The following is a 72089-nucleotide window of genomic DNA, read 5'->3' as shown; positions in this document are numbered from 1 at the left end:
CCAGGGGGCGGCCAGGTAGCACAGTGAGTAAGAGCACTGGCTCCAGTGTCAGGATGACCTGGAGATTGAATCCCGGGCTCAGACACTTAGCACCCACCCAGAAATAACTGGCCGTGTAACCTTGCACAAGTTACTTAACCCCGATTGCTTAAAATATATATATAGCATAAATTTATAAAAATAAGAGCAATTCCCCAGTTGGTAAATGGTCAAATGGTCAAAACAAGCAGTTTTCAGAAGGAGAAACCAATGCTATCAGTAGTCACATAAAAAAGAAAATGCTCCAAATCACTACTGATTAGAGAAATGCAGATTAAAACAACTCTGAAACAGCACCTCACGCCTATCAGATTGGCCAACATGGCAGAAAAAGAAAATGACAAATGTTGGAGGGGGTGTGGAAAAATTGGGACACTAATGCACTGTCAGTGGAGTTGTGAACTGATCTAGCCATCCTGGAGAACAATTTGGAGCTATGCTCAAAGGGGTATAAAACTGTGTGTACCTAGACCTAGAAATGCCAGTACTAGGTCCACATCTCAAAGATATCAAAGAAAAGGGGAAAGGACCTGTTTGTTTAAAAAAAAAAGCAGCTCTTTTTATGTTGGCAAAGAATTGGAAATCAAGAGGATATCCATCAATTGACAAATGGATGATCAAGTTTTGGTATATGACTGTGATGGAATAGTATTTTGCTATAAGAAATGATGAACATAATGATTTCAGAAAAAACTAGGAAGACATATTGAACTCATGCAAGGTGACATGAGCAGAACCAGAACACTGCATACTCTACAGCCATGTAAGGATGTAAATGTAAGCCATGATCATCTGTGAAAAACTTTGCTAACCTGATCAAGATAATGACCTAAAACAATTCCAAAGGACTTATAATGAAAAATGCTATCCATCTCCAGAAAGAGAACTGATGAACTCTAAATGAAAATTGAAGCCATAAATTTTTTATTCTCTTTATTTTTATTATTTTATTTTGTTTGTGTTTTCTTCTATAATAAAGCTAATATGCAAATATGTTTTGTATAGCTTTCCCTTCTCGAGAAAGGGGGAGGGGTGGGAAAATTTTAAAAAATAATTGTCAAATATTTTTTACAAGTTATTGGGAAATATGTAATGAAATAAATGTAAATAATTTTTAAAATGCTTTCTGGGGTAAATGCTGAAATTTATTCCATTTTGATTCTTTTGGCATTCCCAAAAGCTAGTGTCTCCTCTACTCCATCAGTATTTACATTTCTTAGCATTTTTTGCAGGAATGGTTTTATGACCATGAAGGTTTCTACATAGTCTGATCAGAAAGAGGCTTGAGCAAATTGAACTAGATAAGTGCAATTAGACAGACACAGTCTTATATTTCTTTCTGTCATGTTTCATCTATTTCAGTTTAACCCTTAACATTAGCTTGTGAGCAGCCGTGCTTATATGCCTACTACATATAGATAAAATTCATTTGTATTTGCCCCCACTATAATGAAAAACAACAAAATGCAGTTAACACTCTCTCTTTCAGTTTGATCATTACAGAGTAAGCACTTTTTGAAACTGGGGTAAAGTGTGCAAAAACAGTCATTTTATATGATTTCAATATTTGGGTCAAAGAAATCAAATCATTAAAGGTGATATGAAATGATTCCTGTATCAATTTTATTAAGGAAAAAGAAAAATACAGTCATATTTCAGATATATTGTGGGTTCAATTCCAGACTACCATAATAAAATGAATCACATGAATTTTTTGGTTTCCCAGTACATAATAAAAGTTAGGTTTATGCTATACTGATCATCTAACAAATGTGCAATAATATTATGTCTAAAGATGTACATATCTTAATTTAAAAATACTTTATAACTAAAATGTGCTAATCATCATCTGATCCTTCAGTGAGTCATAATATTTTTGCTGGTGGAGAATCCTGCCTCAATGTTACTGGTTGCTGACTGATCAGAATGCTGAAGGTTTGCTTGACTATGACAATTTCTTAAAGTAAGACAACAATGAAGCATGCCACATCAATTTATTCTTCCTTTATTTTTATTTTTTGTGAAGCAATTGGGGTAAAGTGATTTGTCCAGGGTTACACAGCTAGGAAGTGTCAAGTGTCTAAGGCTGAATTTGAACTCAGACTCTCCTGACTCCAGGGCCAGTGTTCTATCTACTGTATCACCTAGCCATCCCAATTTTTCTTTTCACTTGAGCACTTAGAAGCCATTATAGGATCATTTATTGGTCTAATTTCAATATTATTGTTTCTCAGGGAATAGGGGAGCACAAGGAGAGGGAGAGAGATGGGGGAACTACCAGCCTGTGGAGCAGTGAGAACACATATAAAATTATTTTTATTACATTCTTCATCTTGTGTGGACATGATTCATGGTTCCCCAAAACAATTATAATGGTAACATCAAGGATTGATCACAGATCACCATCAGAAATAATAATAATGAAAAAGTTTCAAGTATTGTGAGAATTACCAAAATGTGAACACATGCTGTTGGAAAAATGACACCAGTAGACTTGCTTGATGCAGGGTTGCCACAGATTTTCAATTTGTTAAAAGATTCACTATCTGCGAAGAGCCATAAAATGAGATATGCCTCTAGATACCAATCCATTCCTTATAACACTGCTCTGTGACAGGCAATTTAAGTGTTGCTATCAACATTTTACTTACTCCTATTCTGTCCTAATTTAATCTCCAAAGAATAGCTAGTACTTTGTCTCTACTCTTCATCCCATCTTCTCCTTTCGACTCTGACAAATTACTTCTTGTAATTATTCCACTTCCAGGCTTCATTCTTTCTCTATATATTGACTCATCCCCTGTTGCCTATAAACATAGCCAACTCTTCTGTTCTTTAAAAAATATACCTCTTTTGATCTCACCATCCCTTCGAGCTGTCATCCTCTGTCTGCCTCCACTCGTCCTCCTTTTATTCACTTCTCATTCCCTTACCAGGTGTCTTCTGGCCTTCGCATTCACCTGAAACTGCTCTTTTTTCTTTTGTTTCCAAATGCTTTATTAACTTCTGATTTACATTATTCATTTCCTTCATATTTTGAGTTACAAATTTTCTCCCCGTTTTTCCCCTACCCACCGCCCCAAAATAGCAGTCCCACAGGATATCCCCTCCTCCAGTCTGCTCTCTCCCATATTTTCTCCCATACCCCTTTCGACTTTTCCAGGGGATCTCTATGCCCCAGTGCTTGTATATCTTATTTCCCAAATACGTGTAAGATGGTATTAATAATACACACACACACACACACACACACACACACACACACATATATATACATATATATTTGAATATTTGATTTTAAAACTTTCAATTCCAGATTCATTCCCTTCCTTCCTTGTCACCCACCCTTACTAGGAAGATAAGCAGTTCAGTATAGGTTGTACATGTGTGACTAATGCAAAACAATAACATAGTAGATATATTGTAAAAGACTGACTATATTTCCCTCCCTCCTTATCCCACCTCCCACTTGTTCCATTCTCTACCTTGATCCCGTCCCTTTTCAAAAGTGGGTGCTTCCAACCTCCCTTCCCCCCAGCCTGCCCTCCCCTCCATCATCCCTCCTCTCATCCCCTTCCCCCCCATTCTTCTGGAGGGTGAGATGCCCTATTTAGTGTGTATTTCACTCCCTCCTCAAGCCAGATTCAATGAGAATAAGGTTGGCCCATTTCCTTTTGCCTTCCTATTCTTCCCCTCCATTGTAACCATTTTCCCTTGCCTCTTCTGTAAGAGATAGTTTACCCCATTCTGTCTCTCCCCATCTCCTCTCATTGTATTCCTCTCACCTCTTAATTTCACCTTTTAAGTATCATCCCTTCCTCTTAAATTGGTCCTGTGCCCTCTATCTATGTATACCTGTAAACATATATACACACATTCACATATGTATTCATATGCCCATATAGACATATATATATATTTCTAATCCCTTCAACTACTGAGAAAAGTGAAACTGCTCTTTTCAAACAATAATCTCTTAATTGAAAAACCCACTGGCCTTTTGCCTGTTCTCAAATTCCTTGACCTCTCTGCAGCATTTGATACTCTTAACCACCCTTTCATGGATGTCATCTGTTCCTTGTCTTGGTTCTCCTTCTACATCTTTAACCATTCCTTCACTAGAATAGTCTATCTTGTGTTCCCTTACTACAGGGTTACTGCTCAACTTTCACCCCAGTTTCACTTTGATGCTCAGATAGGACATGAGCCTTAACTTTGAAGAACTACTCAGTTCCTTTAAAGCCTTCAGTGGCACTGAGGACTTTGCCACAGATATCAGCCTACTGGCCCCTTTGGCCAGTACAGATAGGTCCCCATTCCTGGTTAAGCTTTAGCTTGGGTTTGGCCAATTTTGCCCCTACACTGTCCAGTTTCAGGAAGAGATACTGGATGGTCAAGACTACAGCAGCAGTGGCAATACTGGCTAAAGCCCAGACATATATGTGGACAGGGTCCTAGCCCTTCTTAAATGCTAATTGTCTCTAACCTAGACTTGTCCCCTCATCTTTCACAAGAAGCTTTACCCAGTACCCCTTAATATAAGTGTCTTCCCTCACTTGATTTTCTCTAGTTTTCTATAGTTGTTCCATGTTTTCTCTCCCATTAAACTATAAACTCTTTGAGAGAGAGAGACTGTCCTTTGCCTTTCCTTATGTCCTCAGTGCTTAGCATAGTACCTGGTGCATAGTAGGTCCTTAATAAATGTCTGTTGATTAACTGACTGACCTTTGCCCTGTCCCTTTTTCTGGAACCTTCCATAATAGAATCTTCTTGCTGGAAGCCTCCTTGCTTCAGGCTTGCTAATCAATCCCTAGAATTTTCCTGCATACTAAATCAGAGGTGGAAAGACAGCCTGACATACCAAAATGAGACTTTTCCCTTCTCTTCAAAATCTATGGTCCTGGATGGTTCTGTCATTTTTCTGAGTAGATGGCCTTTCCTTTGTAGGGTCTGTTCTATTACTGGCCTACTGCCTGAGTTTTGGAATCCCTACTTAAAGAAAGATTATTTTTTGACAGAATGAAGAATAGATTTGGGGTGGGAAGGGAGTGGAGATGAAAAGACTCCTTAGGAACCATTGCAATGGTCCAAACAAGAAGTAATGAGGAAGGAAGAAGCAGATGTGAGAGAACAAGGAAACTGAGGACCACTGAAACTTGTTCAAAGTCACAGTGATGGTGGTGGAGCTGAGACTAGAGCCTTGGTCTCTTCATTAGTTTTCTAGTGGGCTTTCCACTGTGCTACACTGTTTTATGTTGATAAAGGTAATTATCAATATACAAAGCATAGGGACCTCCAGCTGCCTCAGATTATAATTTAGCAGATAATCCTAGGGAGTTGTCTCAGGAACACAAGAAGTTAAATGACTTGCCAATGGTCACATAACTTGTAAGTATCCAAAGTGGGATCTGAACCCAAATCTTTCTTAGAAATCCAACATCCCATGCCTGATACCAAATTACCTCTGTGGTAATAGAAATGGTATGTGGTAAAAGAAATATTCCTAACATTCCTTTAAAAATAACGGTAGAACTGGCTTCCAAAGCAAATATGAATTCAGGAAAACAAAGGGCTCAGTGTCTGAAGACAACAACAAATGCCATTCTTTGGGGAATATTCATTGTCTGTGCTATGTGACATTCTGTTCTTTCCTTTTGCAGTCTTTTACATATAGTTTATCTGTTTCACAGTAAGGAAAACATACAATGGCTATAACACTATAATATTTGATTCTATGATATGGAATACTCAACTATCATATATTGTGCATATGTGTACACACATATTGGGGAAATTTTTCTTCATGATAAATATTCATTCAAAAAAACTTGTGTTTCATAAACTATACACTGTACTCAACAGTAGCAATAAAGCAAAACATGGTTTTTCTATATTTAAAAACTAAGATAGCGTATTTGTTAACCTATAAATTCTAGAAGGGAAACAGCTAATAACTGTCTTCTGTTCCCAAAGTCATGTCATGTGGTATTTACAACTGTGTACTTGGCATAAGTCATTGTGGAAAGGGAATTCTAAAAGTACTTTTTGGGTCATGCTAGTAGTTACCAGTATCACTAATAGGAAGCATGTAGATACCACCCAGGATGAATGAGTAGGTTGATGAGGGGCCTTGGACTGATGTACATGCATATGCAGATCACACATAACTTCTGTGAATAATTCCACTTAAACTACTATTTACTAGAGTGAGAATGTAAATGGGGTGAAAATGTCCATTTGAATTAAAAGGCAAGAACAGAGAACAGAGAATTGACCTCAGCTGAGGTTCAGAGAGAAATTATTTGACCAAGGAGGACCCAGCTCTCTTTGAACATCCAGTGTACTATCCCCAGCTATTATCCATTGCTGGTGACATTTCCTGTATGTATTGCCTGGAGTGGTAAATATGTAAAACCAGGAAGTTCCCCTCATGCTAACACTTGGGGAGACAGAGCAGGAAAGGTCAAAGTGAGAGGTGGGGGAACAGATTTCACAAACAGGGAAGCATTCATTTTCACATCCAGCCATTCTTTCTCCACCCATCAGAAGTAGCCAGGACTTTGCCCTTTTCTTGGTGGCTTTTACTTGTCCCTTCTCTTTCAGTCAATCCATTCAAGGAGGAAATGGTTTGTGGTAATTTGGCAAAGGTGTCAATTTTCCATTCTCCTGTGTTCCTTTATTTGGTTTAATTGCCTTTTTAAAGTGCTCTGGATCATATAGCTAGTAAGTGTAAAGTATGCTATTTGTTTTGTTTTAGTTTTTACCCTTTTTCTTCCATCCACTTCCAAAGGCACTGGATTCAGCTATCCTCTGCCTCATCTAGTACCCGCAAAAAAAGCCATACTTGGGGAGTGGTCACAGGTCCAGAAGCCTCTTTTATTTTCTGCTATTCCTCAAGGTGGAATTAAATGTACAGAAAGAAAGTTAGAAAAGAAGAAAGTCCCATAACCCTGGTTCACCCCTTTTTCCTTTCCCTTTCACCTGTCCCTACACATAGTAATTTTAAAAATCAGATTGCCAATTTATGGTGAAGGATTTGTGAAAGGTGAAGCAGAGTATAGAATTTTTGAAGTATGAAGAAGTGGGTATGTGACCACCCTCCATAGCACCAAAGATCTCTTTTTTTCACCTTCTAGGAGTATATGAGATTTCCAAGCTGTTTCTTTTATTCCCCTTTCTAATTGTCTGTCTAATTCATTGTGGGGAAACATCCTTTTAGCCCTAAGCAATTTTCTCTTGTTGATTTTTTTTTCAAATGAACTATTTAACTATGGCATGGAAGACTAATTAAAAGAAATTTATATTAATAGATTAAAAATGCCCAGATTGCTAAATGCTCAGCTTGCTATTAACTACTACTATCTGTATTAACACAAAATATAATATTATTGACATGTAATATTTATTGACACAAAATGTAATATTTGTAGAATACCAACTCAAAATTTAGTCGGTGATTTTTAGATTTCTATTTTGTAACTCTTCTCTTTTCAAGAACTTAAAAGTATTATCATTCTTTGATGAACGAACTATGCAGATTAAATTTGTTACATGTAATTTTATTACATAAAAAAGACTAGGGCCAGAAAAATGGGAATTTTCTGGACTACCACTATCATAGACTTAGCTTGCCATGTAACTTCTCTTCTCAAAATTCTCCTGCAACTCCCTATTTTAGTTCTTCAGTTGAGGACTGATAGGGATTACTGATATCTTTTGTTTTCATATGAACTTTATTTCCCAATTATATTCCTATCCCTTCCCCCTTCCTGAAAGCCATTACAAAGATTTAAAAAGAGAGAAATAACAGTTCAACAATACTAATCAAGATATTAAATAAGTCTGACATTTTATGTGCTATTCCATAATTATACTCCCTACTTCTGCAAAAACAGGAGGGAGGCACATTCTCATTTCTATCCTTTGGAATCAAGCTTGGATATTTTGATCTCATAGCATTCAGTTTGTTTTGTAGTTGTACTTTATATATATATATTTTTTTAAGCAATCAGGGTTAAGTAACTTGCTCAATGTTACATGGCCAGTTATTTCTGGGTGTGGTGCTAAGTATCTGAGGCCGGATTCAATCCCCAGGTCATCCCGACACTGGGGCCGGTGCTCTTACTCGCTGAGCCACCTGGCCTCCCCTTGTACTTTATATTTTTAATGTTTTAGCTATTGTGCATATGAATTTTCTGGTTCTGCTCCTTTCTTCTGCATCTGTTCATCTAAATTTTCTCATACCTTCTTGTATTCTTCATGCTTGTTGTTGCTTACAGTGAGATAATATTCTGTTATATTCATGTACCACAGTTTGTTAATCCATTTCCCAGTGAATGGGCAACTACTCTGTTTCATTTATTTGCTACTATTTTAAAAAAATGTTGCTAAAAATATTTGTTACACATGGTACCTTTCTTTCTTTGATGTCCTGATAGTAAGGGGTATTGCCTAGCAGTTGGATCTCTAAACATTTGAATTATTTTCTTAGCATTCCAGATTCTTTTCCAGAATGATTGAATGGGTTTACAATCCTGCCAACAATATTTTAGTGTGGTTGTTTTCCCATAAACACTCTCAAATAGACTATTCCCATCTTTTGTAATTTTTACCAGTTTGCTTTATAGAGAAGCCTTATTTTAATTTGTATATGTCATTATTAGTAATGTGAACATTCTTTTATATTATATGGTGATTAATAATTTGTCATATTTTTTAGCAGTGTTCATATTCTCTGACTACTTATCCATTGAGAAATGACTTATAGTCTTATTTACTTGTATTAATCCCCCAGGTATCAGACCCTCATCAGAGATATTTGATACATAGATTTTTTTTCCCAAAAGACCGCTTCCCTTTTTATCTTAGTAGTATTGATTCTGTTCAGGCAAAAGCTGTCCAATGTTATACAGTCATAATTGTCTATATCCTCTTTTATAATTGTTCCTATCCCTAATTTGGTTAATTTTCTTCCTAGCCATTGCTATGAAAAGTTCTTGATTTAATTCTGTCCTCTTCTAATATGAGACCATGTGGCTTTTGATATTTAGATTATATGCCATATTATAGATTTAGAGTCAGAAGAAATGTTGGAGGTGATTAAATTCCACACATTCATTTTACATATAAGGAAATGAAAACACAGAGACTTGCCTAGAAATTCATAGCTGATAAGGGGGTGATTTGAACACAGATTATTCTGACTCCAAGTCTAGCACTTTACCCAGTATTCCATACTGCCTTACCAAAGAGCTTGTCCTTGAAGATAGGACATACATAGATAATTTAAAGAATATGAGTCTCCTAGAAAAAAATGATAAATTAAAAACCCTAATCCCCTATTGAAGCAAGTGATGCAATAATAGAGTAAGTAAAATACTGATTGATCAAATCTTCCAAAGAGAGGAAAAACACTGTTTTTTAAGACATGAGTGTTATATTTCAGAAATTTAATGCAAATACAAACTTTTAGGTGTAAAGGAAAAAAGCAATAAGATATGTAGTAAATTTGAAACCTATAGACTTAATAAAATGGAGGTGAGAGGGAAGGAATGAAAAAGATTGTTTTGAAAGCCTGAGAGTTTAAGATGCAACCTAAAATAATTTATCCTGAAAATTTGAGGCTGATCATCAATGAAAAAAGGAGAGAGGCTTTCCTGCAAATACACATACAAGGGAATATGAGTACATTTAATTTTCATATGCTTCAAACAAGAAACATAGAAGGAAAACAGGTAAGTGTAATTATATAGTATAAAGTAAGGGATTACAACAGTGTAGAGATTGAACATAAGAACAGTGAGTGAGTATGGTAAGGCAAGAGATAAAACCAACCCTCAGGAATCAGACTACTGAAAATACCCCTACTACTTATCCTCACTTTCTTCATGAATTGATAATTCCAGAAAGGAGGCATAGCAGAAGAATGCCCATGCCCAGAATAAGATATAAATAGAAACACAGACAGAGACAAAAACATGGACAGATAGAGAGAAATGAGAATGGAGCTGTCACTAATGATGCAGTAACATGAAAAAAGGTTAGAGTAGGGAGCCAAAATTTGGTATTCAGAACCTAAACTTCCCATAAAAGACCTAAATAGAGTTAAGAATTTGTGAGATAGCCCATGAATGGGAGAGTAGAATTAGGATAGATGGGAAGGGAATAAAAATTAAGGTCAGAACAAAGTGAGTTCACTCTTTATGGAAAAGAGTGCCAAAATAATTGATAGCCAGAGAAGAAGGACTTTGAACTACATATTTTTCTGAGAGTAAAGGGAAGAGTTAAAAGACTGAGGTTGTTAATTTATATACCTTTTAAAGATTTACTTATATTTAATGAACTTGGATTAGGAGAAATGAACTAGAATTGGGGGAGAGAACCTTGCAAATATATTACTTTTAAAAGTGTAAAATTGGAGGATGGATTGGAGGCAAGATGTCAGAGTAAAGGCAGAGAATTGCCTAGGTTCTCCCAAATTCTCCTCCAAAAAACATTAAAATAACTCCTCAAAATTATTTCTGGAGCAGCAGAAACAACAAAAGGGCATACTATTTTTCACTTTTATGTGTTTTTTTTCAACAACATGATTAACATGGAAGTACATTTTGCATGATTACACACACATGTATAACCTATTTCAGATTGCTAACCATCTCGAGGAAGGAGGAGGGAAGGGAAGGAGGGAGGGTGAAAATTTCAAATTCAACTAAAAAAGAATATTAAAAATTGCTTTTACCTGTAATTGGAAAAAGTAAAATACTATTTTTAATAGTGTAAAATAATCACAGGGACTAGGTACTAACTTAAAAGAGGAAAGGAATAGAAGTCATTAAAAAGAAATGAAAGAAAATACAAACTTAACAATCATAACCTTATATGTGAATCATTAAATAATCTAATAAAACAAAAGAAAATGACAGAATGTATGCCTGTGTTCATTCTGTCATTTTCTTTTGATTAGATTTTAAAATCCATTCACACTTAAAGTTATGAATACAAATCCCCAAAATCTATGTATGCAAGAAGTATATTTTAAAAATAAAGAACTGATGGGGCGGCCAGGTAGCACAGCGAGTAAGAGCACCAGCCCCAGAGTCGGGATGACCTGGGATCGAATCTAGGCTCAGACACTTACCACCCATCCAGAAACACCTGGCCGTGTAACCTTGAGCAAGTTACTTAACCCCAATTGCTTTAAAAAAAATAAAGAACTGAGACTAGAATTCAGACTGCTCAGTCTCAGAAATGAGATATAGAAAGGGATAGAAAGAAGGAAAAGGACAAAGTAAATGGGAACTTACTTTTTCTTTCTTTCTTTCTTTTTCTTTCTTTTTTTTTTTTTTGCTTTTTGGAGGGGGGAAGGCAGGGCAATTGGGGTTAAGTGACTTGCCCAAAGTCACATGGCTAGTGTTAAGTGTCTGAGGCCAGATTTCAACTCAGGTCCTCCTGACTCCAGGGCTGGTGCTCTATTCACTGCACCACCTAGCCGCCCCTTATTTTTTAATATGTTTTTATTTATTCACTAAACATTTACCAGTTCCATATAAAAAATTTTAACATTCATTTAAAAAAATTTAGTTCCAATTTTTTTTCCTCCCTACTGTCATTCTTCCTCCTTGAGAAGGCAAACAATTTGATATTGATTATACATGTGAAGTTATGGGAAACATATTCCCATATTAGCAGTGTTGCAAAACAGACACAAAATCCAAGAAAAATAATCTGCTTTCAGAGTTCATCAGTTCTTTCTCTAGGTAGATAGCATTTTTCATCATGGGTCTTTCAGAATTATATTATGTCATTATCTTCATCAGAGTAGCTAAGTCTTTCACAGTTGATCATCCTTACAGTATTGCTTATTATTTCTTATAGCACAATAATATTTCACCATAACCATATAACACAACTTGTTCAGCCATTCCCCATCTTTTGATTTACAATTCTTTGCTACCATAAAAAGAGCTGCCATAAATAGTTTTGTACAAATATATCCTTTCCCATTTTCTTTGCTTTCTTTGGGATACAGAACTTTGATATCTTCGGGATATGGTATTGCTGGGTCAAAGAGTACACATACTTTTATAGCCCTTTGGGCATAGTTCCAAATTGTTCTACAGAATGGTTGAATTGGTTCACAATTCTCCAACAGTGCATTAGTGTTCCATTTTTTTCCACATTCATTCTAGCATTTATCATTTTCTTTTTCTGTCACATTAGCCAATCTGATAGGTGTGGGGTACTATCTCAGAGTTATTTTAATTTGCATTTTTCTGATCAGTAGTGATTTAGAACATTTTTGCATATAACTATTGATAACTTTTGTTTTTTCTCCCGAAAACTGTTTATTCAAATCATTTGACTATTCATCATCTTGGGAAGTGGCTATTATTTTTACAAAGTTTGTTCAATTTCCTTTATATTTGAGAAATGATAGTTTTCTACAGGAGAAATATACTGTAAAACAGTATTTTTCTCCATTTCCTACTTTCCTTCCAATTGTGGCTGCATTAGTTTTGTTTGTGCAAAATCTTTTTAATTTCAGGAAATTGGAATTAATTATCTGTTTTACTTCCTATGATCCTTTTTATCTCTCTTTGGGTCATAACCCCTTCCCTTATCAGGTACATTTTTCCATGCTCCCCTGGTTTACTTATGATGTCATTTTTTATGTCTAAATCTACATGGAAACTTATTAGAAAAAGTTACTGGGGAAAATGTTTCTTAAGCTAAGAGTTTGGATTAAGAAGTCATGGGGTAGGTGGGTGGTAAGGAAGGATTTTGAACCACACTGCAGTGTAGCATAATGCCTGGCAATAGTAAGTGCTTAATAAATGCATGGTTATTGATCATTCTGAAAGGAGAATGGTTACAATGATAAACAAAGATTCTTGAGTTTTCTTCAGGGGATTTATAATGTAGTATAGCAAGTATAATTCAGAGTAAATTATAAGTGTATGAGAGGAGTCCCAAAGCTATGGTGAGTGGTGAAGGGGATAGAACAATTACTTCCAGCTGGATGGATTAGAGAAGGCTTCATGGAGGAAACTTCCTTCATCCTTTTGAAAACAAGTTCCTCCTTATGGCGGCTAGGTGGCACAGTGAGTAAAGCGCTGACCCTGGAGTTGGGAGGACCCGAGTTTGGTTCTGGCCTGAGACACTTAACACCCACACAAAAATACTAGCCGTGTAACCTTGGGCAAGTTACTTAACCCCAATTGCCCTCCAAAAAAAAGGTGAAGATATTGACTGTTCTGTTAGTGTATTTTTTTTAGTTATTATATTTTGTTTTAAGTTTCATGTCTTTTGTTTTTACATTATTTGTTTGTTTTTTTCATATTTTAATACATCCATCCTTCCCATCCTCAACAAGCTATTCCTCATAATAAAGAATAAAAAGGAGGAAATAAATGGAATTCAATAAAACTAACCAACACATCAACCAACTCTGATAAGAAGAAAATAAGGGAGATAGTTTTTCTCTGTGGCTAAGTTTGATCATTCTAATTACATAATTATATTTTCCTTTTAAAAAAAAATTTATGCTGTTTTAGTCCTTATGTATATATTTTTTGGTACTGGTCACTTTTCTCAGTCTCTGTTCATTTAAGTCTTTCATTGCTTTTGTGAGTTCGTGTTTGTGGGGTTTTTTTTATGGTGAAGTAATATTCTGTTGCATTCTTGTGCCATATTTTTTTTAGCTATTCCCCCAACTGAAGGACATTTACTTTATCTTCAGTTCTTCAGGGAATAGGAATAGGGACTGGGCTTATGATTTCACTGGCATAAGAAATTCCCAGGTGATAAAGCTTCCTCTTTCAATGTACTTCAGTGCCTTCTTTATAAATTGTGGTTGTAGCAAGTTTCCTACAAAGTTAAGTAAACTTGAACAGAGTAAAAAAAAACTTGTATATGTTAGAGACAAGCCTTGAATTCAGGTCTTCCTAGATTTAAGGCCAATTGTGTATCTATTATACCATGCTGCCTTACCCTCCCTCCTCTTTAGCTCTGTACAAAATACTGCTATAAGTTCAAATCCAGCCTCAGACACTTAACACTTACTAGCCGTATGACCTTAGACAAGTCACTTAACCCCAACTGCCCTGCTTTCCCCCTCCAAAAACAACAACAAAAAAATATTGCTAAAAGTAATTTGGTGTGAATAGGGCCTTTCTGCTTTACTTCCTTGGAATCTCTTTGTAGAACTGGGGTCTTTTAGTCACAGGATACTGACATTTTAATCACTTTCTTACTTTCAAATTGTTTTACAGAATTATTAGGCCAATTCACAGCTCCACCAGCAGTATATTAATTTGCCTGTCTTTTCACAACCCTGGCAACATTGAACAGTCTCATCATTTGTCATCTTTGCCAATTCTCTGGGTATGACATAAAATCTCAGTTACTTTGACTTGCATTTCTCCTATTATTAATCATAGCATATGATTCCTAATAATGATACTTTGTGAATCTTCTTTTGGAGAATTCTATTCATCTGTTTTGACCACTTATGCACTGGTGAATGAGTCTTGGTCCTATATATATATTTCTGTCATTTCCTTTTATATCTTGGATATCAGAGATAATTAATGTAATTTTTTCCCTAAAGGGACTGGTTTCCTTCTTATCCTATTAGTATTGATTTTGTTTGTGCAAAAGATTTTTTTTTAATTTCATGTAATCAGAACTGTATATTTTCTTTTGTGATGCCCTCTATCTCTTATTTGGTAAGAATTTTGCTTTTAGCCATATCGGTGAAAAGTAATTGGTTTGATTCTCTTCTACTTTTTTTTTAATGGTGTGACCTTTAATATCCAGTTCATGAATCCATTTTGAGTTTATTCTAGTAGAGGCAGTTCCAACTTGTTCCAATGTTATTGATATGTTAGGGAGCATTTTTAACATAGCAGGAATTTCAAGTTTGCTTCTGCATTACGTCTTCTGTGAGAAACAGCAAGAATGCAGAAATTGTGCCACTTCACAAAGACTCACAACTGCACACCTGCTGAACCTCACTTCCACAAGCAAATTTCACATTTTTTCAAGGTAATTACTATATTTATTGTATATCTCCTGGTGCAGTAGGAACTGAGTAGTGAAGGGCTGGTCAGCACCATGCCCACATCTGCCATGAATTCTTAGTACAAGAATGTCCCTGGCCAAATTAGCAGCCTGACTTATTATCATATTTATGTATTTCATATCCATTAAACATGTATTAAATTATGGTCATGGGTTTTTAAAATTAGATTCCTTTTTATTAATATATCACTGATGAAATTTTTTAATGTTATGTCCCTAACTTTATAGGTGATTTTTATTGGGATTTTTACATTGCATGGTACTTTTGGGAAACACTTAAATTTTGTTATAGCAGAACTGACTTTATGTGGTATAAGGCGTTGGTCTAAATCTGATTTCTGACTCTTTTCCAGTTTTCCCAGTTCTTCTCCAAGTAATTTGTGATCTTGGCTTTATCAATCAGTGGATTAATGAGTTTGTTTCCTTCTGATTCTTCCTTATCTAGTATATTATGCTTATCTGCTTTTCTAATTTTTAACCAGTATCATTTAATGTATTTTAAAGACCCACAGAATAGATTATTATTTAAGTTTAGTTCCAGGCAAAAAAATTAGTCTCTACAGTGGTTTAAAATATATTCTCTTGTGTAGATGTTTTATTTTGCGTTTTTTGAGCCTATAAGATGCCTCAAGTTCTCTTGAAAGTAGACAGGGTATATAAATCTTAATAGAAAGAAAATTCTCACCGTCATGAAAAAGAAATTGTCTTTCTGTCAATGGTAATGAGCTGCATTGAGCTATCTATATATGCATATTTATTTATCTTGTGACTAATAACATGCCCTTTGCATGAGAGTGGCCAGAGTCATAGGTGGTATCTGTAGTTATGTGTTTTACCTTTATCTACCTTTTGTAAATAATAAATTTACATGTGCCATAGTGGTTGTAGGGATCAACCCTGGAAATATAAAATTATGTCTGACATTAAAATAGCAATTCATAGTCTTCAGAGTGCTTTACATAGGTCATTCTGTTAGTTGTTGGAAATTACTATTTGTTACTCATATAGTCCAAAGCTGCCAGAAGCTGTACTGCTTCCTTTAACTCTATCAGGAAATAAGACGTGATGCATATAACTGTAGTCCAAATGTTTTGACTAAGCTAGAAAAGGAATTAGGAAATAATTGTAGGCTACAGTTTACTAAACTATGACATATCCTTCAATGAATCCACAATCTACCTTTTCTAAAATGAAACTTGGAGGACCTAAAATATGAATGATATATGGCATTTTGTTCTAGAAAAATAACCAAATTTTCAAGCATTAGCTAGGTATTTTTTTCTGCCACAAACTGGAGATGATATTACCAGTACCGGGAATTAATTAAGCATTACATGCCTGCCTTACTTCTTTTTGTTTTTGAGCTTTTTGGGGTGCGAGGAAGGACTGGCAGGGTATTTTTCTTTCTATGTATATTTACCATTCTGTTTCCCCTATCCTGGGAGCAGTACCATCTATTACCTTTGATTAAGTTTTTATCTATCTCATATCCAGATTGTTTTCTTGACCAAACTGTACAAATTAGGGCAGCATAGGGAATAGTGTTTCCAGACCTAAAATAGTATGTAGTATTATATCAAGGCAAATGAGACAGCACTACATGGGAAAGTGTGAGACTAAAGAATATACTTCCTTAAGCAATAGCTGTAATTCTTTAGGATAAACCTGAATTCCTAACTTATTCTCAAATTGATATTCTACTAAACTCTCTGTGATTGCCTGATCTATATATTTTCAGCCATATCTTTGGTTATCAACAGCATGACTTTTTCTTAGACAAACTTAAAGGAGAGGTTTTTGTCAGAAGTCAAAAGTTGAGCAACAGAGCGTGGTTCTTTGGGCCTATTCTGATCTAATACTCAGAATAAGCATAATTACCAGATACGTGGGGACTTCATAAAAATAATTTAATGAAGACAATGTAATTTCACATTATTGTTCAAGCCAGTTTTTGAATGTGAGACTTGCTTATTTTTTGAAAATACAGATAGTTTTATTTTTAGGTTCTGCTTTGTGACATTACTTATATTTGCATAGCACTTTAAGGTTTACAGAGTGCTTTCTCAAAACAAAAACAAAAAAACCTGTTTGGAGAAAATGAAACTATTAGTGTGCCAGCTTTATAGATGGGAAAACCTAGAGCCAGACATTATTTCTTTTAGGTGACTTACCCTTGATCACATAGTCAGGATTGGAACTGAAATCTCCTAGCTCCCAAGTCCAGAGTTATTTATTTGTCACTAGACTGTGTCGAAATAGGAGGCATTGTGGTTAGAATTGGTAAGGATTTAAAATTGTTTCTTTTGTTGGTCACCAATACTGATTTCATGACTAGTGACTTCTCAAATTTTTTTTTCATCTTTTCTTCCACACATTGCAGGAAAAGCAGTATCAGTCTTATTATTTATTATTTTTAAGTACCTACTATGTGCCAGACACCGTGCTAAGGGTAAGGGATACAAAAATAGGCAAAAGACAGCACCTGGCCTCAAGGAATTTACAGTTTAATGTAGAGAACACATTTGAAATACTGACTATCCCACGATTCATCAAAATTGTACAATGCCAGCAAAAGACAAATCAACCAAGGGCAGAAAAAAAACATTTAAACAGAACTGCACCCTGTCTAATTTTAAGCAAAAATTTCAGAAGGTATGTGGGATAATGGAATGTCCTAGGTATCAGGATACCTGGCTTGTAGTCCTAGGTCTGTGGTTTGCTATCATGTGACCTTAAGCCAGTCATCTGGACTTGAAGTTTCCATATGTAAAATAAGAAACTTGGATTAGAAGGTACAGTGCTCTGAAAGAGCACTGGTTTCATTGTCAGAGGATTTGGGTTAAAATACCACCCTCTGATGCTTACTACCTATTTGACCTGGGGCAAATGAGATGAATATTTTGGGCCTCAGAACTTCTGCAAAATGAGGGACTTGGAATATTTCTTCCAGGTGTGGTCCCTTGGAGTTCTGACATTCTTTTGGTCTGTACTTTATGTTAATTTGCAAAATAAACAAATGTAGAGGAAGAAATTCTCTTTCATCCCCATCTATCCTAGAGTTAAGACTCTTTGAGCAGTGTTTAAGCTTTGGTAGGAAACTAGCATTTGTTTTATTTTGAAGAGTGGGAAAATGAAGACTCACAGCTCAGATAGTTGTCACCTTTTGCTTTCCCTCTTCCCTTTACTCTTGCCCTTTCCTGCTTCTTTTCAAAGGAGCAGTTGCACGTTGTTAGTACTATTCTTCTCTCTGTTTCTAGCCTAGACTAGAAAGAAAATTCTGAAATGAAAGGTCATATAATGAAAACAATGTTAATTGCTTTACTTAATTTACATTATTTTTTCTAGTAGTGGCAAAAAAATTGATTCTTAGAAAGAACAAGGATAGAAAGGGCTTGTATATGACAAGAAATAAACATGTTCTACTGTTTTTACTGTGCTGCTTTGACAAGCATGAAGCTATAAAGAAGTCTGAGTCATTATTAGTATTAACTGTCAGAATAGAGGCACAGGACAAGTTTGGGAAATGAAATGAGTGTGGCCTTAGATCTAGGGAACATGTCTTTAGATGAAAACACACTGCAGAAACAGAAATGTATCCATTTCCTCAGTCAACCAATAAAGACTTACTAAGTACCTCCTATGTGCCAGACATTGTCTTAAGCACTGGGGCTACACAGAAGCAAAAGACAGTCCTTATTCTTGCCCTCAAGGAGTTCACTACACACACACACACAAACACCACACATATACCACACACCACACACACACACACACACACACACCACATACACACATGGAGAGGCAGTAGGCAATCATGAAAAAATATACTAGACTTGGAGTCAGAATATCTGATGTCAAATATCTACCAGCACTAGTATACTGGCATATATTTAATAATCAGCTTTGGAGGGAAGGGGGTTGGAGGGCAAAGGTAGCTGGACAGTTTTTAACTTTAATCGACATTATTATATTAACATTTTCTTCACCAATTTTGTAAGTCTAGACAATCAGCAAAACAAAAACAAAATAAATCCTGATTTATAGAGCTTGCAAATTTCTGAGGTATGCATATCTACACTGAAGATGTAGTCATCAGCGTTCTCCAACTAACTGGTCAGAGTTGACTCCAGTACATACCTGAACTACTAAATGTAATACTCAGTTATCTTGGGTAACGTACTTAACTTTTCAGAGTGTGTTTCCTCATTTTTAGAATGGGAATAAAAATACTTAGACTCTACCTTATCAGGTACTTTGTAAGCTGTAAAGATCATTATTAATGTCAGTTGTTACCATTCCTGGAAATACAGTAATGATAGGTATTTTGAATCAGTCTTTGGAATTCATCAGCTTATTCCCCAACAAGAACTTGAATATTACTTGTTGAGGTATTTATGATAGGACACGTTGGAAACTTTGTCATCTTTTGTTTTGTATGTTTTACAAAGTAAATTGTAGCCACATTATGAATCTGTGCATAGAAGACACCAGATGTTTTTGATACAAGATAAAATGTCTTAAATTATGTCTCAAGTAAATCAAACACAAATTTTGCAAAACAATTATACTTACTTTTTTTTTAGTTTGAATTTAACTTTATTGCTAGAGATTTGGGGGAAATTTAATACCATCTTTTGATTCAGAAGAATGGAATAACTTCTAACCCCAGCATTCTTCTGCCTATATGAAGTAGATTTTCCATTCTAGAATCAGAAGAGCAGACAAGTTGCCAAATGTCAGTAACTTTGGCATCCAGAGTTTTGTGACTGGTAAAAGGCTTTTGAAGTTGGATCCAGAATGTGCTTTAAGTTTTGCTCTGTGACAGACAAGATCTCTCTTTTTTGATTTTTCTATAGAAAGTACTCTTTGGTCAAAATGCCAGCAGAGGCTAACACATTGTGACATACTAAAATCTTTAAAGATTTGAGGCTTGTGTCTATAGAAGGTATATTTATTCAAGTAAGGAACCCAGGCCTTATCTTCACTGAATGAAAACAGGTCTGCGATAATGGGGGCCTTAGATTATCACCCACTAGACATATACAATCACTGTGGTTCACTGTGATATATTGTCTGTAATGCCAAGAATCTTTCACTGCTAGATGCTAATGTAGACAACTTCAAATAATTGAAATTGGGAACAAATCCAAAGGCACATAATCAAGGATAAAGACATAGCTACAGAAAAGTCAGGATGGATTGTGGGCTACAATAGCCTAATGTCTCAGAGGAAACAACAAAGGCACAATCTGAGGAAATAGTAATATTGTAGAAGTAAAGAGATTATTTTCAAGAAATGAAATGATAATGAGTCATTCTTTAAGAGATTAGGATAAGCCATCCCTCTGTTGGTAGGGGAGTATGCCTCAAAATTTCGGGAGAAATTGGTTTATTATAAATGGTTCTCATAAGTACTTAGTAAACACACCTAACTCAAAGCTTATTAAATCTGACTGGCTGATAATCAATGAAGAGCACAACAGTGAGCATTCATGAGCCCCACAAACCTTCTGGGTTACCCCTAGAACTTTGAGGGGAGGAATAGTCAGGTGCCCTCTGGGCACACGTGCAGGTTAGAGTTAGTAAAGTGATCCCCAAAAGGGATGCTGCTGTGGAAACTAATTCATTCTCTTACAGATATTAACTAATTCCTCTCAATTCACTCAACAAACATGTGTTAAAGATCCACTATAGGCAAGGCTTTAGGCTAGTAGTTGGATAGCAAGCCTGCTACTTAAGAGTAGCATCCTTAAGGTGAACGGTGACTACTATTTAGAGTCGGCCCAATGCCTGGACTTACTCCAAGCATGGATAAATGACCATGGTAATGGTAGAACGCAAGATCAGAAACTGCCTCTTCCATGGTTTAACACACATACTGTTTAATTGTCTGACTTATAATATACCATTAACTTCTGCTTTCTGCTTAGAAAAGCCACTTGAAAACTCCAGTTAGATCAAGGACTAAAAGCTTAATGTCTTAAATACAAATTAGCTGCTCATCCTTCTTACCAATAAACTAATGTCATATGCTTATCTAAAATTTACTTTGCTACCCTTCTTTTTATCGTTTTCTTTCTCTCACCTGAGTATTTAGTCCCATGCTCTTTTCACTTAAGGGCACAAGTTGCTAATTAGCTCTTTTATACTAACTAACCCATTATTCTTTGAACACCTGCTAATTACTGGCTTCCTGATCTTGTCTGTCTTCCTTGCTTGAAAGATACCACTCAATTTCTTCTAGCCTAGGGCTTTCTTAGTAACATGCTGGACAAAATTCCCAGTTCCTGCCAGTATTCGATCTTCCTTGAAGCACAACTACATGTGCTTCTTTGCAAAATAGACTGAGTGTTCTATGATTGCCTCCCTCTCCTGGCATCTCATCTATATTTTCCTTTGTATCATTTAATACCTGAGTCCCCGTTTCTTCAAGGTAACAGGCCACATGGGGAGGAGGGGAGCAACATTTTAAAGATATCAAACTAAAACAAGATTTTAAACTAATATATAGTTTGTTGCCTATAGTACCATATTAAGAGCTGTGAAAAAATACAAGATAAAAGATCAAAGACAGTTACTTCCTTTGAATAACTCATGACCTGATTGGGGAAGAGACAGAAAAAAATGAAAATTACTCAAGTACACCTTCAGAGAACATTCACAAGTAAGTGCAAACTGTTTATAGTTATATAAATCTAGGATATATACATTCTTGGCGGTAACCAAACTGAATGCTAAAAACTGCTTGACTGTCAACTCTGGACAAGTTATTCTCTCTGGGACTTAGTTTGCCTATCCATAATGTGAAAAGACTAAATGTTCTTTTTTTTTCATGTTCTTTCCAGCTCTGATATTCTAGAACCATATAAATGGAATGAGGCTTCCCAGAAGAGAAACTTTTTTTGTACAGTTTTAAAGGAAAAGATTCATATGACTTGACATTCTAGAGACACACACAAGAGTTGCATATGTCAAGTAAATAAGCATTTATTAAACACTTGGTATGGGTGAAACATTGTGGTAAGCACTGGGCATACAAAGAAAGGCAAACACAGTCCTTGCTTTCCAGAAACTCACAATCTAATCAAGGAGACAATATTCCTTGTATGTATAACAAGTATGTATAAACAGAATGTACACAGGTTAAATGGGGTATAATTTCAGAGGGAAAGCCCTAGGATTAGCAGGGTAGCAAATGGTTCTTGAAGAAGATGGGCTTTTTGCTTGAAGGAAGCAAGGGAAGCCTAGTGGCAGAGACAAAGGAAGGGCATTCTAGGCATGGAGACAGCTAGTGACAGTGCACAGTTGGGGGATGGCGTCCGGTTCAGGGAAGAAGAAGGTCATTGTCACTGTATCTTAGAGTACATAGAGTGGAGTGAGGTGTAAATGGACTGGAGAGGCATGAAGATTATGAAAGACTTTAAAAGACAAAGAGAGGAGTTTATATTTGATCCTGGAGGTAGCAGGGAGTCATTGGAATTTGTTGACTAGTGAAGTGATATGGTCATACTTGAATTTTAGGAAGAACAATTTGACCATTGAGTGGAGGGTGGATTGGAGTGGAGAGAGAATTAAGGAAGAAAGATCAAATATCAATAGTCTCAACATGAGGTGATAAGGACCTGTGATAGAGTAGTTGCTGTTTCAGAGAAATGCATATGAAAGAGACATTGCCAAGGGAGAATTGATAAGACTTACCAATAGACTGACTATATAGGGTGAGAGACAGAGGAGTCAGATATGGCACCTGCATTGTCCTCCACAGTAATAGGAAAATAGAGTTCCAACTAAAATCTCACTTTCTCCAAAAAGCCTTTCCAGATCTCCCTTATTGCTAGAGTCTTCCCTCTGACGACAATCTCCAGTGTATCTTATATATGCTTTGTTTCTACATAGCTGTTTGAAGAGTGTCTTCCTCATCAGACTGTGCTCCATGAGAGCAGGGACTGTCTTTTGCCTCTCTTTGTATCTCAGCTGCTTAGTGCAGTGCCTGGCACACAGTAGGTACCTACATTCATGCTTCTTGATGGTCTTAGGAAGGGGGGGGTTTGAGGAAAGATCATGAGTTCTATTTTTGGTATGTTGAATTTAAGATGTCTGTGTGATATCCAGTTTGAGTGGTCTAATAGTCAGTTGGAGGCATGAGATGAGATCAGGAAAGAAATTAGAACTGAAATTAATTAGATTAATTAATTAAACTGGATAATTAGAACTGGAAATTAGATCTGAAAATCACCTGCACAGATATGATAATTGAATGTGTAAGAGTTTATGAGATCAGCAAGCAAGATAGCATAGAGGGAGAGAAAGAAAGGGACTCCTGACAGAACACTGGAGCAGCTGTGTCCTGGATGGAGATCTAACAGAGGAGGCTGAGAAGGAGTGGTCAGAACCAAAAGAGAGCCCATTATAAAAACCTTAGAAGACCTGATTATCAGTGTCACAGGCTTCAGAGAGGTCAAGAGGATGCAGCTGAGAAAAGGCTATTAGATTTAGCAAATGAGAGGTCACTATTGATTTTGGAGAGAGCAGGGCAGGATATATGTTTTATTCCATTGTGAGGGGCAAGTCCAAATTAGGAGGTCATGAGACAGGTGATTTGTGGTAATTAGTGGAGGAAGGAAAGAATAAGGTGATCTTTCTGACAAATTCCTGCTTCTGCAGCTTTGGTAGACAAAAAATGATCTCATTGGCTTAAGTTTTGTTTATTGCCACCACCCACTTTTTTATTTAAATGTAAAAACTTATGCAGATTTTTAGCATTTGGACTTTGTATGTTTGCTGTGGAATTAAGGGGCCCTGGATCCCTCTTCACACATTCTCAGTAAGCTCTGAACTAAGTCGCTATTCTAAGATCCCACCAGTCACATGAAAGGGTACACCATTAAACATTGCCTTCAGTTTAGTACAAAGGTGTCTCATCCTATTCCTCAACTAAATATCAACTAAAAAATTTAGTTTTTAATAATAGTCCCCATTTACATGTCAGTGCAGTTTACAAAGAACTTTCTTTACAGCATCCCTCAGATGATAATATGGCAAATAACCATTTTACAGAGGAAGAAACTGGAGCTCAGAGAGATGAGGCAGGTTGGCATCACAGTGGATAGCAGACTGGACCTAGAGTCAGCAAGACCTGAGTTCAAATCCTGCCTCAGACACTTATTAGATGTGTAACTCTAGGCAGGTCACTTAATCTCTCTCTCCCCCTCAGTTTTCTCAATTGTAAAATGGGGAAAATAATAGCACCTACCACCCAGGGTTGTTTTGAAGATAAAAATGACATAATATTTGTGAAATATTTTGCAAATCTTCAAGCACTACATAAGTGCTTTTGTTATTGTTGTTACTAAACTGATATGTCTAGATTCAGACTGGGATATACCTGGGGCTCAGAGAGATGAGATGCCTTGTCCAGAGTCATATTGTGTACACCGCAAAACTGTGTGCAACAGAGATCCTTACCCAAACAATACCCAGAGGCTTCTCAAGGTAGAAAGCAGAAAAGAATGGTTTATTACATTTCAAAAAAGGGCTACCCTCCTGACAAATGGTCAGGGAGGAGAAGCAATTTACAAAAGGAAATGGGAAAATTTCTAAAGCCCTAAAGTGGAATTCTCCCCCTCCCCACTACTGACCCTTTTCTTCCATTGTCTAGAAGTCAGGTGAGCAATCTAAGCACAGCAATCTACCTCAAGAACTGGAACAAGGAAACAGTAGACCCCACAATGTACATTTGAGAAAGCACTTCTGTCCTTATTTAGCATGTCTTATGCTGACATGCCACTGAGGAGAGGGGTGACGCCTTACCACTCTGAGTTTTGAGTCCTTGTAAATCATGTGATTTCTGGTGAAGGGAAACTTGAGCCTGTTTCCCACAAAAAAAGCCTTACTAGATTTTAGAGTATAGTCTGAGAAGTTTTCATTTCTTTCACTCAATATCATTAGTGCTTTCTACCACAAAATCCTTTTTCTTAATGTCTACATTTAGGTTCTCTAAGAAGACATGCTCAAATAGTTTATATTATAATTCTACTAATTTAGAGGCATCTGGTGTTTGCTTGGATTTCCAAGGTTTGATTTCCAGGTTGTTACCATGTTAGTTCAGTAGTGTTGGAACTTTCAAATGAATAGCCAGTCTCTTGTAACTCCATTACAGGTATCATGATTGTCATCTACTTTTTGTTGTTTTTAAATATACAAGTAACTTAAGGTGAAAGGATCCATCTTGTATACAAGTGCCTAAACACATTAGTCATGATGAGTGTTATGCATAGCATTTTTTCGAACTATAAAGAAAGTTTCTTTTGTCCCTCTCACCTTGAGGCAGTCAAACCAAGAGCTACACCTGAAAGATCCATGACCATCTGAGTTTCTCCCACCTATACAACTCCACCCCACCCCACCCCACCCCCCACCCAGTATGTGGTACTTCCTTTTATTTCTTTTGTTCTCTGACCTGACCCCCAAGCCATGTGTTAATTTAGGTCACTAATTGGAGGCAGTGAGTAGTATTGTGGTCTGCTAGGACCATGGGATCCATTTTCTAATCAAGAATGCTAAAAAGTTTCCTAAATAATTTGCAAGTGGAAGTGGATTAAATTCATCAAAACCTTAACAAAGCATACTCTTGAAGAGATATAACCATCTTTATAGGTATATTTAAGCCAATAAATATGTAATTTGTTTCTTTCAATTATGAGCCATGAATCTGGTGCAAATTCCAGTATCAAAACAATTCTCTTTTTTCCCCCCACCCCAGCCCCAACCCAGTTTACTTCATAATATACAGTTAATGGCTCTATATCCAGCTGAAAGTCTTTTTGTCTATAAATTGGTGTTTTAGTAAACTCATAGAGGAGTGAAACTTTACATTTATTATAAGCATTAAATAGAATGTCTCATTACTATATTGAGGGCTAATTTTTCTAAATTCAGTTTGCCTAAAATTAATATTTTGAATAATAAATTTACAGTGCTTCAAATATTATAGTATGGTTTTCTGTCCTTTAAAGGTTTTTTTTTGTTTGCTTTTAGGTTTTTTGGGGACGGTGGGGGGGCTAAACCTTAAATTTCTTATACAAGAGATGTTGTATAAGAAATTTGATGCTTTTAATTGTAAGTATGGAATTTAGATGGAGTCTAAAGACCTATTGTCCTTAGAATTTGCTGAAAATCTATTAAATGCTTAGAAGCAAATTGAAGAGAAGCATACAACTCTAAAATAAGGTGTGGGGGGGGAGGAGAGAATTCATATTCTAGTTATTAATTGTTCTTTAAAAGCTTGTCAGAATTCTCTTTGTAAAACCATTGAGACCAAGATTATTGTTTCCTTTTGGTAGTCCCATTATTGCTAGTTCTATTTACTTGTATAAGACTAGATAATTTAAGATCTTTTTTAAAATATTCTATTAGTTTGGGGTTTCTTTTCTTTCTAATTTTAAGGTAATCCTCTGGGGTTATTTTTGTGTGTTCTCCATTTTGTTAGCAGAGGACTATACTTAAAAGGTTCTGATAATGATTTTCATTCCTTCTGGTTTTGTTTTAGTTTTATCTTGTTTATTTGTTATTTTGTTGATTTCATTTCTGCTCTCTTCTTAATCAGGTTGCCTTATCAATTTTGCTAGCCTTTTCAATGAACTAGATTTTAGTTTTATTATTTCTGTCATCTCTAGAGTGTCCAATTTATTTTTAATTTTCTTCTGATTTTTAAGATTTTCTTTTTTGCTCTTGTTATAGGTTTTTTTGTTAGGTTATTAATTTTTAAAACTCCTTATACTGTTCATTATTCCTTCCATTTTTTAAATTTTGTTGTGTATTTTTAGGTGTATATTTTTTCCCTGATGATTGCTTTAGTTGAATTCTAGGAATTATAGTATTTTGTTTCATCATTATCATTGTCTTTAATATAATTGTATTTTCTGTGATTTGCTCTTGACCAAGTTGTTATTTAGGATTTAACTATTAAACCTTCATTTGGGTCTGTCTTTTTTCCCCCAAAACTGATTACTGTTTTTTTATTGCATTATATTCTGTAAAGGATACATTTAATATTTCTGCCTTTTTATATTTATTTGCAATTTCTCTGAGCCCTTATACTTGATCATTTTTTTTTTAAAGCAATTAGGGTTAAGTAACTTGCTCAAGGTTACACGGCCAGTTATTTCTGGGCGTGGTGCTGAGTGTCTGAGCCCGGAATTCAATCTCTAAATCATCCCAACACTGGAGCCAGTGCTCTTACTCACTGAGCCACCTGGCCAACCCTAATGTCTAAAGGGCTTTTCTTTTTTTTTTTTTTTAAGCAATAGGGGTTAAGTAACTTGCTCAAGGTTACATGGCCAGTTATTTTTGGGTGTGGTGCTAAGTATCTGAGCCCAGATTTGATCCCCAGGTCATCCCGACACTGGAGCCAGTGCTGTTACTCTCTGAGCCACCTGGCCACCCCTTACTTGATCAATTTTTGTAAGTATTCATGTGGTACTGAAAAATATGTATATGTTTAGTAGTCCCATTCAGAAGATACCATAAAACTTTCAGTTGTGATTTCTCCAAAAATTTCTTCAATTTTTAATTTTAATTTTTGTATTTTTCTGTTAGCTTTGTCTAACTCTAAGAGAGGACCATTAATGCTCGTACTTCTTTCATGTTATTCTCTGTCTTCTGACAATTCAGTTAATACTTCCTTTATTAATTTAGTTGCTATACCATTTGTAGTATGCAATTTTAATGTTGATATTAGTTTGTTGTCCATGAATCCTTTCATCATAATGTAAATTCTGGGCTTATTTCTGCTTATATTACACATCTTTGTTTTGGCTTTTTCTAATACAGCATCATCACAACTCCTGCTTTTTTGGATTCACTTGATGCATAGTAAATTTTTTCAGTCTCTTTTTTATTCTACACAACTTTCCTTTATGAATGTGATTCTTACAAGCAAAAGATTTTTTTCTTCTTCAGTATTGCTAATCTTTCATTTTATTTGATTATTAAGTCCATTCACATTTAAAATATGAGAGTTAGGTTTACATTTTCCTTCATTTGTGTCTCAAGTGTTTTTTTCTCAGAATATTTTTTTTGCCACATATTTTTTAAGTCAACACATTGTTACTATGATTAGTTTTACTTAATCTTCTTCAAAGAAAACCTATTCCTGCCTTCCCCCCTCAAAAAAAAAAGAAAAAACCTATTCCTACAGGTTCTCTTATACAGACCCCACCCTTGTCTATCAATGCATTATTTATTTATTTATTTTTTGCTTTTTGGAAGATAATTGGGGTTAAGTGACTTGCCCAAGATCACATGGCTAGTTTTTGTATTAAGTGTCTGAGTCTGAATTTGAACTCAGGTCTTCCTGACTCCAGGGCCAGTGCTCTATTCACTGTGCCACCTAGCCGCCCCTATCAATGCATAATTTAGTAACCTAATTTTATAGTTTTGCTTTTTCCTTTTATTTAGTTATCTTATTCTTCCTCTCTTTTCTCTATTTCTCTGTCCTTTAAAAGTTTATTTCAAAATCCTTCCTCCTCACTTTCTCTCTAATTTCTTTTGCTTATTTTTTTTGTTACCCTTTTCTAAGAAGGATTTCTTTACCTTGTTCTCTTTATTAATTCTCTTTTTTTCTGCCGATTCTAAATTCTATTTTTTGATTCAAAGTCTGTATATTTTTCCCCCTTCTTTAGCGTCTTTCTGGCCTTCATGGAATGAAATCTTCTAAAGTACCAAGTTCAGTTCTATTATAGTCTAAGCATCTGTCCTATTATTCAAAACCTGTCCATTGCTCAAGTAGCCTGATGGACAGCTGCCAGATAAATGAAATCACTACTGTGATCTTAGATGATCTCTAAAAATTATCTCTGAGCAGGCTACTTCTTCATTCTTTGGTGGCTCAAGGATTTAATTTCACTTCTCTATTATTTAATAAGTTGCAAGGAACCTTAATTATGGTGAGATAGTTTGAATGGAAATGGTGCTGCTTAACTACATACAAAAGATTTCCTTGAGCAATGGGCAGGTTTTGAAATAACATGATAGATTCCTAGACTGTGGCATTCTTTCAAGATATGTGGTAGGGGTGTAGGTACAACCCAGAGACAATATCTGCATTGGCATTGTACTTGGTACTATCCACAAGAAAGTTCTCAGTTTGCAAAGAATGCATTGACTTACTCTTTCCCAGATTTTCCTTATATTCCCATGTTAAAAATAGGGTGGTGATGCAGTGGGTTACCTACTTTGGACCTCTGGATAAAGTGTTAAACACATCAGGGAGGTGTGCAAAAAGAACATAATTGCTGTTGGGTCAAATAAAACTTTATTTTAAAAAAAAATCTCTTCTAACATCACATTTTTTTTTCAATTTAAGAAATGTAAGAAGAACTAACTCCCTATAAGTTAATAAAAACCTGTGCAATCTGGAAACTTGATAATAATGTGTTCCAGTTGTAAAGTAATAATCATTCTCCACCTCCTTAATACTTTGGGGGCCAAATTCCTTACCAATGTAGCCTTTCCCACTAAGACTGCTCAGCATGTATATAATCTTCTTTCCCTAGTAAATGCAATGTTGTCACAAGGAGACTGGGCTAATTAAACTCCTCGGTCACTTGTGTCCTGACACTTTTGACTGAGTAACTATAGTAATTCATGTTTAAATGTAAGAAGCAATCCAGCCTTGTTTAACATAAGAGACGTATTTCATGCAGCAGTAATGAGCCACTATTTCAGATATATTTTCTCTTACCAGTCCTTCACTTCCATAGTCAGGGCAGGAGCACTGTTTACACAAGGAAATGAAACCCAGGAGTGTGCGTGCACAATTTTATGTATTTTTAAAGGCACAACATGTTGGAAACAAACACCTCCTTTAACAGCTCCAGTTTGTGCATGGGTGATTTTACTCTATATACTACAACAGAATCTTTTTTCCCCTTTTTCCACTCCCAATCCTACATTAGTAACCAGAGAGGAAACATTTCAGTTGGGGTATTAGACCAGGGGAATCCAACTTTTAATTGTGAGGACTGAATGGATGCTACTAACAGTTTTGAAATGTAATTGGATGAGGGTCACCAGTTGCCCTTATGTATTTCACTCCACCAATCTGGGAATAATTTGTATCAACTTTGAAATTGCCAGTAAAAGTTGATTTTCTAGGAGCTTTGACCAAATAATAGCAAGTAGGTTAAGAGTTGTTTTTTTATTTGCTTCATTCGTTAATGATTTGAGCAAGTTGGGGGGGGGGAGTTTTTTATTTTAAATGACCTGTATATGCCTGCCGTTTTATATATATTTTAGGGTGGGGCAAAGTGAATTAAAAGTTTCATGCAAATATAATCACATCATTGTTCAAATATTCCTGGGGCCCAAGGATGGGGAATTGGTAGTGAACCTCAGCAGTGCCTGAGATAAGATACAGATATAGGGAGCCAAATGCCTGGGAGTTACTCACCTGCTGGGGAGGCTGCATGATGTGAAGCTCTGTAATTTTGAGGCTGAATTGTAGAAAGGGGTAAGTTATCATGGTAGCATAATTAGAGTAATGTAGGGGGACTTAGTTATCCAAACAGATAATCTCAGTATAGTTGTTGGAACACTCAGCCAAAAGCAGAGCACCTAATAATTTTTTAATACTTGCCATGATGATTGTTTTTACCCTCTGCAAAGATACAGGAAACACCAAGGGAAAACTATACTGAATCTAATTCTTTCCAACAAGGAGAAACTGGTTTGGGAAAAGTGACTACCTTAACATTTGTTATAAAAGAAAGGAAATGCATACTAGATTTGGAGAGAACAGTTTTCACAAGACTCAAAGAAAGGTAGGTAAGGACCCTTAGACTGAAGTTGGTTTATTTTTGTTTGTTTGTTTTTTTGTGAGAGGAATTGGAAGCTCTCAAAAATGAAATTCAGAAGAAAAAGAAACAATACAATGAGAAAAAAAGTGATGTTGTATCCATAGAGAATTCATCAAGTAACTTAGACTTTAAGGAGCCAAGTGTACCTGGGCATGGCACATGCCTATAATCCTTGCCACTGAAGGAAGCTGAGGCTGGTAAAGCACTTGAACTATCCTGTAAGGGTAAAGACAATCAGGTATCCACCCTAAAGCTGATACCAATATGGTAAACCCCTAGAAGCAGAAGCTACCAGTTTGCCTTAGAAAGGGTAAATTGATGTAGGTCATAAAATATGGAGCAGGTGAAAGCTTCCATGTCAGTTGGTATTGAGATCAGGTCTGGAAATGATATATGTTCCAGTCTGGAAGGAAGGAAGGAAGGAAGGAAGGAAGGGAAGGAAAGGAAGGAAGGAAACTACATAGAGAAGCTTGAAGCAAGGAAAGGTGGCAATAGAATGTTAATATGAAAACATGACACTACCCTGTGTGAACAGTGTGAAACTTGATATCAGGAAAAACTTTATTCTTCCTTACCTTTAGGGTTATCCAGAAATGGAATAGATAACCTCTGGAGGCATTGGAATCCTCTTCCCTGTAGGTTTTTGAGCAAGGTCTGGAATGATGACTTATCAGGTGTGTTGTAAAGGGAATCGTTCAGATATAGTTTGAACTAGAAGTCCTTTTCAACTCTGAGTTTCTATGATTCTGAGACTGAATAATGTAGTTGTGAAAGTGCTGAACCTTAGAGGCAGGAGACTTAGGTTTGAATATTGCCTTTGATATTAGATATACAACCATGAGAGTCAATTTACTTATCTGAGGCTCATTCTCTTCGTCTAAAAAATGGGTTTAAAATTTATACAACTTATATCACAATGTTGTTGGAAACCATCATCAATCAAAAGCATTTACTGAACACATAATACATTTCTGGGCATTTGTATGAGGCACTGGGGATACAAATACAAAAAATGAATAGCTACTCAAAAGAAGCTTACATTCAAATGAAGGAGACAACAAAAAAAATTTTTTAAAAGCTGTGCAGAATAAATATAAAAACAATAAATGCAAAGTAGTTAAATACAAGGTGTAATTTGGGAGGGAGTGTTATAGGAATGTAAATTTTTAAGATCTTCCCTGCCCCTAGGCCCTTTGATAGTATTAAGTGCACCTGGAGCCTGTGGCAGGAAGGTTGTTTTTCAGGAGATACTTTTTGATTGGGCAGTGGGTCATTACATTCTCTGATCCAGGAGAAGGCTATATAAACCCTGATATAAGGCTTTGTTTTGGGGCTCACTTTGAGAAGTATTGTGTGATTTGGCCAGAAGAGACTCTGGGCAGCAGTTGAGAGCCCCCCGACTTTGAAAAACCCAGATGTTGATGCTTCCATCTCTGGTAACTGACTAGGTATGGATATAATGGTTGGACAGTTGAAGGCCTGTCTCCTTGATCTGTTTGTTTCTCTGTCTTCTTGTAACTTCTGCTTGTAACATCTGTAATACTCTGAAGTTCAGGGTGCTGACTTTTTCCCCTGAGCTAGGTAAATGATATGTTTGATTGATTAAAGCAAGATTGTTGACCTATTTTGAGTTGCTTTCCTTTAAAAAACCGGATCTAAGAACCTGTGTTGGCAGCCACCTTGGGGATACTGGGGTGCTTGCTGCTACAGAGAGGACATTAGAAATCAGCACTCAGGAAAGGATTCATGTAGAAGGTAATACCTGAGCTGCATTTTCAAGGAAGGGAAGGAAGAAACAGTGAGAAAGGGAATACATTCCAGGCATGGAGGACAGCCAATGCAAAGGGTTGGAGACCACAGATGGAATGTCATGGCTAAGAAATAGAGAAGACCAGTTGGGCTGGATGGCAGTGTGTGGGAGGGGTAGAGATGGCCAGTGAGGCTGGAAAGTGAGATTGGGGCCAAGTTATGAAGGGTTTTGAAAAACTAAACAGAGGAGTTTTTGTATTTGCCCTAAAGACAGTGAGACTCTGGAGTTGGTTGAGGAGGGGGTGATACATTAGGATCTGTATTTGATAGTGTATGTAACATGGTCTATAGTAGGAGACTTGAGGTAAGGACACCAACTAGGGGTATTATAGTAGTTTGAGACTGAAGTTGTAAGGGCCAAAACTAAGGCAATAACAGTGGAGAAAGTTCTGTAAACATAAGCTACTACTATCTTTACTACTGACATTACACATGGTAGATACGACTGGAGAGTAAAAGCCAGGCAGAGAGACAAGATCATGGAGACTTCATTTTCCCATTAATATTCATCTCCTCCCTCTCTCCTTCATTTCCTGAAACTCCAAAGAGCAATGGTGATGGCCATAGCTGCCAGAAAGTCTGGGATGAAATTATTTCTTTCCTTCACAAACATTTATTAAAATCTTGAAACTAGAGAATACAGAAAGTTTAAATAAGATATTCTCCCCTTACAGAGCCTAAAGTCTCATGTGGCAATTTTAACAGTTCAAGGATAGTAGGTTAACAATTTGTCAAGTGTCTACTATGTTCTTGTTCCTGTGCTAGGCATTAGAAATACAGGTATAAAGAATGAAGCATGGGGCAACTAAGTGGCACAGACAATAGAGCACTGGCCCTGGAGTCAGGAGGACCTGGGTTCAAATATGGCCTCAGATACTTAGCACTTACTAGCTGTGTGACCTTGGGCAAGTCACTTAAACACAATTGCCCTACCTCCCCCCCTCCAAAAAGAAAAAAAAAAAGAATGAAGCATATCCTACTCTCAAGGAGCTCATAATCTAATGGGGGAAACTAGTACATATATGAATGTATACAGAATAAGTATAAAATGAATACAAATATGTGCAAGATAGTTAAATATAGCACAGTTTGGGGAGGAAGGGCACTAGTAGCCTGGGAAACAATACAAAGGGTCTGTCACTTATAGTGGCCTCAGAATTCAATCTATCCATTACAGATGCCTCACTTCTAGTATCGAACCTCTTCTCCCTGCTCACAGAGACATCACCCAGTTCAGGTGATGTAGTTTATCTTGTAGTGTATCTATCATAGTGGCCTCCATAGGGTTCTCCCTTCCTTGGGTGTCTCCTCCTTCCAATCCATCCTCCGCACAAATGCCAAAGTAATTTTCCTTATGGTTAAGTTTGATCATGTCATTCCCCATACACAATAAACTCCACCTTCCTGATATTAGTCTTTTTCAAGAACAAAGGACAAACAACTTCCTATGAGTAGCACCTCCTCTCCTCTTTTCTCCTCTCCTCTCCTCTCCTCTCCTCTCCTCCCCTCCTCTCCCCTCCCCCCCCCCATTCTCCTCCCCATTCCCCTGGCTATCATTGATTGACCAACAATACTTCCTACACCAAGCCCCCACTTGGTCATTGGGCCCTCATACCTCACATTGAATGTAAATAATGACTGTTTCTATTTTGCCTTAAAACCCTGAGGGTTTTCACCTCCCAGACTGATTTTTTTTAATTTGGTAAAAGAAACCATTCTTTGTCTCTTTTCCTACCTAGCTTTAGTCACTGAATGGGTGTCTCAACATTGACACCTCTTAAAGACTTTAACTTAAAAAGGCCAAGGTCTCCCACTTCACCCAGGGCTATCTGCAGTTATACTGATCTATATCTTGCCACTGGACCCAGATGACTCCAGAGGAGAAAGTGAGGCCGGTGACTTTGCACAACCCTCCCTCACTTAAATCCAGTTCACTTGTAAGTCATGGCACTTGTAAGTCATTCTTGATGTCATGGTCTTCTTCAAGAATGAAGGACAAACAACAAAAATGAGAAACTCCAGTGGTTCTCTATTGCCCATGAATAAAATCTAAACATTTCTATTTTTCTTTATGGGCCCTCCACAACCTGACCTTGACCTGTCTTTCTTCCTTTGTTTCATATTTATTGCCTCTTCCCACTCTTTACAATCTAGCCAAACTGGCTTTCTCTCTATTCCTCAGTCATAGTACTCCATCTTCTGTCTCTGTGACTTTGTGCTGTTTTCCAGGCTGGCTGTTCCCCATGCCTGGAATGCATTCTGTCCTTAGTACCACCTCATGGAATTCTTTACTTTCTTCATGACTCAACTACTGTTTTCTATATGAAGGCTTTCCTGATCTCCCCTGTCATTTGCCTCCCTCCGCACCTACCCCCCAACTACCCAGCAGTGAACTACTTTGCAGTGGTTCTGTATGTAGGTACACATTCTCTTCCTCTCTTTCTATACTGGACAGAATATAAACATTTCAAAAGCAGAGTTATTTCCTTTTTTTTTATGTGTATCACTAGCACTTAGCATAATATGTGGAACATTATAGGCACCTAGTAAATAGCAGGTAGATATATGAATTTATACCTATGAGAATTACATACCCACTAGGGTTTAGAGAAGCAGTGGTGGGAAGTAGAGTCAAGAAGGTCATAATAGTTTTCTTCCAGTTTCTTCTCCCATCACCTATAAACATATGAAAGTCTCTAGATCCCTAGAAATTACCCACAAATATGCCCATCTCCCTATTCTTAAAAACCTGTCACTTGACCACTTGACCCTGTATTACCTGTACCTATCATTCTGTATTTCTTTTCTCTTTTACAACCAAAAACAAAGTGCACTCTCTCTTCTCTCTTTCTCTGTCTCTGTCTCTCTCTGTCTCTGTCTCTCTCTCTGTCTCTCTCTCTCTCCCTTTCCCCCTCCCCCTTCCTCTCTTTCTCTCCCTCCCTCTCCTTTCCATCTCTCCTTCTCCCTCTCCCTTTTTCCCTGCCTATATACATATAGGGGGTGGGGGAAGAGCACCTATGGAATTTAAGGTATTAGCCATTATAATCCACAACAAAAGGAATTGTGCAGTGAACACATGTGCTAGGTGAATTGTGACATGTTTCTGAAAATGCAAGCTGGGGATCTTAGTGATGGGTACTTTAACACATATGAAAAAGGGGAAAAGTGGGTGTAATACATGAACCTCCTAACCAAAAGAACAGGTCTAATTTCTGAGGATCAGAGGTCAAATCATTGGCCAACACTGTGATAGCAGCACTTAATTACAGCTAAAGCAGTCCTCCTTTCTCTTGGAGAGCTTATATTCATCCAGACCCTAAGTACTGTGGCTTACTTCTTTAGCAACATGACATCAGTCTGTTTCTCAAAATAATTTTCTGTGGTCTTGGAGAATCCCCTGAGCTTTGCAGTTTAAGTACAGTCCAGACCTCAAATGAAAGCTTTGTAAGGCTTAGGCAATTTGAGTTGATAGTACAAACCTTCCCCTTTCTCCCCTTCCCCCTCCCCCAAAGCAGCAGAACCATTGCATTCTCAATTTTAAAAAAATCCAAGACCAGTAAGTTACTGAATATTGAACCTCACCTGTCACTGATCCTGTTTCCTTAACATCTCTCTCTCTCTCTATCATTTTCATGTTAGGTGAACAGAGGATCTGTTGCAAGAGGACAAATTTTCCTAACCTATTCATGAATAAATAAGTGATAGTCCTTCATTATCTTCTCTTTCTCCAGTCTCTGAAAAAGCCTCAATTTGCCAAGGCCGACTCTGATTCAGTTTGTACCCCTAATGACAACCCCTCCATTCTCCTCTGGTAGCTTTCCTCTTGGATAATTTACTGTCTTGTACTTGCTCTATCTCATTTTCTCCTACTGTCTCTGTCTCTCTTATACTTACACACATGCACACACACACACACACACACACACACACAGACCTTGAATGAGGAAACAGAAATATTCTTTTTCTTCTTACCTACTTACAGCTTCTTCCCCATCACCTATAAACATATGGAAGTCTCCAGATCCCTGTAAACTATCCACAAATATGCCCATTTCCCTAATCTTAAAAACCTGTCATTTGACCCTATATTACTTGCGCCTATCATTCTATATTTCTTTTCTCTTTTATAACCAAAAAATAAAGTGGTATTTCTCTCTCTTTATGTATGAAGAGAGAGAGATACATACACACATATATCACACACACACACACACACACATATATACACGTCTTTGTGTATGTGTATAACAAACTTTTCTTTTTTTGTTTTTGTTTGCAGGAGGGAAGGTAGGGCAATTGGGTAAGTGACTTGCCCAAGGTCATGTGGATAACAGCCTTTTCTCAGTCCTCATCATACATAACCTTTCTTTAGCTTCTGATTCTTTCAGCCACCTCCTGGATGCTTCTCGTGGATGTTCCCTTCAATCTTAGTTTCCACAATTTTGCTTTTTCCTAATTTTCCTCCTAGATGTCTGACCATTTCTTCTTAGTTTCCTTTGCTAGGTTTGCTATCTGTCTCCCACTTCCCAAGTTGGTGTTTCCCTAGAGTCCATCTTCTTTTCCTCTATACTTGGTGATAGCACCAACTTTCATGGTTTCAGTTTTCATTTCATTTCCCTATATAATCCCTAAATCTAAATATCTAGATCTAATCTTTCTTCTAAACTTCAGTCGTATGTGAACAACTCTCTGCTCAGCCTAGTTTTCCTATGAGTTTGTGATACCCAGAATGTCCAAAACAGACCTTATCACTCCCTCCTAACCCATCTCTTCTCTGAACTTCCATATTTGTCTTGAGGATATCACTATCCTTCTAGTCACTCAGGTTTGCAACTTCAGAGTTATCCTAGATTCCTCCCTTTCCTTTATCCTCATATCCATTTGATATGTACTGTCAATTCTGTCTTCATAATATTTCTTGTGTCTGTTCCCTTTTCTCCACTCCCATGAATATTATCCTAGTTTATGATCTCTGTTAAAACTATTACAATAGCTTCCTAATTAGTCTTTGTGCTTTTAGTCTCCCCTCTCCAGTCCATCCTCCACATAGTATCCAAAATCATTGTCCTACAGCATAGATTCACTCATGTCACCCCTGCTCAAAACTCTTCTGTGTTTGACTATTGCCTCTAGGATAAATTGCAGTCTCTTCCTCCTGACATATAAAGTTCTTCATGACCTGGCTTCTTTCTATTTTTGCAGTATAATTTTTATCTTAGTCCTCTTCAGGTACCCTTTGTTTCACTCAAACTAGTCCATTAGCCGCTGCCCCAAATCAGGATTTTATCTCCCATCTCTGGGTCTTCACAAAAGTCTTTTATCCATCTTGCCTGGCAATCCTCTCCTTCTTCATCTCTCCCTTTTGGGATCCTTAACATCTTCTGTAATAATAAAAAGTGACATTTACATAACATTTAGGTTTTTGTTAAAGTGCTTTTAACATATGTTAGCCCATCTCAACTATTACTACTGGTATTATTATAATATCCACTTTAAGGATACAGAAAGTTCAGAGAGATTTTTTTCAGAGAGACTTTCCCATAGTCATACTGGTAGTTAGCATCAGAGACCCAGCTCAAGTTTTACTTTCCCTTTGAAGACATTCCCCCTCAATTGTTAGTGTGTGCTGCTTTAAATTAAATTGTGCTTACTTAGCTGTGAGTAAGTTTGTTGTCTCCCCCTTCACCATCATCATTAAATATCTTCTCCTTGAGGACAAGTACTAATTACTTTTTTCTTTTATGTCACCACCTAGCATGATATCTTATACACAACAGACATAATAAATTTTTGTTGAGTATTAACTTAAGATTTTTGGTAATCATGTCACAACCTCCTGCATAGCCAGTTATTAATATTAATAAAAATAACAGCAGTGATGGAGCCCCACCTATTCTTTGAAGCCTAACTTAAATTCCTGATTCCATCCCCACCAATCAATCAACAAGCATTTATTAATCTCTTACCACATGCTATTTGGGGCAGTTAGGTACCAGGTCTTGTGTTAAGAAAACTCATGTCTCTGAGTTCAAATCTTGCCTCAGACACTTATTTACTATGTGACCCTGGACAAGTCACTTATCCCTGTTTGCTTCAGTTTCTTCATCTGTAAAATGAGCAGGGGAAGGAAATGGTAAACCACTCCAGTATCTTTGCCAAGAAAATCCCAAATGGGGTCACAGAGAGTCAGACATGACTGAACAATAGCACATACCATTCACTGTGATAAGTGCTTAGGATACAAAGAAAAATAAAAGGGAGTCTCTGCCCTCAGAGAGCTTACATTCTAATGGAGGAGACACCATATAAAAATCATCAGAATCTACATGACAAATACAGAATAGAAGAAAGGTAACAGTGGAAATAGCACTAGAAATTGGGCAGGTGGGAGGGGCAGGAAAGTGCTTGTGCTGAGTCTTAAAGAAAGCCATGGATTTTCCTATTAGGAAGTTAAGAGGGAGAGCATTATAAGCATAATGAAGGGCCTCTGGCAAGGCAAGGAGATGAGAAATTAAATTATATGTATGAGGAAGAGCTTGTAGGCTATGGAGCAAATCAGAGTATGTAGAGGGTGGTAGGATATGAGAGGACTAGAAAAGTTGAAAGGGTTAGGTTGTGACTTAAATGCTAGAAAAAGTCATTTATATTTATGATCTGGCAGGTAATGAGGAACAATGGGGGTTTATTGAGCAGGTTAGTGACATAGTTGGGCTTGTGCTTTAGCAAAATCACTTTGGCAGGGAGGGCAAAGAATGGATTCAAATAAGGAGAGACTTAAGGAAAGGAGACCATCTGAGGGGTGATGAGGGCCTGCACTGAGTGATTTATCAATGATGACCTTCACTTTCAGATCTTACAGAGTACTTTATATAACAGGGTTCTAATGGACATGTGTGATATTATACACTATGTTTTTATGGGTGGTTGTGTCGTATATTCCTGATATTCATGAAGTGCAGAGATCCTCATCATGGATTATCTAAACTTAGTAGCTTAGCTATCATCTGGCATAATGATTTATACTTGCAGGATACAGATCACAGGATCATGGGGTCAGAGATTTAGAGCTGGAAGGGACCTTAGTATGTTTTTAACATGTGTTGTGTAAATGAATAATGGTAATAATAGGTTCATATATATCATACATAACCATTAGAAAGTATTTTCCTTCAGTATTCCTGTGAGCATTAATATCTTTATTTTACAAATAAGAAAATTGCGGCCCTAAGAGAAATAACTTACCCCAGGTTCACACAGCTATTGAATGGTAGATTTGAGTCTTGAATTCAGATCTCTTGACTTTAAGTCCTTTTGCTCTATTTACTAAATAGAATTGCCTTTCAGTAAACTTGTATTAAGGATTTAGTAGGTTAGGCTGTAGAAATGACATAAAATTTAGATAAGATAGACTGTTTCCCTTTTAAACTTAATACAGAAAATTCCAGGAAGCATTAGGATATGGGAAAAAAAAAGTCTACTCTTTTACATTGTATTTCAGTAACATTAGGCTACAAAGCCAATCTTATCCTCAGAGGCAACTATGGATGAAAAGTTTTCTCATGAAAGTGTTTAATGCATTTATTTCATTTAAAATAAATGACCTAGAATGGCAGAGCCAAGATGGCAGAATTATAGGCAGCAATCTAGCTGAACTCTCCAAACATTCCCCTCCAAACAACTTTAAAATAATGCCTTTAAATTGAATTCTGTAGTAAAAGAGCTAACAAAAGGTTAGGATGGTACATTTCTCCAGCCTACAACAGGTCAGATTGGTAGGAGAGGATTGTGACTCTGGAGTGGAAGCTGGCCTGGAGCACATGCAGTTATAGCGCCAGGGGTGGGTCTTGGAGGTGGCAGCAAAAGTGGAAGCTCTCAGCCCAAAGCCAGTAAGGGGTTCAAACAGCTGGTTAAAAAGAGATCACGTGGGCGGCTAGGTGGCGCAGTGAGTAAAGCGTCGGCCCTGGAGTCAGGAGGACCCGAGTTCAGTTCCGGCCTCAGACACTTAACACCCACACAAAAATACTAGCCATGTAACCTTGGGCAAGTTACTTAACCCCTACTGCCTTCCAAAAAAAAAAGTAAAAAGTGATCACAGGGCACTTTTGCTGACACTGGATGCAGCTGGCACTGATTGGCTATTCTGTTGCCTATAAACAGTTCTGGGTCACATTTCCAGGGCAGAAGAGAGTTTGTGGCTCATCACAAGTAAGCAGGGGCACTGGGTACAGTTCCAGGATGGTGAGAAGCACTAGCACTTGAGGCCACAGTTCTAGAGCCAAGAGGGTCATTCGTGCTTATAGCTAAAGAACAGCAGGGACCCTTCCTGGGTAAACACCAAGAGCACAGACCAAGAGAGCAGTGACCACACCTCTCCCCAGAACACACCACCTTGGGAGCACTGAAAACTTGGAGACCTAGACTTAGATTTTCAGAGCTAATTCTAAAAACTGTAACATTAAAAAGCCTGAAGCTTTGAACAGTGCCTTCCCATACCCAGGTAAGCAGAACCCAACTTTAACATAAAGTTAAAAGTCAAGAAATAAGTTGGAAAAAGGAAACAAGAAAAAAAAAGAACTTGACCATAAAAAGTCATTATGGTGGCACAGAAGACAGGAAGACAACAGTGTGAAAGCAAAGCCTCAAAGAAAAATGCTGTTTGGACCCAAGCCCAACAAGAATTCCTGGAAGCATTAAAGAAATAAGCATGAAAAAAAATTTTTTTTAATTAAAAAAAATTAAAAAAGAAAGAAAAGAAATAAACATGGTAATTGGAAAAATTGGGGGAAGAAATGAAAGTGATGCAAGAAAATTGTGAAAAAAATAACAGGTGAAGCACTCTATCCTCTGTGCCACCTAGCTATCTCTGCATAAATATATATATAAATTATAGTATGTGTATATATTCACATGTATAAATATATATATACACATATATGTGTGTATACACATATACAGTGTATAGCCTTCATAACTAAAGATAACCTCTGTGTTTTGATGACTGTATATGAGTATATTGAAAAGATTGGTTTATGCATGCTCATTTTTCCTTTCTACATACACACAGGGAAAGGTACATAGTCACAGGAACTCTTTGTTAGGTTCTTCTCTTATATTTACATGGAGATTTTGCTCAGTCTTGATCCATTTTAATGTAGAAACTAAGAAAACTTGTTTTTAGCATTTTCAACTTCTCTTTGTTGGTGTTGGGTATTTTTGAAATGAGACTTCCAATGATAATGGTAAAGTTAAACTAATAAAAGAATATGGGCATCTGAGATGACTTTTCTGTACTGAACTGGCCAAGGCAGCCATCTGTGGGTATTTGTCCCTTTCAGCCATAATGAATAACAGTTCAGAGTGGATAATAGAGGTGAAATCTAGCACTTCTTAATAGTTTTGGAAGTTTAGAATGTTCCTGAAGAATAATTAAGGGAAAAAAATTCTTTTACTCTTCTTCACTGTGAACAATAATAACCTTTTGCTTGGGTGAATTATGTTTAATAGAATACTTGAAACTATGCCCCAACTCTGATCTTAAAATTGATTATTTCACAACTTCTTCTTCTTGGGATATGAAGTTTTATAAAAATTTCTGCTGGTATTAAGGTCACAACAGGTTTCTTCATTGCTGTAAATGTCAAATTTCTAGACTCATGACCCTAATCAGGATTTACACAGAAATAATAGATGGATAGCTTCATTTGGGGGCTTATTGTTGGGAAGTTTTCAATATTGAATTACCGTTGGCAAACAGAAAATCCTAACCTATAGGAATTTTCACTTTTGGGATTTCTAGTTACTTAATGCACTATAATAGAAAATGGAACACATCATTCAACTACTACCATTTGCTATTAATCACTATAACCTCAGCCTGGACATAGGTTACTATTATTCCTGTGGTTTATGGTTTATTGCACACAGGATCTTAACATAGTAATGCAGATGGTTTCTTAATATAAGCTTCTCTCTAGAAATAATCTAGTGGTATTGAAGGATCTAGGATGGGAATTCAGGTTGTTTGTGTACAGTTTTACACTTCAAAATACCTGTAGTTTCATTGGTATGGGGCCTCTTTCTACCTCTTCAGAAGACAACCTTTCAGTGATTTAGTAGGCCCTCATCTTAAGTTGTCAAAAAAAAAAGTCTTCCTCTTCTGTTGAACCTTTCCATGATTCTCCATTGACGCTTTCCATACATAAGATGGTACCGAGATGACAGACATGCAGTTGATCTCTTGGACATGACTTAGAATCTTTAGGCTGAGTTGGACCTGCTGAGTTTATACTTTTCTAATACAGCCATGGAGAACCTACGGTCACTACAGTGTCATTGTAACACCATCCTAGGAATTTGGTGAAAAGACTGAAAAAGAAAGATAGAATAGGTAAATGAAAGGAAATGGTCAATCAGTAAGCATCTAGTAAGCACTTATATAATGTGCCCGATGTGCCCACAGCAGCTAGGTAGTACAGTAGATAGGCTGCCAAGCCAGAAGTCAGGAAGATGAGTCTTCATAAGTTCAGTTCCAGTCTCAGACACTTACTAGCTGGTGATCCTGGGTAAGTGACTTAACTCTCTTTGTCTTAGCTCCTCATCTGTAAAATGAGCTGGAGAAGGAAATGGCAAACCACTCCAGTATCTTTACCAAGGAAACCCCAAGTGGAATTACAAAGAATTCACATGACTGAAAACCACTGAACAACAACTATGTACCAGGCACTGTGCTTAAGAGATGGGCATACAAAGAAAGGCAGAAGATAGTTCCCACCTCCAGGGGACAAACAATGCATGGGACACATTGGAGATAATCAACAGAAGGAAGGCACCAGCATAAGGGGGATCACAAAGGGCTTCTTGTAGAGGTGGTGGGGGAGGTTAACTGAGGCTTGAAGAAAGCCAAAGAGATGGGATGAGGAGAGAGAGCATTTCAGACATGGGGGACAGACAGTGAAACTAGTCAGCAAGGAGGGTTGGTTGACTTGACAAGTAAAGTGAAACTAAATATGCAATTTAAATGCCTACTCCATCTTGTTTGTAATTTGGGGAATAACTTCCTGCAATGCCTCCTTACACACAACAATGATAACAAGTGCCATAGGTGAGTGCACCTTAAGTAGACTAAAAATGACTGAGCTGATCTACTGCAAAGAGGCCACAAAGAATACAAAGTCTCTTCTCTGTTCAGATTATCCTGATTAGTAGCAAAACAATTTTATGCTTACCTTAAGACCTTATTAGCTCCAAAGGATAAGTAGTTAAAGGATATGAATAAGCAATTCTCAAAAGAATTATAAACCATTAACCTCTAAATCACTAATAATAAGAAATGCAAATCAAAACAAGCCTGAAGTTTCACCTCATACCCAGCAAATTGGAAAGATGTTGAAAGGGCTATAAAAAGACAGGAACAACACTACATAGTTGGTAGAGTTATGAATTGGTCCAGGCATTTTATAAAGCAGTTTGGAATTATGTTAAGAAAGTAACGAAAAAGACCATACCCATTGGTTTTATTTCTAGGTAAATACCCGAAGCAGGACAAAATAGAAAGGAATGTCCAATATGCTTCAGAACAGTAGCAAAGGATTGGAAATAAAGTAGACATCATTGATTAGAGAATGGCTTAAACAAATTGTGGTGCTTGAATATGATAGAATATTACTGTATGTGAGAAACAGTATATGAAATGCCTATTGGGGTCTAATTACTCTTAGATGTTTAAGTAAGCTGATAAGGACACCATATTTTTCTAGTGGGCTTTAAAAAAATCTGATGTGACATGCCATTAGGGTTTAGGCTTATGGCCCTCAGTATTCTCATTTGTGAACTGGCATAATATTGTGTTGTGTTCCCTGCCTCACTGGGAGGAGTGTGTGAGGAGACTGTGCCATGCACCTTAAAGTGTAATATAAATGAGTTATTGTGATAGTGAGGATGTTGAATCTAGTTCAGAGGTTTTAAAATTATTAATATATTGTAAAAATCCTTCTACTCTTTGCTCTAAACATACCACCAGATCCTTCTCATGTTACTACCTAAAGTAACCCATCGTTTGTGTATGTTTAGAGAATCAGAAAGAAGTGATAAGAAGTGTATCCTCTTTTTTAATAATATAGCATTGAAAACCTACTCCAAAGACCAGGATTAGCCTGAGGCTGTACATATGGAGGGAACAGTGTAGGAAGAATATGTTTCTCTTCTTTTACAGAAGAGCTGGGTTTGGTTGTTGACATATGTTTCAGGTTAAAAGAACAGAATTCCAAATCTTATAGAACAAAACTGAAATATATAAATTCCCAGTTTTTAATGTTTAAGGGTTTTAAGACATGATTTTTGACATGGCTTCTATAGTACGTGGTCGTTCTGTTTCTGGTATGTGTTTTTTGTTTAAAAACACAACAAATTGAGATTAACTGTGTAAGATATAGTCTAGTTTTATCATCATTTATATATACATAGATATAGATATCTATATACAGAGATATCTATATAGATAGATATCTGTACACATAAATATATACATATAGATATGTATGGATATATGTTTAAATTTTGTATAATGATGCATGGTATATTGTAAAGAACACTGGATTTGAAATCAAAATACATAGGCTCCATAAGAATAAGAATATTTATATATTTATATTATATGTATTTATATAATTGTAAATATCTCATTTTATCCTTAGAACAATCTTGGGAGGTAGGTGCTATTATTATCCCCATTTTACACATGAGGAAACTGAGGCAAGTAGAGGTTAAGTGACTTGTCCAGAAATCATACACCTAGTAAATGTTCGAGACAGGATTTTGATCTCAGTTCTTCTTGAATCCTAATCTAGCCCTCTCCACTGTACCACCTAACTGCCTCCAATTTTTAATCGTTACAGAGTACTCCGTATACATGATCTTAGTTGATATTTCTAACATCTTATGAGGTATTATAGATATTAATATCCTAATTTTACAGATGATGACACTGAGGCTCAAGGAAATTGTTATTTTCTCAAGGTCACGTAGCCAGTAAGTAGCTGGGGTTGCAGTCTAGGGTTGGAGTAGTCATTTGTCCTCAGGCAGCACCTGAGCCTAAAGCTATCTCTTCTCACAGCTGCTTAAATGACCATATCCATACTTCTGTTGGCAAAGTCCTTCTTTCTCTTTGGTGAGACAAGAGCCTGAGCTTTCTGCTCTTTCCTCTACCCTGTACTGCTTTACAAACAAGTATCAGAAAAAAGAACAAGTCCCAGACCTACCACTACCTACATTATTTTCCCAAGTCACTTACCTTCTCTCTCCTGTGTCCATGTCTTATTTCCTTGAGTAGATTGCAACTTCACTGGTCTTCAATGTCTCATATAGTTTTACCTCTCCTTCAGTGCCTAGTGTAGGACTTTTGCATGGAGTAAGCACCTGATGAATTTTCCATGTGTGGATAAATGAAGGATTAAGTAAATGAAATGGTATGAACAATAATTATGAATTTTAGGAGACAGAGAGAAAATATGGTTAAGGAAGGCTCTTTAGAGGATAGAATAAAGAAGAAAGCCATAGGGTCTATTCTGCTTTGACTACAGATGAGAGAGAAAGAACACTAGATCTAGAGTCAGGAGACCTGATTTCAAATCCAGCTTACCTTCATACTTACATAACTTGGGTAAGTAACTCAGTCTTTCTGGGTCTCAGTTTCTCTATTTACCAAAAGAGGCTGTTAAACTAGACAATGACCTCTTAGGTTCCATCCATCTTCTGGACCCTGTGAAAATTGTTAGCATCCTGTGGTCTATAGAATGAAAGATATCTACCAAAGCCCCAAATGTCAAAAAGACAGATGCCTTGGCAGAGGGCCTTTTAGCTTCAGGGAGCATGAATCAATTAGGGAAGTGTTACTTACCCCTTACTGGCTTACCAGTAAAACTGGCCTACACCTAGACTGGCTCTAGAACTGAACTAGGACCTTTCAGGTCAAGGATACCGCAGGGCTCAGCCAGTTTACCCTAAGATTATTTTAGTGTAGCTCATGTTGCCCACAAGTCTCCGTTGTTCTAGATTAGTATTGTAAGGTCTGGGGCAGAAGCAGACCTATCTGGAAGTTGGATAGAGGAGCAAGATGATGTTTTCCAGGGTGTCATATCTAAATGACATTGCCCTTGGATCAAATTAGGTGTTTCTGGTTAGCAGCCTTCAGAAAAATTGAGGTAACTGGTGTCCTTCCCTTCAGTGGAGTGCCACAGTTGCCAGCTGGAAAAACCCCATGCCATTTTGCTCCTGGAGGCTTCTCCTGTGCCCTGCCAATTTCCTGTTTTCCCAGCCTGGGTGGACAGAATGTTGTGTGATTCTGAACAGCCTTTAGAGAGGAGGCATGATTGTTCTACTTCCTTGCTTTAGGATTCTAGCCCAAGAAGTGGCATTGTAGGGAGGAAAAGAATTACAGTCTGTGCATGGATGCAGTTTGTACTTTTTACTATTTAAAGCAACTAAAAGACCAAAAGGGTGTTCAAGCTTTCATAGTCTGGTGTAGAGGTTCTCATAGTATGGGGTGGGGACCACGGAGGACCCTGAGAGCTTTTCAGGGGTTCTGTAAGATTAAAACTATTTTCATAATAATAAAAAGAAGAAGAAGATGCTTTAATTTCTAACATGGTAAATATAGATAGATACAATGCACACAAAATATCTTTGGGGTCCTCAGTAATTTTTAAGAGTATAAAGGGGCTCTAAGACCAAGATACTTGAGAGTTGATAGTCTATAGAACTAATAATGGAAGTATTGTTATTGTTCATGTGTAGTCTTTTTTAGTCATGTCCAAAACTTTGTGACCCCTTTTGGGGGTTTTCTTGGTGAAAATACTGGAGTGGGTTGCCTTTTCCTTCTCTAGCTCATTTTATAGATGAGGAACTGAGTTAAGTGGTTATACATGTATATTATTTCAATATTTCAAAGATCTTTGATTCATCAGTGCTGGGTACTTCCTCCACTGATGCTGAATATAATATTCTATCTCCTATCTCCATCCTTTGCATAGACTGTCTCTAATTCTTAGAATGTGCTACTCCCTTACCTGAGCTGCTGAGCTTTAAGCTTTATAAGAATTTTCTTCACAATAATCCTGCGAATCAGGTAATATACATATAGTTCTACTGTTTTTCAGAGCAGTAACCTCAAAGAGGTGAAATTACTTGCCCGGGGCACACAGGTTGTAAGTATTTGAGGCAGGATTTCAAAACAGGTGTTCTGACTCTTAATCTTCAGTGTTCCTTCCTATGTCTAACCAGGTTGACTTTCAGAGTTGGAATTAGAAAGATTTGCCTGGATTCTTATTGCTGCCAAAAATTACCATGAAACTATATTCAGATAGATTATACCAGGTCTGCTGACAGTCAATATCCAGGCCCCCCATTTTGACTAAACCAACTTCAGAGGTCACCCAGTCCAGAATGAAATAGAAATTCCCTTTGCAACATCCGTATTAAATGGTCATTCAAGCACTGTCAGAACACTTCTGCTGATAGAGAACTCATCCCCTTTGGAAGCAGCCCATTCCATTGTTACACAACTCTAATTGTGAGGAAGTTGACTTCATCTTCCCCTCCTCTTCCCTATTACTGTTGATACACTGCCACCCTCCCAGTTATCAAGGCTCACAACCGCATCATCCATGACTCCTCTTTCTCACACACTCCACATAGCCAGTCTGTTGCCAAGTCTTGTTAAGAGCATCTTGAGTATATATCCTTCTGTCTATTCACAAAACTTCCCACCTGGTTTAGACTTTCATCACCTCACACCTGGACTTGGGGGGATAACTCTTAGGTTGATCTTCCTTGTGGTAGGAAGTTTCTCTTCTCCAATCCATCCTCTCCTCAGCTGTCAAAGAGATTTTCCTTAAGCATAGGTCTGACCCTGTTAATCCACACCACAACCTTCATGAATTTATGAACTCTAAGAGTTCCCTATTACCTCTTGGATCAAATATAAAATGCTCTATTATACTCTACCCCTTCCTATTTTCCAGTCCTTTTATACTTTACTCCCTTTATTCCCTTCCATATACTTTAAAATACAGCAACACTTGCCTTTTCACTCCTTGAACACTCACCAAACTAGTGCCTTTTCATTGACTATGTCCTATTCCTAAAATGCCCTCCCCAGTTCTTCACCTACTGACTTTCTAAGCTTCCTTCAAGACTCAGGTCAAATCATACCTTCTGTAGGAGATGATGTCTCCTTAACCACTCTTGCTAGTGCCTTTCTTCTGAGATTACCACTCATCTATTCTGTATGTTTCTTGTGTGAATATTGATGTTTGCATATTATCCCTCCCATTAGAATGTGAGCTCCCTGAGGTCAAGCAACATGTTCTTGGTTTTCTTTGTATATTTCTGTTGCTTAGTACCATGCCTGTCACAGAGTCAATACTTAACAAATACTTGTTGGCTGACTGATTTATATTGAGCCAAAATCTTTCAAGTTCTACCCAATTTTTGAGTTCTGCTTTATTACAACCTTTCAAATACTTGGAAGACAGTGATTGTCTCTTCTTTTCCTTCAACCAAGCATTTTCATATGTAAGATTTGAGTACCCTCCTTTTCCTTGTTCTCCTATGAACCTATTCCAGTTTGCCATATTTAACCAACACCTAAAATAAAACGCAATACTCCCAATATGATGCGACAACAGGAACCTCCACCTCCCTTCTTCAGGACATAGTACCTCTATTAATGCAGTGCGAGTCATACCATTGTTCATTTTGTGTTGCCAGTCAGTTCAGCTTTTCTGTTGCCTTTTCATATTGTAGTGTTGCCTGTTTTTCTGATGCAGAGCATCAGATATGTCCTATCCCAGAAAGCAAGAAGAGATTAGAAGTTCACATTATTAGTGTGTAGCTGACAATATCCAAAATATACCATATGGATCATTTCACTGGCTTTATGCCTGTAAATGAAAGAGAGAGACATTTGTAGAGAGCATCATGGGAGATTTCACCCTTGGGAACGTGTAAGGACAACATTTGATTCATAACCTTCCCATAGGATGACCTCAGGAAGCTGGATGGAAATAATTCCTGTCTGTTATATACTTAAAATTATAGTGTTATTGATTGAATGAATGAAATCTCTTTGCCTTCCCCAGTCCTAGTTGCTGCCAAGAACCTCCATCTGAATGCCCCAGCTCTAGCGCCTATAAACTGTTTAGGAGGGTTTCATCATTACAGGCAGACTCATCAGAGCAAAGAAAACAACTCCAAGCTATTAGCCAAAGCAGAGCTTTTGGGTAACTACATTCAAGATTGCTACAAACACAAAATGTTTTTAATTATTATAAATAGAAAAAAATGCTTGCATTATCAAAACCATCTGCATCCAACTGGGATTTCTGTTATAAAGTAACTTATTAATTACTTTTGAACTATATGTTCCAATCTCCCTTTCTCTTTGGTAACTCGCTAATTAAAACCGTTATTTCATTTTGATAATTGTATTGAAGCCATTAGGAAGTGAAAATTGCAGTCCCAGCTCACCTTTTTATATTTGATTGCAAATGGACTCTACCTGAGAAATAACTTTTATACTGGGAGCGAACTGAGAGTCTAGGAATCCTACTTGGGAATGAATTGGGTCCATTCCCAGTAGAAGATTGTTTTTTTTCTTTTCTTTTTGAAGGGCAGTTGGGGTTAAGTGACTTGCCCAAAGTCACATGACTAGTAAGTGTGTCAGGTGTCCGAGGCCAGATTTGAACTCAGGTTCTCCTGACTCCAGGGCCCGTGCTCTATTCACTGTGCCACCTAGGTGCCCCCTCCCACTAGAAAATTCAGATGAAACAACTATCCACTTAGGTTGAGAGATAATGTTAATCTTTAAGTAGTGCTACCTGCCATTTGTTAAATCAGGTTTATTTTTTTCCATACATGGATATGTGTCCCTTAGTCTCAGTCTGAGGCAGGAGTCATATTTCATTTGTTCAGCAAAAATTTATTCAGCACTCACTATGTGCGCAGCACCATAGGCCCAGAGGGAGGTTCAGAGTTAAACAGGTTCCACTCTGTGCTTGTAGTGCTTGTCATCTAGAACTTTCAGTTATAATAAAGATAAAAGCTCCCATTGATACAGCAAGTTAAGGATGCTAAGATGTGTCATCTCTCATTTGGTCCTCACAGAAGTAGGTGTTATTATTATCTCCGCTTTACATATTAGTGAACTAGGGTGGAGAAAAACTAAAGACCTTGTGCAGGATTGTAGCTATTAAAGGTCTGAAACAGGGTGTGAACCCAAGTTCTCCTGTCTCCACGTCTAGTGCTATATCACCATGCCCTGCCACCCCAGGTGGGGATAAGAATCCAATACAAATGACTAGGCAATGTGATGAAATGAAAGGTAGGAGAAGCGAGGCACAGTGGGAAGAGTTTTGAATTTGAAATTGGAGGATCTAGGTTCAGCTCTTAGCTCTATCGCTTATAGCCTGTATAACCTTAGGCAAGTTATTTCATTTCTCTGGGCCTTAGTTACTCTTCTGTGAAATGAAGAGGCTAGACCAGATGACATCTAGGTCACTTCTAATTCTAAAGCTATGATCTATGTGCCACAAACATGCTAATGCATTATATTACATAACTGTATCAAGAAATCCAAAGCAAAGTGTTATATATAGCCAACATCCAACTTTTTGGAGGGCAATTGTAGTTAAGTGACTTGCCCAAAGTCACACGGCTAGTAAGTGTGTCAAGTGTCTGAGGTCGGATTTGAACTCAGGTCCTTCTGACTCCAGGGCTGGTGTTCTATTCACTGCACCACCTAGCTGCCCCAACATTCAACTTTTTAGTAACCATCATATCACTGGCACTCAAAAATATGAACCAGGCAATAGGTAATATCATAACCATTCAACAAATAACACATAAACATGGAAACTTTGAGAGGGAAAAAAACCTGAGCTGCTCTTATGATGTTTCATCAGAAGGAGAATTTCTTACTGGTACTAAAAATGCTGCCTTGTTTACAAACAAAAAATTGCATTGCCCATGGTGCTGGAATGTTCTGTTTTGCCAGAATATTGTTCTTTACTTTCTACATCAACAAGCTCTCTGATTTAGGGTTATGTTCTCATCTGCCACATTTTAGTACTTATGGTTGTGGTTATTTGTATTTTTTTCTTCCCTCCCCCCCCCCATTTTCAAAGACCTTTCTTTTTCCTTATATGAAATCACCTTGAGCAATCTCATTTGGGTGGGGAATTAACCAAAAAAAATATTCTCACAGGATAAGTTCCACAAAGAAAGAATTCTGAGAAAGAATGTATGTTTCTTTTGTTTAGCTAATATTCATTCAACAAACATTTACGAAGCACCTATTATGTTCAAGGTACTTTTCTTTTAAAAGTCAAATATGAGATAAGATAGTTCCTGTCCTCAATAATCTTACAACATAATTGGGGATGGGGTAGGATGCTATGATATACAAATAAAAGCCTATTATAAGGTATAGTGTAGTAGGAGCAAAAAAGAAATCAAGATAATGTGCAACAGAAGGAAAATTTGAAGGAGGAAAAATGCCTTGATCTATTGAGTCAGGGAAAGCTTCCAGGAGGAGGGTGGTGGCTAAAGTAGACCTTAGATGAAGAAGATTGCAGCTGATTATATTCTAGATATGGGAGTGGAGCCCATAAATACATGGAAATGGAAAAAGACAAGAAAATTGGGGATTAGCTAATCACCCAGTTTGTCCAGAATTTAAAGTGCACAAAGGAGAATAGTGATAAATCAAGGATGCTCCTTATCCACGAGAAGATCATGGTCTAGTGAGGGACCCGATTATACACAAGAAAATACTTAAGTTCTATCAGATCAGATGTCAGAGAAACCACTTCTGACTGAGAGAGTATCACAAGAAACTTATGGACTGGGAACCTTGAAGGATGAAGAGGTTTTCAAGAGCCAGACCCAGGTGGAGAAGACATTCTAGAGAGACACATAAGTAACATTTTACATAACTGGGGTAAGTTTCATAAAAGGAGACAAGGGCGAGCAGTTTGTTAGTCATCGAGCTTTATTAAGCACCTACTATGTGCCAGGCATTATGCTAAACACTAGGGAAACAAACAAAAACAAAACAAGCAAAAAAACAGCCCCTGCCCTCAGAGAGCTCACAGTCTAATGGGAGAGAGGCATGCAAACAAGATAATGTCACTGGAGAGAGTCTCAGAGGGAAGGCACTAAGATTGAGAATTACTGGGGTAGTAAACTTCTTGGAGAAGATGGGACTTTGACTGAGACTTAAAAACGTTACTGAGGAGGTGAAGGTCAGGAGGAAACATTCTAGGCATGAGGGATAGCCAGTGAAAACAGGTGGGCTTGGAAGGTGGAGTGTGGTATGGGGAACAGCAAGGAGGCTGGCGTCACTGGAGAGCAGGGTGCACGGTGTGTGAGGTATAAGAGAGCCTGGAAAAGTAGGAGTGGGCCATGTCGTGAAAGGCTGTGAAAGCCAAGTGGGAGATTTTATAGTTGATCCTGGGGATAATGGGAAGCCACTAGAGGTTACTGAACAGGGGGTAACGTGGTCAGACCTATGTTTTGGGAAGAACAGTTTGACAGCTGTGAACAGGGTGGTTTGGACTAGAGAGAGGCTTGAGGAAGGGAGATCAACCCATAGGCTACTAGGTGTGAGGTGATGAAGGCCTGTGTCAGAGGAGAGAAAGGGGCTTTTGTAAGAGATGTTACAAAGATACAAATGACAGGACTTGATCACTGATTATTCAGTTGGTGGAGGTTAGTGCTAAGATTGAGGAGTCAAGAATGACATTAGCCTGGGTGAGCCTGGGAGTTTGGTGATCTTAACAATAACAGGTAAGTAAGAATGAGGGGAGGGTTTTGGGGGAGTGTAATGAGTTCAGTTTTGGGTGCTGATGTGATCACAAGTGAGGAGTCAAGAATGACATTAGCCTGGGTGAGCCTGGGAGTTTGGTGCTCTTAACAATAACAAGTAAGTACCGTGTTTCCCCGATAATAAGACACTGTCTTATTATTTTTTTTTTTGGAAAGAAAAACACCAGAGGGCTTATTTTCAGGGGAGGGCTTATGTTGTCCTGCCTCAGCTCTCCTCCGCCGCACTGCTCTCAATGGCGCCAGCAAGCAAATCACTGGGGAAGAACAGGATGACGTGCTCACTGCTGCAGCTCTGATTGGATGCAGCTCGGAGCGCGGTGTGCATTTCACCCGGGGGGGGGGGACGGTGCATACAGAGGGTACCGTAATGTAGCATGTAGCGCAGGGGATCACCTTCAATACAGTAGCAATCTCAATAGGGCTTATTTTGGGGGGAGGGCTTATTTTAGAGGAATCTTACACAGTAAGGGGAGGGCTTATTTTCGGGATAGGTCTTATTATCGGGGAAACACAGTAAGAATGAGGGGACAGTTTTGGGGGAGTGTAATGAGTTCAGTTTTGGGTGCTGATGTGATCACAAGTAAAATAGTATAGAGAAAAGAAGAGGCCCAGAACAGAGCTTTGGCAGACTCCCACTTTGGCAAGTGTGATGTGGATGAAGATCCAATAAAGTAAAGAAGGAATGGTTAGACAGGTAGGAGAAGAACCAGGAGAGAAAAATGTCATGAAAAACTACAAAGAAAAGTATCAAGATTACCATGACAGAGCACCAGCCCTGGAGTCAGGAGGACCTGAGTTCAAATGCGACCTCAGGCACTTGACACACTTACTAGCTGTGTGACCTTGGGCCCCCCAAAAAAGATTACCATGAAAAATGCCCGCATATTGACGTTTAAAGACAAATTCATGTGGTCAGGAGTGGAAGATTCAGAGATACTGAAAAACATAGCAAGGGGTAGTGTACTTCAGGGGGGGAAAAATATCCAACAACTAATAAAAGTCCTATTTTAACCATTCTCCTAACTAAAGTTGCTAGCTAAACTCAGTTGTTTCTGCACTACTGACTGAATGTAGCAACTGTCAACACTATAAATTTTGGTCTTTGGGCAAAGCTCAAGTTGCCCTACCCTAGTATGGTTTTGATTCCACAGTTAGATTCTCAATTATTCAGTGATCTCTCTCTCTCTCTCTTTCTCTCTCTCTCTCTCTCTCTCTCTCCCTCCCTCCCTCCGTCTCTCTCTCCCTCTCTCTCCCTCTCTCCCCTTCTCCCTCTCCTGCCCCTCTTCCTCCCTCTCCCCCTCTCTCCTCTCTCCTCCCTTCTCCTTCTTCTCCTTCTCCTCCTCTCCTTCTCCTATCAGGCTCTTGTTGCTACTATGGGGAGGAATGTTTTTAATTTGGTCTGGGTATTTCTGCAATATCTTCCTATCAGAGAGATGAGAACAATTTGCAGACATCTTTTTTTCTTCTTGTGTGGTATGTTCATATTAATATTACCATTGTACATAGTGGAAAGCAGAGGTTAAATGTTTTTTACATATGCTGAAAATTAGAGGCAGAGATAGAGTCCTCTGACTTCCAGGCCAGTGGGCTTTAATCACTTATCACATTATTATTCTGAAGGCCTTTGAATTGTTGACGGAAAAATTATTTTTCCCAATCTGATAGTAGTACTTTGTACTATTCCCCTTATTCTAACTTATATTATATGTGTCTGTGTATGCCTGTTAGATTATAAGCTTCTAGTAAGTACTAGATCTTATTTGTCTCTTGTACTGTGCCTGGAACAAAGCTGTATACATGGTAAGCATTTACTAAATGTTTGTCAAATAAATACATTGCATAAGAATTAGCAGTCATCATCCCTAAAAGAAACTTATTCTTCTTCCTCTTGGATCTGTTTTTGGCTTATGTGGGAATCAGCCTCAGTTGAGGGAAGGAGAAGCTTATACAGTTACTTCACTAAGGGCAAAATTCTATAGATTAGCAGAAAGTAAGTCTATCATAATTAGTCATTACAGCCAAGCCCTTGCAGACTTCTCCGACCTAATTGTATATTTTGTTGTCTAATGATTATATTGACCAAACAGCTAGAGTCTTATGGGAAGGATGGAAACAATCTCTTATTAAGCACCTACTGTGTACCAGGCCCTCTGCTAAGCACTTTATGAATATTATATCATCTGATCTTACAGCAGCCCTGGGAGGCTGGTACTGTCATTATCCTCAGTTGACAGATGGGGAAGCTGAGGCAAACAGAGCAGTGATTGTCCATGAATCACATAGTAAGTGTCTGAGGTCAGATTTGAACTAAAGTTTTCTGGACCCCAGACCCAGTGCTCAATCTACTGTGTCACCAGGCTGCCTAGCTGGCAGAAATGGTTTGTGTTCACTTTGCTGATAAAATATTAACAAGCAAACTTATATGTTCACTAAAGTGTGAAAGCTAAGGAAAAAAATGCTTTTCTATAATACTTTAATAAGGGGTGGAGAGGAGGAAGAGAAAAGGATGAAGAGAAATTCCTAAAACCAACAAATTGATTAATTTCCCCAAAGATCTATCACCGTCCATTTCCTTGAAGTCTTTGTCACACTTCCTATTTTCTTCCTATTTTTCTTGATTTTGTTATTACTTTTTTTTTTGAAATACTGAAATGCTAAAACATTATTACTGGGAAGTTGAAATGGGATGAATACCAAGAATTTCAGATCCTAAAGATTTTTTGATCACCTCCATACTTTGCTTTGGACACATCATTACTACTCACTAAATGAGCCGTGAAATTCATGCCTAATACTCCTAGACAAACTGACTATCCTATGCTGTTTGGATAAACATTGCTAAGTAACCCAACAGAGTACATTTTGAAAACATTTAGCAGCACACCAATGTTTCAATTACGGTACTTTATAGGGTGTGATGTTCCAGTCACCACTTTCACATTTTACAACCAAATTTTATGTCATGATGTTTTTTTCCAGCTTTAGTGCAAACAAAAATAAAACTCTGTCGCTGGATCTGCAGGAGGAAAGAAAAGCACAGAGGAGCCCCTGCTTCATAACCCCAGATGGTCCCCCATAAGAAAAGAACTTAAGTTCCCCCCTGATTTTTGAATATCACTTCTCAAATGCAGAGCAGCCTTGGTGGCAATTACATTTTCCACCATAAGATCAGTTCATAAATTAAGATATGAACACATTTTCAGCCAGTGTGTGTTTTCAGTATAAATGTAGTTAGCCAAGAAGCCAAGTGACTTTGGCTAGAGATGGGTTTTATCCTAAAACAAGACCTTTCTGTCAAAGAGTACCTAAGCATTTTATTGGTAGAGGATTGATATTACTGCTTCCATTTTATAGATGAGAAAAGTGAGCAAAAGAAAAGATGAGAAAAGGTAAAGTGCTGAAAATGGTCCAAATCCAATGGTAATTTATGATTTGAGCTATAACACAGTTGTATTACCCTAATATTATAGTAGCCTCAAATTTTGCTCAACCTTCCATTATCTGTTCAGTTACTGAACATGGTTATTCATATAGCACTATAAAGCTGTGAGCTGTTATTACATCGATTTAAAGGGGATTTGATGAAGGGGAAAGAAAAGAACATTGGACCTAGGCAGAGTTAGAAGAACTAGGTTTGTCCCTTCACTCTCTGTTTGGGTACATGCAGGTCACTCACTGTTGACCGAATTCTCCTCCTTGATACCGATTCCCTCTGTTTCCTCTCTGATTTTTCAGGTCCCTGTTCTACTTCTCTCTGACCACACTTTAGTCTCCTTTGCTGATTGATCTGTGTCAAGCTCTCTAAATGAGAGTGTAACTCAAGATTCTGCCTGAGCCCTCTTCTCTTTTCTATCTGTACTTTCTTGGTGACCTCATTAGATCTCATGGATTTAATGAACTCTTTGCAGGTGACAGCCAGATCTTTCTGTCTGGTCCTGTTCTCTCACCTGACCACTAGTACTGCATCAGGGGCTTCCTATTGGACATTTCCAACTGTATGTACAACAGTATCTCAAATTCAGCATGTTCAAAACAAAAATCATTCTCTTCCCCATGATATCTACCCTTCTTCCAAACTTTATGGAATAGAAAAGTTTAGGAGGGGCAGCTAGGTGGTACAGTGAATAGAGTACCAGCCCTGGAGTCAGGAGGACCTGAGTTCAAATCTGGACTTAGACACTTGACACCATTACTAGTTATGTGACCTTGGGGAGGTCACAACCCCAATTGCCTTGCCTTCCCCCCTCAAAAAAAAAAAAAGAAAAAAGTTTAGGGACCATCACATCACAGAATCAGAGATTAAGAGTCAAAAGGAACCTTAAGGGTCAGAGAAGTTTTGACATCCCCATGGTGCTACAGTTAGTAAATATCAGAGGTGAGATCTGAACCTAGGCCTTCCAGCCTCCATGTCTGTTACAGTACACTGCCCACCTTCTAGCCATCCACACTTATTCACCTCACATATCCAATCAGTTGTTAAATCTTGTTTCAATCTCCAAAACATCTCTTATCTTCCCTTCATTAGATCAGGCCTTTATCACCTCTTGCCTGGAATACTCAGTAGTCATTAACTGTGTATTAGGTGCCTACTATGTATTAGACACTGTTCTTATCAAACTCCTACTCCACAGACTCCTGTGGCTCCTTATCCTCTCAAGTATGAAATGTCAATTCCTCCCTTTGACATTTGAAGTTCTTCACAACCTGACCGCTTCCTACCTTGCCTGTTTCTTACCGTTATTGTCAGAAGGCTCTCTGCAGTCTGGCCATACTGGCCTACACGTTCCACACTTGATGCCCCATCTCTGTGTCTTTGCCCTGGCTATTCCCCATTCCTAGAATACTTTGCCTCCTCACCTCCACCTCTTACACTCCCTGTAAGGTTCAACTCACACACCACCTTCTTTTGGAAGGTTTTCCTGATCCTCTCAGTTGCTACAGCAACTCTTCCCCAAGCTACCTTGCATTTATTGTTTGCATTCTTTATAAACTCCTTCAGAAAACATAGTCTTTGCCATTAGAATATCAGCTCCTTGGGGAGGGAGTGCTTTCCCTTTTTGTTTTTGCATTCCTAGTGCTTAACACAATGCTTGGCATATAGTATTCACTTAATGTTTGCTTATTAATATCAGTTTCCTCATCTGTAAAATGAGCGTCATAACTTTACTGGCAAGGTCACAGGAGTTTTTTGAGAACACTTTGTAAACTGTAAAGCATAATAGAAATATGAGATGCTACTTTATTTGCCTTTGAATTTTGTTCAGTATTTTACTTACATGAGCCATTCTACCTCGTGGCTTTTGTGGAGAACTTGAACTAAATAATAAATGTACTTGCAATACTGTTATTTCATCACATTAGACTAGATGACTCACTTCTTAGGTTCCTTTCTAATTCTGGAATTCTTTCTCTTTCCTGTGACATGTTGGACACCATCATGATCATAGGCTGAGCTCAGTATGACAGACATGAAGTCCCAAGCACACACTGTCAATTCCTCTGACCTTATTTCTGTTCAGTGATTTGCATATTGGTGGGGCCTGTATCCTGATCCAGAAGCAGCATTTCACTTTATACTCCTTCCTTTAAAACTTCCCTTTCCTTTAATTTCCACTTTGAAATCTCTGGAGAGAATTCAAAATGATCAAAATGAGTAGTTCTAGTTAGATAAGACTTTTAAACCTTTAGACTTTTTCTTGCCTCTAATTCCCCAATTAGAATGCCTTATTAGAATACTGCATAAGAAATGGCCAGGGTGTGGATTTGTTTTGCCTAGCTATTTCTTTGTTAGAAAGGAAAGGTTCTATGTGGAGTGGGAGGGATAGTCCTTGGGAAGTGATAGTGATGTCATTATGTTTTTAAAAAGCATCAATAAAATATTTATATCTTTAGCAACTTTTATAAATTCTTCCTGAAAGTGTTGTGCAGAGTGGAAATAACACTGGATTAGAGTCAGAAAATGTAGGTCCAAGTCCTGGCTCTGACATATTAACTGTGGAGTCATAGATCAGTCTCTGTCTCTTTCTGGACCTCATTTTCCAGTCTGTAAAATGGGTGTGACAGGTTTAAAACTGGAAAGAACTTTAGAATTCATCTGTTTTCCAACTCTCTCATTTTACATTTGAGGAGAGTGAGGCTCAGAGACATTGAGTGATTTGCTCAAAATCAAACAGGCAGTATGTAGATGAGCTAGGATTCAAGACTAGGTCTGTAGAGTCCATGTTTATTACTCGTCCCATGACCCCACGGTAAGTAATAACACTCTTGACCTACATTTTATCATTGGACTCCAGTGACTCTGGAGGGGAGAGTGAGGCTGATGACTTTGCACAGCCCTGCCTCACTTAAATCCAATTCACTTGCAAGTCAAGACATCACCTTCTGATGTCATTGGTTCCTTCTGAGAAGGAAGGACAAACAACAATTACCAGGCTTATGGAGTATATTCTAGACTACGTAGCACAATAGGAAAGTTTACTAAAATTTTCTCTTGTAGTCATAGAATGCATCTTCCTTTCTTGGCCTGTCAGACTTAAGTCTCGATACTTTGAGCAAGCTCAGATTTGTTTTGTACTTAACTGCTAACTTCTATGCATATTAAGTAAACCATTTCTCCCTCAAGCAGAGGTCAGCTCTTATTCTAGAAATGGGCTTTGCCTATAGGAACATCCAGGTATATTTAAAAAAGAAAACTCAAGGGTCCCCACCCCCATGAGCCATGATTATATTTCCCCCAAATTGCAACCAGTTTATTATTGCATTCTCTACATGACTAACCGCAGGAAGCAACAAAGACAAGTTTCCTTATTTTTGTTTGCTGAGCATGTCATGGGAGGATGATAAATTTGGGTAGAAAGGTAAACTAACCCTGCTGACTCTGAAGTGTAGACCAAGCAACTGTGAGAATGTGCAGTTGCTATCTCACTAGACCTTTCCTTTGTTATATTTTATTTGACAGCTTTTGGTGATTGCTCAAAATTTTCACTCCACTTCAGACCCAAATTGTTTATTTCTGTTGGAAAACACTTAAAAGATTTCAAATTTGTTCTTTCTAAATAATTTTTCCCATTTTTTGTCCTCTTCCCACTGTACAGAAAAATTTAGGAGCTTCATACTACTCTCTCCTTGCCACAAAATTAAATAAATAGTTTGGTTTCTCTCCATGAGTTCCAAGTTAGCTCTGTTTATTTTCCTTATTTTTTTTTAATATAGATTATGCAAGTAGCAGGGACTGCACATTGTGAAGATTCATTTGGTTAATTTCATCACTGATTTATTTGGAAGTCATATGATATGAAGGGCTAGAATTTGGAGACAGCTGAATGCTGTTGATTGATATGATTAGTGCCATTTAAAGGCATGGTAAATTAAATTATTCTCCAACGAAAAGGACTCATAAGCACTGCCATAGCTTTTGAAGAAATGAAACTGTGATCCAACTTTGGTCGAAACAGTTACATATGGTGGAAGGATAGCATTTCTGAAAATTATCAAATATGACTAATTGGTAAAGTCCTTTTTTTCCCAAGGAATGATAGTTGTCACTTCTCAAGCATCCAGTTATCCAAAGCCCAAATCATGGGAAGAAATGCCCATATATAGGAAATTGAGTAGAAGCCCCCTGCTTTTTATTTTTTAAATCCCACTGATTATCTTGACTGGGCTTCCCCCCTCCCTTTTTTTTACTTTCTTTCTTTTTATTGTTTGTTATTGTATAACATACCATCCTGTTTAAGATCACCATAGTGTAGTCCTGTCACTAGCTTGTAACTGCGAGCAGTAAAACTTCATTTCTCTCTCTCTCTTTCTCTGTCTATGTCTCTCTCTATCTCTCTGTCTCTGTCTCACTCTCCCCCCCTTCTCTGTCTGTCTCTCTCTCTCCTTGCTGTCTCTCTCTCTCTTCCCTTCTCTGTGTCTCTTTCTCCACACATATACCCCAAATTGATTTTTCAGAGAGGGTCTAACCGGACATAACTTTTTATACACGTCTGGCAAACCTGAGCCAAAACAAAACCCCAAAAGTATTTTTATTGCTCAAGTCATTTCATACTCATTAACCTTAGTCCAGGCAATTCAAAAAAGTTGAAGAGAAAGACAGGGTAGCTCATTTTCAAAAGAAATCTCTGAATAAGAAATGCCAACCATTTCCCCAACATTTGTGACAGAGCTAAACCACAGTGGTGAAGCATTTGAATCTGTTGAATAAAACCTTTAATTAACTATAGGAGTTTTTTTCTTCACCCCAAAACTCATAAATGTGGAAAAGGTAGAGGGCAAGAAAGCTATTTCCACTTGTTCAAGTAGACATGGTATCTGAAAACTTGCTGGCAGTGGAGAAAAGCTATTTTAAATTATTAGCTGAGGTATTAACTTCCAATGTCAGATACATGGTATTTGTTCAGGTTTAAGAAAAGACCACACCCCAGATCATGTTGTTATTAGGTTCAGGGGTGGGGAAGCCAGTTTGAACAATAACCACAGGAAAGATGAAGTGAGTTACGATGCTTCTCTAACATCTGTAATAAATGTGATAAGAAGCAGAACTTTTTTTTTCTATTTTTTCCAAAAAAGAGACAGTGATTATGCCAAGATGTCGAATGGCCTTTTGTAACTTTTAGTGTGCACACATCAGTTACCTTGGGTCAGTGTGGTGCCCAGCTGAAGGTTGTGAGCTAGATGTATGTTAAATGTAGCATGAAGGCATATGCTAAAACATCCCCACAGGCAGCATGGGGAGAACTTGTTGCCATTAGTAATGCCATTCATTACAATTACAGGTACACCTTTCTTAAAGAGCTAATGAGAATGGGAAAGTGGAGCTAGGTAATGGTCCCAATGTGTTGTTTTATTTCAATATTCCCAGCAAATAAGCTAATATCTACTGAGTGCCTGGAGTTGTATAGAATTAGATTAAAAGTTTTCATCAGCTCGTCTTAATAGAGCCAGATAAACCAAGCTAATAGTCATGTGTTGAGTTATTGAAGGGAAGTTCAGGTAATATGCAGTCACCTTTAACCCCCAGCTTCCTCAGACCTCCTGCCTGGTAATTGTTTGTCTGTGGTGTAAACCGTAGTCCAGTTCATAAATTATTATGCAGACCTACTAACCTTAATGCAGTACAGGTTTCTCAGCATTTCCTTTGGTAGTAGTACCTAGTTCTAACTATACTCATGATAAAAACTGGATCATTAATCCTTTCTTGAACATCGAGCTCCTCTAAAGAGCTTACGGATATTTGTGTGTGTATATTAAAATATCTTACTGCATTTTGTTATGTGGGGTTGTTATTATTCATGTTGCTGCTAATAGAGCTATGCTGCTGTGTGTATTTTTTTTTTACTAGAAAAGTCATAGGCTGGTTTGTTTCTGGATTCAAAAATTAATATTTTGCTTATTTCACAGTAATTCATTTCAGATATCATTCATAAATGTATAAAAGGTGAGAGAAGAAATGAAATATTCAATTTATTCCCAAAGTCAATCAGTAAGTGAAAGGACTGAGGCAAGGAAAATCTAGTAATGCTGAAGAATAATTTTTCTGTTTGCTTTCTACAATATGAAGAGACCAAGAAAAGGTTCTAAAAACCTTTCTCAGGGTAAGAGAGAAAATGAAACTGATTTGAAACACAAATCTCTGATCTTTTAGGAATTTCACAAATAGAACCCTGTTTCATTAAATAATTTTTAGATATCTCTTTTCTTTACTGAAGTGGACTGATTAGTCACCCTTCCAGCTCATCATCCCACCTCTTTTTCCCGTTAGGTAGAATTAAAGAATTATTTCATTTTTTAAAATGTTACATTAAGACAATGTAGCTTTAGAATCTGTGGAAATAAAAAATTTTGTTCCTTATATTTTAAACCACAAAATATAAACCCAGTTTCTGAATCTTCAGTCTGTGAGAGTTGGTTTATTGACATGAATGGCCTGACTTTTAAGTTAGCTGAACCATGCAACACTGCCCTCTTTAGGAGGTTAGACTAACAATCTAGAAATGCTCTTCTGTGTCTTTGTGTTTGGAAATAATAAAGGGCTAGAAATGTACTTGCGTAAATATGCCCATAGGTAGGAAGATTATTACTTTTTATTGATCATTTGATTAATACTTTAAATTATATAAATTCTTTCCTCTATCAATGCAATGGGTATGTTTAGAAACCACTAAGAGAGGATTGAAGTTTCTATTACAGATAATTTTCTCCAGTTCTAACATCAGAAAAACGGCATACTGACTTTTATCTACTGTTAAAATTAGAAATGTGTGAGCCCATTTAGCCGGGAGGAGATATAAATTTCTATATTTTAAATTCAGAATTTATGAAGGACTAACACACACATATATACACATATCCATATATATATACACAGACATACATACATATGTGGAAGAGGGAAAAACAGTTCTTTGTGTGTTTACTTCTTTGGACTTGAAGACAAGTTTGTCATCATGGACCATACTGAAATTTTGAACTTATACTTTGTTTGCATAGCTGTCTGCTCTTAGAAATGGTCCATTCTAGATTGTTCATGTTTTCAAGTGACTGCTTCATGTGACTCAATAACTCTGAGTGGGGCAGCATCATCCAAAAGGGTTTCCTCTCTTCCTCTCTATCTTTTGTGGGTTGTCTTTCCCCATTAGAATGTTAACTCCTTTAGGGCAGACACTGTCTTTTGTTTTGCTTGTATTTGTGTCCCCAGCACTTAGCACAGTGCCAGGCTTATAGTAAATACTTACATTATTTCTTGCCTCCAGATTTTACTTATAAGTCATCGTAATGTCTGGCATACTCAATATACTTGAATACTTTAAGGCTCAATATTTTTGCCCAGTAGTATTCAAGAAATATGTCTCCCTGGATGTGGTTTGTGTCCTTCCTTTCCTAAATTGAAGCCATAATTGCAAATGTCTTACATGCGTAGGATCCCATAGGATACAGCAAGTACCATTTGAAAGATAGGTGGTGGTCTTTCTTTCTCTACTCTTTCTTATACTTAGAATTTTGATGGTCAAGGCTCTCATGTGCAATCATAATTGACATTCTTTATCTCTTCTGGCAGAAATTATCCTTGCAGGACAGGGTTCTCTCCATGAAAGGAATACAAATCTTGTGTAACTTTCCACTTATATATTGAATCATATGCTGAATCATTTCTGGCCTGGCCAATGACTCAGACTGCTTTTCAGTTTAGTTCAACAAGTGTTTATTAAGGTTTGTTAGTTAATATTAATTGACAAAAGGTGATAATACTTTAATGCTAATACCTTCCCTCACTGATTATTTCCAGTTTATCCTTTCTATATCTTGTTTCTGCATAGTTGTTTTCATGTTCTCTCCTATTAAACTCCTTAAAGTCAGGGACTCTTTTTTAGTTTTTATCTTTGGTTAGTTTATTAGGGGAGGGAACCCTTTCTTTGTATCCCCAGCAGTTAGCATAGTGCCTGGCACATAGTGAGAACTTTAATAAATGCTTGTTGACTTAATATGACTTGACAGAGAGTCTACTAGGTGCTGATATTTTTTGCAGGGTCAACCCTGGAGCATTAGCTGCATATCCCTCCTTAGCACACAAACACAGTAATGTACTTTTTTTTTTTTTATTAAGCAATCGTGGTTAAGTAACTTGCTCAAGGTTACACGGCCAGGTGTTTCTGGGTGGGTGCTAAGTGTCTGAGCCCGGGATTCGATCTCTAGGTCATCCCAACACTGGAGCCGGTGCTCTTACTCGCTGTGCTACCAGGCCGCCCCACAGTAATGTACTTTCAAGGCCACATACTTTCACAGACACTCACTACCTCCTATTATAATCTCAGCAAACTCCCTTCTACTCACCTGATATGATTCTTTGATCTTGTCTGACTTCTTATAAACCAGGTAGTCCTGGGTTCCCTTGTGCTTTCTCAGCCAACCATGAGATGAGATTTTTCTGCTTCTTTGACCTACTTGAAAACTAGCATTATATAATGGTAAGAACACTGGATTCAGAAGACCCGTGTTCCAATTTAGGTTGCACTATTTACTTCAGTTAAATGATTCTCAGAAAGTTACCTAATCTCCTTGAGCCTCAGTTTCCATATTTGTTAGGAATCAATATTTGAACTACCCCCTTCATCTTTTGTGTGTGTGTGTGTGTGACAAAAAGCCTGGTAAACTAAAATTCCAAATAAATGTAAAATGTCATTATCTCTCAAACACATGAAATACTTTTTGTTCCTCTTGACCTTCACTTCTTAAAGGTCTATTTCCTTAGGTTTCAGAGGTTTAATTTTTTTCTATTTTTTTTAAAGAGTTTCCAAGGTCTGTAGCCCTACTAGACTAAAAGTATACACAGTTTCTTCTGGGAGGACTTCATCTCCCAGGCCAGCATGAAGTTTTTCTCTAGAAGATTGGGGGAGGGGAGACTTTTGTTGTTTGGTGTCATCCATATTATTCTGCTTATGCCCATTCTTTTATGATGAGCCAATTTTATTTCTGCATAGCAGTAAAGAAGACCTCAAGTATGAATGATAATACATGTTTTGGGAAAATAGGTGATTCTGTGATGATTCTGGAGTTTGTGTGGTCCTAAAGACTAGAATCTAGTCTAGAGTCCAGAGTAGTGTCCAGTAGCAGCTGACTAGAGCAGTAGATAGAGTGCCTGGCCTGGAGTCAGGAAGACATGAGTTCAAATTCAGCCTGAAGTCAAGAGGACTCATCTTCCTGAGTTCAAATCTGGATTCACACTTACTAGCTGTGTAACTCTGGGCAAGACACTTAACTACTCCAATATCTCTGGAGTCAACAACAACAATACCAAAGGAGAGTGTTGCTTTCTCAAGATCTCAAGATCCTTATCATGAATTATGTTGGTGCAGTGAAGAGAGCACCAGCACTGGAGTCAGGGAGACCTGAGTTCAAATTTGGCCTCAGACACTCACTAGCGGTGTGACCCTTGGCAAGTCACTTAACCATGATTGCCTCCAGGGAAAAAAAAAAAAAAGGAAAGCTATGACACAGTGCCAGTAATTAAGAAGCACAGAAGAGGGACTGGAAATAATATTCATACACCAGGGTCCTTTTGAAAGAAAAAAAGTTGCTTATGTGTAAAGATAATAAGCACTTCACTAATTTTAAACAGAAAAAAAGGCAAAGTCTTGTCCCTAATTCAGTGAAAAGTTGAATCTCAGACTATACATTTAAAATTATAGTTTTTGTTGCTTGCAAATAATGTAAATGTTTTCAACTTATCCTCCCGCTCATGTAAAACAGATATAAGTGAGTACTGATAAGGAAGATGACGATTGTATCATATAACCAGATGCTAAGGCCATTTGCAACAGATAACCACTCCCTGCTTTCTCAAGAACTTGGGCGTTAATACTCCTAACATCCTCCTTTGGGCTTAATGACTTGCATTTTTAGAAATTTCACTTCTTTCTTATCCCTTTCTCAGCTTGTCCTATGATCTTAAGATTTCCAGAACATCAAAAGTAGATTCCCATCTCTGAAGACTGTTCTGAATTCCCATTGGTAATACATCGATAATCCAAACCTCTTCCTTATTTTGAATGTCAAAATTATCTCCAATTCTAAGTCAGTGGAATCCAAATTAGTGAAGTTTTATTGTATGACTAATATGAAATACTCATATGCTTCATTGCTACCATAGAATTCTTTCAGTCTTTAATAAAGCCTTAGAAATACTTTTTTTTTTTAAATTATATAGGGGCAGCTAGGTGGCACAATGAAAAGAGCACTGGCTCTGGAGTCAAGAGAACCTGAGTTCAAATCTGGCCTCAGACACTTAACACTTACTAGCCATGTGTGACCTTGGGCAAGTCACTTAACGCCCATTGCCCTGCCTTCTCCCCTCCAAAAAGAAAAAAAAAACCCTCATATAGCATGAATATATAAACCAACTTTTAAATAAGGTTATGAGGTTTCAAAGTTTTTGAAATTATCATCTTATTAAAAAATTGCAAACTATATAAGGCACAAATTTAAAGTCATCCTGTTGTAATAAAAAGATGTCATTTAAGTCAAATAGCAAACGTAAAACATGAATATTGTTTACCAGATACTTCCCAATTCCTTGTAATTCTCTCCACAAATCAAGGTGATATAAATGAGGCAACATGGTATGATAGAAAAAAAAAAGACTGGTTTAGGATTTCAGGACCTTAGTTATTGTCTCAATTCAATGACTTGGTAGATGATCCTGGTCAAGCCAACTTCTGCAGTGGACTTTAGGCTTCTCATCTGGGTCATATAAATTAGTATAGATAAACTGTAAAATTCCTTCCATCCACTAAAAGTATGTGATTCTCTCAATGAAAATAGCTAAAATCAAATGAGGATTTGGTTGTCCAGATTATCATACATACCAGATACTGAATTCTGTTGTTACAGAAATAAAGCGTGAAACTACTTTTAAAAAATTGTCATAATCATTCCCATTTTAGATCCTTTAAAATTTTTCTTCTTTTATTAAATTCTTAATTATTTTAGTTCACCTCTTGTAACTCAGCCTCCTTAGTAGAAGATGAAGCAGGGCCTCAGATCTTATGAGTTTCAATTGCTTTCTGTATTTTTTAGAGTGAAAGTACAGTTACATACCTGTCGGCCTTTGTAGGAGGTGACCTTTTACAAAGACAAAAAACAAACCCTTAGGTTGCTTCCATTGGTGACAGATCAGCCCCCAAATTTCAAATTATTTTGATTTTGAAACTGAGATGCTCATAATACTTGATGAGACTTGGGGGTTTGCTTTAGTTTCAGTGGCTTCAGCACTTACTGAAACTCAGGATCCTGCCTGAGCCAAGCACTTTTTCCTCCCAGTTTCAGGTAACATTTGTGGTATCACATTATTCTCTATGTGTTCCAGCAAGATACTTAGAATCATAAAATGTCTGAGCTGTAAGAGACCTCAGAGACCATCAGATCGAACCCTTCCTCAAAGCCGGAATCCCCCCATAGCATCACAAACCAGTGCTCACACAAGCACAGCTTGTGGTCCTTTTATGGTGGTGGACTCAGTATCTACCCAGGCAAGCCATTCCGTTGTTGAACAGTTGTAATTATTAGGAAGTTCCTCTTCATATTAATTTGAAATTTGAAATCTACCTCCCTAAAACTTTGTCCCATTGTTCCTAGTTCTGCCCTCCAGTATATGGCTATAAGCATATTTAATCTAACTGCTCTTCCTAATGAAAGAGAGAAGGAAGGAAGGCAGGAAGGAAGGAAGGAAGGAAGGAAGGAAGGAAGGAAGGAAGGAAGGAAGGAAGGAAGGAAGGAAGGAAGGAAGGAAGGAAGGAAGGAAGGAAGGAAGGGAAAGGAAAAAAGAAAGAAAGAAAAGGGAGAGGAGAAGAAGGGTGTGTAAAGGAAGGAAAAAAAAAACTTATTAAGCATGTACTGAGTACAAAACACTATGCCAAATGCTGGCAATACAAATAGGAAAGCAAGACAGTTCTTTCTCTTAGGGAGCTCCCATTCCACATAATTACCCTGTAGAAGTATGGAGATATGACTTTTGAAAAAGCAACGTGGTATAGCAGAAAGGACCAGGTGATCTAGGTTCTGGTCCTGGCTCTGCAAATAGTTAGCTTTGTGAAAGTAGACAAGTCTTTTCTTGGCTCAGGACCCCTGTTTCTTCATCTCTGTGAGTGAGTCAGACTAGATGATTTCTTTTGGCTTTAAAATTGTATAATGGATTACAATGGATAATAAAACTATTATTTAATCTTTAAAACTTTTAACAGTCTAGGTTCCAACTAGAGTCATCCAGCCACAGATCCTTCACCTCCACCTCCCATTCCAGTGGGAACAAAAGTTTGATTCCCTTTCTCTTGCAATCTAATTTTCACTGTGAAAAATGTGAAGGAGCAATGCCCCGGGGCTTCTAGTGTCCTAAGACAATGGATGCCTCTTCCTCTGCAGCCCTAATTCTAAGTATTTAGTCTAAGATGTTTATTAATAAATTACATTAGGTCAGAGTAAATGAGCAGTCTGGTCTTGGGGCATGCTAACAAGGTTCTCATGGTCTCTGTTGTGACCCTGTTGTATCCTAAAATACTGACCTCCAAGTACCAGTCATGCCTGAACCATAGCAGGCAATTGTCTCACATTGGCTATGCCCTGGCTGTCATCACAATGTTATTTTAATGATTTTATTGGAAGAATTTAATAAAAATTTTATCCGCACTATTTTATTAAGAGGCACTATCATGACTAATAGGAGATAAAGTGTGTTACTAATAAAACAAGGTTAGACAACTCACCTAAATTAAAAAATCACAATCTCCAGCAGTTTATGGGTACTAGTGAAGGACATCAGAGATGTCCAGAGTGGAGCAGACTGCCCTGAATCACTGCTTTGGTGAAGTTTCAGGCAAGTACTGCTAAAGAGGAGACTAGACCTTTGTGATGCTGTTGAAATGTCCACATTTTTTTTCCTTTTCTGGATCAAGAGCATGTTGGTTTTTCCATATCCACCAAGAACCACATGCATTAAACCACACTCCAGAGAAGAAGGGAGTGGACAGAGCCAGTGTTTTGCAACAGCATATATTACCAAGTATCTTAGAGTTAGGATAAGTTTCAATGAATTCTGTCTTTTCAAGTACAGTTACAGTCTGATGTTGCCTTTTAGGAAAATCACTAAGAAGATAAAACTTTTTTTTTAAAAAAAGAATCTTTCTTACTCATCTGTCTCAGGACAAACATTATTTATTGACTTCTAACGTATATTTCCTATGGAATGTTGGAAAGACTGAATTTGTTATAGGATTAAAAACTGAAAGAGGGTTTAGAGATAATCTAGTCTAACTTCCTCATTTTACAAGTGAAGAAAGTAAGGCCAGAGTAATTTAAATTAAGCAGGGACTTGCCCAAGTTTATGAAGATATTAAGTAACAAAGTAGAGATTTTAATCTGAAATGTTGAATATGTGATCAGTTATCCCTTTTCTTGAGCAGTGTTTGAAATAGAACCAAATCTTTTAACCTTTCTGAAATAGTGCTACTTTTGGTCATGGCCACCATGGAAAGGGACTGCAGTAGGCCTTTAAAACCCAGCAATTTTTCCTCCCTTTTTGAAACCATATTCCCTCAATAGGTATACATCACCTACATGGAAGGGGAAGGGGTGGTTTCAAAATATACACACAAGAAATTCAAACTTTATTATTAAGATTTTCATTATACCTAACCTTCAGTCTTATTATGTTGTCTCAAGATGAATTAAAGGACAGTTATCCTCATATACTTAAAAATAATTATTTTCAGATCTCAGTCTTCTCTAGGATTAATAGCCCCAATTATAATAGACATTCTTTATAACTATGTAATATTTGTTTCTGATAGTGTCATCTATACCAACTTATTGCTACATCAACTTACTTCTCCACATGTCTATTCAGTTGTAGAACACTGTACTGATCTTAGTTTTGATTAGGACAGAAGATACTGAGATGCAATTGTGACACCATTTCAATTTACTATATACTTATTTTTTATAACTTTCAAAACTTAAAGAAGCTATGATTTTTTTCAGTATGGACACTCCTCTATTGACACAAATGGTAACCACCCAGACTTACTAAGTGACCTTTCAGAGCTACTAGAGCCTAAAATGTCATCACTCTTTAACCAACCTAGTGATGAGTCTTTTTAATTTAGCTAGACTTAAAAAAATAATAATAAAAAATTAGCTAGACTTGTCCTTGAATGAGAAGATATTTATTATTAGACTCGTACTCAAAATCTTTCTATCTTGGGTGGGAGCTGTCAAAACTTTTACTTTTCCTGTATAGGCTTATGAGAGCCTCAGGTCACCTCCGCATCATGATGAGACATCAGAAGGGTTCTTTTTAGTGTAGAGAAACTGATATGTACTTGTATTCATGTCATTTGTTATTATTGTTAACTATGGCACCACATAAATGAAACTGGCACTGGTCATGGGCAATTTGGACTCTTAGATCTTATTATTCAGCGCTTATATAAAGCTAGTAATTTTTGTGCAATTTAGTTTACCTTCATTCCTGCTCTTACCTCTATTGAAGCTAATTTTGGTAGGTACGTTTCTGACATTTCAGTACCATCTACAGACTTTATGAATATGCTCCCTAATTCATTATTCAGGTAATCACTGTATGGACTAGCCTTAGGACCAGCTTATATGGAACCTATATCCTTATTTCCCTAAAGAGTTCTGAATTTACCTCACTGACTTACCAAGCTTTAGATTTAGAAGGGTCCTCAGAGGCCATCTAATCCAACCAATAACTGATAAAGAATCTCCTCCATGGTTGATCCTCAGCCTTTAGCTTTAAGACCTACATAAATGAAAAAAAGCCCCCTGGCTCCCAAGGCAGTTCATTCCATGTTTAAATTGCACGTAGTAGGTGTTTAACAAATTCTTGTTGACTGACTGACTGCTGAGGAC

The sequence above is a fragment of the Petaurus breviceps genome, unplaced genomic scaffold (genome assembly GCF_028583685.1).
Source record: "Petaurus breviceps papuanus isolate PSGF00001 unplaced genomic scaffold, PetGlider_PUasm1.0 138, whole genome shotgun sequence".
Lineage (NCBI taxonomy): Eukaryota > Metazoa > Chordata > Mammalia > Diprotodontia > Petauridae > Petaurus > Petaurus breviceps.
This window is presented reverse-complemented; position numbering follows the sequence as displayed.